The sequence below is a fragment of the Coregonus lavaretus genome (genome assembly GCF_964263955.1).
Source record: "Coregonus lavaretus genome assembly, chromosome: 10".
NCBI classification, from domain to species: domain Eukaryota; kingdom Metazoa; phylum Chordata; class Actinopteri; order Salmoniformes; family Salmonidae; genus Coregonus; species Coregonus lavaretus.
Window position 1 is genome coordinate 47,758,572 of NC_139997.1, and position 72,089 is coordinate 47,830,660.

Here is a 72,089-nt window from a genome sequence, read left to right on the forward strand (position 1 = left end):
GCTTATAGAGACATACCCCAATAGACTTGCAGCTGTAATTTCTGCAAAAGGTGGCTCTACAAAGTATTGACTTTGGGGGGGTGAATAGTTATGAATAGTTATGCTTCTGTTTTTTTGTCTTATGTCTTGTTTGTTTGACAAAAAAAAATATTTTGTATCTTCAAAGTGGTAGGCATGTTGTGTAAATCAAATGATACAAACCCCCCAAAAATCCATTTTAATTCCAGGTTGTAAGGCAACAAAATAGGAAAAATGCCAAGGGGGGTGAAGACTTTCGCAAGCCACTGTATATAGCCTATCCATTGTTTAGCAGGAATGGAATGTTCATATCCTGTATATCTGACTGTGATATGTAGTTGTCACTCTGGATAAGAGCATCTCCTAAATGACTAAAATGTAAAATGTAAATGTTTACATACAGATCTCATATTACTGTATTTTCATTTTAGAATCACATTGATGTCACAAATGTATCATTTGTACATTTCTTTATTAAAATTGTAGTTATTTGTTACATTTGGCTGTGTAAAACCTAGCAGTACTACTTATTTCTCTGAGAGTGAGGCAGATATACAGCATTTTGCAAAAATAACATTATTATTTGTCTCTCTGAAATGAAACCATCAAGTGATAGATTTTAAACAAATACAGTGCATTCGGAAAGTATTCAGACTTTTTCCACATTTTGTTACGTTACAGCCTAATTCTAAAATTGATTAAATAAATAAAAATCCTCATCAATCTACACACATACAGTGGGGAAAAAAAGTATTTAGTCAGCCCCCAATTGTGCAAGTTCTCCCATTTTTTTCCCCAGAAAATCACATTGTAGGATTTTTAATGAATTTATTTGCAAATTATGGTGGAAAATAAGTATTTGGTCACCTACAAACAAGCAAGATTTCTGGCTCTCACAGACCTGTAACTTCTTCTTTAAGAGGCTCCTCTGTCCTCCACTCGTTACCTGTATTAATGGCACCTGTTTGAACTTGTTATCAGTATAAAAGACACCTGTCCACAACCTCAAACAGTCACACTCAAACTCCACTATGGCCAAGACCAAAGAGCTGTCAAAGGACACCAGAAACAAAATTGTAGACCTGCACCAGGCTGGGAAGACTGAATCTGCAATAGGTAAGTAGCTTGGTTTGAATAAATAAACTGTGAGAGCAATTATTAGGAAATGGAAGACATACAAGACCACTGATAATCTCCCTCGATCTGGGGCTCCACGCAAGATCTCACCCCGTGGGGTCAAAATGATCACAAGAACGGTGAGCAAAAATCCCAGAACCACACGGGGGGACCTAGTGAATGACCTGCAGAGAGCTGGGACCAAAGTAACAAAGCCTACCATCAGTAACACACTACGCCGCCAGGGACTCAAATTCTGCAGTGCCAGACGTGTCCCCCTGCTTAAGCCAGTACATGTCCAGGCCCATCTGAAGTTTGCTAGAGTGCATTTGGATGATCCAGAAGAGGATTGGGAGAATGTCATATGGTCAGATGAAACCAAAATAGAACTTCTTGGTAAAAACTAAACTCGTCGTGTTTGGAGGACAAAGAATGCTGAGTTGCATCCAAAGAACACCATACCTACTGTGAAGCATGGGGGTGGAAACATCATGCTTTGGGGCTGTTTTTCTGCAAAGGGACCAGGACGACTGATCCGTGTAAAGGAAAGAATGAATGGGGCCATGTATCGTGAGATTTTGAGTGAAAACCTCCTTCCATCAGCAAGGGCATTGAAGATGAAACGTGGCTGGGTCTTTCAGCATGACAATGATCCCAAACACACCGCCCGGGCAATGAAGGAGTGGCTTCGTAAGAAGCATTTCAAGGTCCTGGAGTGGCCTAGCCAGTCTCCAGATCTCAACCCCATAGAAAATCTTTGGAGGGAGTTGAAAGTCTGTGTTGCCCAGCGACAGCCCCAAAACATCACTGCTCTAGAGGAGATCTGCATGGAGGAATGGGCCAAAATACCAGCAACAGTGTGTGAAAACCTTGTGAAGACTTACAGAAAACGTTTGACCTGTGTCATTGCCAACAAAGGGTATATAACAAAGTATTGAGAAACTTTTGTTATTGACCAAATACTTATTTTCCACCATAATTTGCAAATTAATTAATTAAAAATCCTACAATGTGATTTTCTGGATTTTTTTTCCTCATTTTGTCTGTCATAGTTGACGTGTACCTATGATGAAAATTACAGGCCTCTCTCATCTTTTTAAGTGGGAGAACTTGCACAATTGGTGGCTGACTAAATACTTTTTACCCCACTGTAACCCCATAATGACAAAGCAAGAATAGGTTTTTAGAAATACCTTATTTACATAAGTATTCAGACCCTTCGCTATGAGACTCGAAATGACCTCAGCTGCATCCTGTTTCCATTGATCATCCTTGAAATGTTTCTACAATTTAATTGGAGTCCACCTGGGGTAAATTCAATTGATTGGACATTTGGAAAGGAACACATCTGTCTATATAATGTCCCACAGTTGACAGTGCAAGTCAGAGCAAAAACCAAGCCATGAGGACAAAGAAATTGTCCGTAGAGCTCCGAGACAGGATTGTGTCAAGGCACAGATCTGGGGAAGGGTACCAAAAAATTTCTGCGTCATTGAAGGTCCCCAAGAACACAGTGGCCTCCATCATACTTAAATGGAAGAAGTTTGGAACCACCAAGACTCTTCCTAGAGCTGGCCGCCCAGCCAAACTGAGCAATCAGGGGAGAAGGGCCTTGGTCAGGGAGGTGACCAAGAACCTGATGGTCACTCTGACAGCTTCAGAGTTCCTCTGTGGAGGTGGGAGAACGGTCCAGAAGGACAACCATCTCTGCAGCACTCTAACAATCAGGCCTTTATGGTAGAGTGGCCATTCGGAAGCCACTTCTCAGTAAAATGCACATGATAGTCCGCTTGGAGTTTTCCAAAAGGCAGCTAAAGGACTCTCAGACCATAAGAAACAAGATTCTCTTGTCTGATGAAACCAAGATTGAACTCTTTGGCCTGAATGCCAAACGTCACGTCTGGAGGAAACCTGGCACCATCCCTACGGTGAAGCATGGTGGTGCCAGTATCATGCTGTGGGGATGTTTTTCAGCGGCAGGGACTGGGAGACTAGTCAGGTTTGAGGGAAAGATGAACGGAGCAAATTACAGAGAGATCCTTGATGAAAACCTGCTCCAGAGTGCTCAGGACCTCAGATTGGGGCGAAGGTTTACATTCTAACAGGACAACGGCCCTAAGCACACAGCCAAGACAACACAGGAGTGGCTTCGGGACAAGTCTCTGAATGTTCTTGAGTGGCGCAGCCAGAGCCCGGACTTGAAACCGATCGAACATCTCTGGAGAGACCTGACAATAGCTGTGCAGCGACGCTCCCCATCCAACCTGACAGAGCTTGCGAGGATCTGCAGAGAAGAAGTAAGTAAGCATTTCACTGTAATGTCTGCACCTGTTGTATTCGGCGCATGTGACCAATAAAATTTGATTTGATTTGAAGAATGGGAGAAACTCCTCAAATACAGGTGTGCCAAGCTTGTAGCGTCATACCCCAAAAGACCCGAGGCTGTAATCGCTGCCAAAGGTGCTTCAACAAAGTACTGAGTAAAGGGTCTGAATACTTATGTAAATGTGATATTTATGTTTCTTATTTTTAATACATTCTAAAAAATAAAATCTAAAAACCTGTTTTTGCTTTGTCATTCTGGGTTATTGTGTGTAGAAAAAAACGATTTAATTCATTTTAGAATAGGCTGTAACATAACAAAATGTGGAAAAAGTTAATGGGTCTGAATACTTTCTGAATGCACTGTACATGTCACACTGATCTCTATAAAAGCTAATTTACCAACATTTCAGAAAGTTAATATATAGCGTTTCGGAATTAAACTCTTCAATTTGAAGTGTAAAAGCGCAGGAAAAAACGTGCTGAATTCAGTATACCCCAAATGTTTTCCTAGTGGTTAAGTTGGTCTCTAGAAACAATAGGGAAATGTGCAACACAGTAAGGGGTTTTCCTTTCCTGTCAAGTTACAGGACACATTGGTCATATCACAAATGCAATGGAACCTTATCACTGTAATACTGAAACCTGTTGAAACAAGCACAAATGTTAAGTCATTCTTACAACATCCTGTAATGGGAAAGGGTTTGAACATTTCTACAAACTTTGTGATAAATGCAACTTTTTCAGATTTTCTATTTTTATATGTAAGCCATGGAGGATATTTCGATTGTGAAGAATTATTCAAACTCAAACTCTTGTTCAATGATAAGGTTAGTGTTGAGTAAGATGAGTACGATCTGGCTACATTTGAAACCAAAACAGTTCATTTGAGTAGACAGGAAGTGGTTTTTATAGGTTACTGGTTTGTTTTTCTCTTCATGGTTCTTGGTACAATAGCAGGAAGAATATCTTCTTGTTAAATGCACGCACGACTCAGGTTGTTTCACAACAGCAAAGAAAGCTGAACATTATTCCAATGTTCAAATGACCAGATCCGTACTCTATTAAAAAAGTGTTTGAAAGTAAAAAGATGATCTATTCTTCTGTCTGTGTAAATATACAGTGGGGCAAAAAAGTATTTAGTCAGCCAACAATTGTGCAAGTTCTCCCACTTAAAAAGATGAGAGAGGCCTGTAATTTTCATCATAGGTACACGTCAACTATGACAGACAAATTGAGGAAAAAAAATCCAGAAAATCACATTGTAGGATTTTTTTATGAATTTATTTGCAAATTATGGTGGAAAATAAGTATTTGGTCACCTACAAACAAGCAAGATTTCTGGCTCTCACAGACCTGTAACTTCTTCTTTAAGAGGCTCCCCTGTCCTCCACTCGTTACCTGTATTAATGGCACCTGTTTGAACTTGTTATCAGTATAAAAGACACCTGTCCACAACCTCAAACAGTCACACTCCAAACTCCACTATGGCCAAGACCAAAGAGCTGTCAAAGGAACCAGAAACAAAATTGTAGACCTGCACCAGGCTGGGAAGACTGAATCTGCAATAGGTAAGCAGCTTGGTTTGAAGAAATCAACTGTGGGAGCAATTATTATGAAATGGAAGACATACAAGACCACTGATAATCTCCCTCGATCTGGGGCTCCACGCAAGATCTCACCCTGTGGGGTCAAAATGATCACAAGAACGGTGACCAAAAATCCCAGAACCACACGGGGGGACCTAGTGAATGACCTGCAGAGAGCTAGGACCAAAGTAACAAAGCCTACCATCAGTAACACACTACGCCGCCAGGGACTCAAATCCTGCAGTGCCAGACATGTCCCCCTGCTTAAGCCAGTACATGTCCAGGCCCGTCTGAAGTTTGCTAGAGTGCATTTGGATGATCCAGAAGAGGATTGGGAGAATGTCATATGGTCAGATGACACCAAAATATAACTTTTTGGTAAAAACTCAACTTGTCGTGTTTGGAGGACAAAGAATGCTGAGTTGCATCCAAAGAACACCATACCTACTGTGAAGCATGGGGGTGGAAACATCATGCTTTGGGGCTGTTTTTCTGCAAAGGGACCAGGACGACTGATCCGTGTAAAGGAAAGAATGAATGGGGCCATGTATCGTGATATTTTGAGTGAAAACCTCCTTCCATCAGCAAGGGCATTGAAGATGAAACGTGGCTGGGTCTTTCAGCATGACAATGATCCCAAACACACCGCCAGGGCAACGAAGGAATGCTTCGTAAGAAGCATTTCAAGGTCCTGGAGTGGCCTAGCCAGTCTCCAGATCTCAACCCCATAGAAAATCTTTGGAGGGAGTTGAAAGTCTGTGTTGCCCAGCGACAGCCCCAAAACATCACTGCTCTAGAGGAGATCTGCATGGAGGAATGGGCCAAAATACCAGCAACAGTGTGTGAAAACCTTGTGAAGACTTACAGAAAACGTTTGACCTGTGTCATTGCCAACAAAGGGTATATAACAAAGTATTGAGAAACTTTTGTTATTGACCAAATACTTATTTTCCACCATAATTTGCAAATTAATTCATAAAAAATCCTACAATGTGATATTCTGGAGAAAAAAAATCTCATTTTGTCTGTCATAGTTGACGTGTACCTATGATGAAAATTACAGGCCTCTCTCATCTTTTTAAGTGGGAGAACTTGCACAATTGGTGGCTGACTAAATACTTTTTTCCCCACTGTACAAGATGTCCATAACAGCAAGCCTTGCTCATAGTGTAATGCTTGGAGCACTGCTTGAGCTGGCAACCCCCTGCTCCACATTCCCCTTTCCTTACAAAGTTCTCATACAAGCAATTCTCTGAAATTCTCTCATAAGAATGTGACCTGGAGCCACGCCACAAAACCAGATAAAACTTGAAAGGCTGAGCCCCGTTATATCCCTGAGAATAGTGTGCTCATAATATGATAATAATAATCTTCAAGTTAGGGCTAGAGTTATCCTGCCCATTGCTGAAACATTTACCCAACAATTGTTACAGAGGCACAAAGAGCATACCCCCAAGACATGCTATACCTCTCACCATTACCAATAACAATGGAAGTTAACATTCTTTGGGGGGTATGATATTTATGCCTCTGTAACTTTCTCACTCATTAATATTCATGAGTTATTCATGATTATCCATAATCATGGTAGCATCCATGATAGAAGTGTTCTAAAACATATTATATTCTTGGGCACAACATAATCTGAAACACAACCAAAACAAACTGCAAATGCATCCAACAAATTTGTAGATTCACAAGCTTGGTGTAGTCATTGTGTGCTATGAATATGGTACCAAATACTAAACATTTGACTACTTTAATACACATATAAGGGAATTTGTCCAAATACTTATGACTAGATACATAAAGTCCTTTCATTCCTGAACAGCTTTTCATTTCTAAACAGCTTTGGTTGTAGCTAATGGGGATCCTAATAAAATACTAACACCATTATATGTGGAAAAAACCCTCAAATAAAAGGTGATATTTTGTACTGTCGCCTCAAAACCTCAGTCAATGTCACTCAGAGTAAGAATGCAATAAGCAGCTATAATCTTGAATAGATCATTCCATTTATCTCTCTCTTTCTCGCTGTCTCTCTTCCTCCCTCTCTCTCTTTTCTGCTCTCCTCTGTGATATTTATACTGACAGTTAAGTGAGACAGCTAAGACAACACTTTGAGTTCCTTGTGCATGCGTGCCCCAGAGTCTCACCGCTGTATCTGGGGCCACTACCTCTTACGTTAGTGTGACTGCTTCGTGAGAAATGGCATACAGCCTATGGATTGCCTTACTCATGTTCCCGGTTCTGGTGCACTGTCAAAGTGGAGGAGAATTGGTTGACAATGGTGAGCTGCCATTCCTCTTTAAGAGTTATATTTAAATGATTTACATTCATTGATTTAATAGGAGATTTAATCCTGAAGACTCAGTGCAACACTTGTGTCCAACACAGTGATGGTGCAACATTAACTGTTCATTCTCATTCTGTACGAAAATGTATTTGACAAAAGATTTGCTGCTCTTGACCCCATCCAAACCGCTGAATTTGTTTTGTTTTGTTTCCTTTCCAGAACCCAGAATACTCTGCACCTCTCATCTCAGTGTCTTGGCAGGAAACAGCCTAACCTGCCACCTTGATGATGATGCCGATGATGATGATGAAATCGAGGACATAAAAGCCATGGGTCTTTGGTAATAAACCTCCTTGAAGACCACTGAACATCAGATGTATTAGTTAGGAGCTTATACAACACAAATGACAAATATCATGGGTAGAAGAACTCCACCCTTACTGCATATTCAGATATCCAGATGTGTAAAATCCTCAGATGGATTAGGAAATTATTTATTGATAATGTGATTTTATGAACATTATGTTTACAGCTACACAGACGACAAAAAGCAACGCTGTTTGACAAAGAAGGGTAATAATGTCACATTTACGGACCTGGACACTCTGCAATCGTATAATCTCACCGTTCAATTCAAACGAGGCGGCACATTTTGGAAAAGAATGAGTTTGAGAGAAATAAGTAAGTTATCATAATTTCATACCTTCTCACCTTATGGTTTGAATGAAAGTAACATGAGGCATTTTTACATGACACCTTCTATCAATTGATAGCCCTTAGTTGGCACTTGCATCAATTGCCCTGAACACATATCCTCTGTTTCTTGTTCTTCTTTATGTTTCAGTTAAACCCAGGAGTCCTTGGGTGGTGAATGCCACATTTCTGAGGACCTCCAACCGGGCTCTTATTTACATTGGGAATCCATACCTGAACGATTACCTGAAACACAACAATCAACTGTTCCAACTACGCATCTGGAGTGTCAAAAATACTCTGGTGCAGTTGCCAAAAGCCTATTTTTCTTGGATTTGTGGATGCAAAAGCTTAATTATATTATCATAATTTCCATATCATTGAATCAGAATAAGCAGAATCTACCGCACACTCAAAACTGATTAGTGAAGGTGCATGAGGAAAAATGCAAAACTGGAGAAACAGGAAAAACTCTCCGCACACTTCCATTCAGATTTATTTTAATAGAGACTAAGCTTTCGGTCAGTCGACCTTCATCAGAGAATATCATTCAATTAGGCTGTTCTGAGGGCAAAAAGGTCTGCAACTAAATATTAGGAAGGTGTTCCTAATGTTTTGTACACTCAGTGTATCTGGAAACATTAACTTATTGTCTTGTTCTTCTTTTATGGTGTACCCTGTTCAAAGGTTAAAAACATGACCTATCAGCCTCTGATCATTGAGGGGGACGAGTACCTCCATAAGAACACAGAGTATCATGTCAAGGTTCGAGCCAAGCCAAACGGGGGGTACTTTGATGGCAGCTGGAGTGAGTGGAGCGCCTCTCTCAGTTTCAGCACCAACGCAGGTAAAAAAAGACTTGTGTCTGAAAAGCTTAGCATGATATCTGGACTGTGCAGTTAGGTGGAAGTGACAGAGCAAGGTACAGGAAATGTGAGTCACATGCATCATCTCTCTCCTACTTCCCTACAGAGACAGACGTGCAGTTGCTTTCCTATTCTTTCATCGTGCCCATTGCTGCCCTGCTGCTGGTCACTTTGGCAGTTGGTCTTTTCTGGAGAAAACAGTGAGTATCAAATTGATCTCCTTTTGCTCTGCACATCAACTTGTGTGTGTGTGTGTGTGTGTGTGTGTGTATGTGTGCATGTCCTCCATGTCATCCTCTTGATGTCTCTCTGTCCTCACAGAATACATTCCTTCATATGGCCAAGCATTCCACATCCCAAACACACACTTCTCCAGATTGCCCAGACCTACGAGCCAATGAAGGTAAGTCCTCTGATATGCACTAGACAGTGAACGATAATGGCCATAATGAGTTATGAGGATATTGGTTTATCCCATCTCTTTCCTTTAACCCAGCAGGGCCCACCTGTGAGCTTTGACCCTGAGGTGTTCAGTGACCTCAACATCCAGCAGGTGGAGCCGGACAAGGAGCAGGACCTTACCGCCCAACCCCCTGACTCTGACTCCCATCGACTCGCTGAGGTAAAAGATCAATGCCTCATTCAAGAGTGTAATAGGGATACGACGTCCTGCCATACAACCAGTAGTGGATGGTCAGAGGCCATACTGCTGAGGTGTGAGTCCCCAGGAGAGCACCTCGACGCTGGGGCGGGGAGCAGTGGGAACAGTGGCTCCACCGTGGGGATCCTGGATCTGAGGAGTGACATTGAGAGCATGGAGACAGACGACAGTGATGGTAACATTGGTCCTGAGGGGCTAGGTGCTACTCAGCAAGGAGGCAAGGATGAGGCTTATGTCACCATGTCTAGTTTCTATCAGATCCAGTGAGAGAGAGAGAGAGAGAGAGAGAGAGAGAGAGAGAGAGAGAGAGAGAGAGAGAGAGAGAGAGAGAGAGAGAGAGAGAGAGAGAGACACAGACAGACAGACAGAGTCAGTCAGTCAGTCGGAATGATCTAGTCAAGATTAATTATAGCTGCTTATTATACTCTTACTCCGAGTGACTTTGGCTGCTTTTATTTGAAGTCTATTTATTTCACCGTGACTCATCCACTGACTTCCAGTATCACAGGAGACTAGCAGAACTCAATGCACATGTTATTTACAAATGATAGGAGACAGAACAGGAATAATCCTCATTGTGTTTATTTGGTTTTGTGTTATTAATATGTTGCTAGTTGCTAAGAAACAAGACAAGGGAGGACTTAACTAACTTGAAATACAATGCTGCCTTATTATCCTTTCTGTGTTTGCACTTCCCATACTATACTAACCCCCTGTCGGTATGCTGATGAGCCACCGTGACACCTTGGCTTAATCCATACTGCTGCTTCATATCACAGAGATACTCTTTACCATGACAACAGCTGCTAAATAAACCTAAGGCTCTATTTGATCCGTATTGCAGAAGTTCAGCGTTACAGCATGAATGAAATGTAAAGGCAATGTTCCCGCGTTAGTGGAGACTGCATTCATGGTAAACGTTGCATATGTTGACTCATTCGGAAATTATCCTTCAATTTCTATTGCGGAATATGTAATGCTTCAGTGATATGGATTGAATATAGCCCCTACAATGTCAATTCTTCAGGGTTTAAACCCTTCTACACATCAATTAATCACATCTTATGTGTTTAATGTTTGTCATTATGTTTTTAGTTTTTTTTTGCACATACAGTGGGGAGAACAAGTATTTGATACACTGCCGATTTTGCAGGTTTTCCTACTTACAAAGCATGTAGAGGTCTGTAATTTCTATCATAGGTACACTTCAACTGTGAGAGATGGAATCTAAAACAAAAATCCAGAAAATCACATTGTATGATTTTTAAGTAATTAATTTGCATTTTATTGCATGACATAAGTATTTGATACATCAGAAAAGCAGAATTTAATATTTGGTACAGAAACCTTTGTTTGCAATTACAGAGATCATACGTTTCCTGTAGGTCTTGACCAGATTTGCACACACTGCAGCAGGGATTTTGGCCCACTCCTCCATACAGACCTTCTCCAGATTCTTCAGGTTTCGGGGATGTCGCTGGGCAATACGGACTTTCAGCTCCCTCCAAAGATTTTCTATTGGGTTCAGGTCTGGAGACTGGCTAGGCCACTCCAGGACCTTGAGATGCTTCTTACGGAGCCACTCCTTAGTTGCCCTGGCTGTGTGTTTCGGGTCGTTGTCATGCTGGAAGACCCAGCTACGACCCATCTTCAATGCTCTTACTGAGGGAAGGAGGTTGTTGGCCAAGATCTCGTGATACATGGCCCCATCCATCCTCCCCTCAATACGGTGCAGTCGTCCTGTCCCCTTTGCAGAAAAGCATCCCCAAAGAAAGATGTTTTCACCTCCATGCTTCACGGTTGGGATGGTGTTCTTGGGGTTGTACTCATCCTTCTTCTTCCTCCAAACACGGTGAGTGGAGTTTAGACCAAAAAGCTATATTTTTGTCTCATCAGACCACATGACCTTCTCCCATTCCTCCTCTGGATCATCCAGATGGTCATTGGCAAACTTCAGACGGGCCTGGACATGCGCTGGCTTGAGCAGGGGGACCTTGCGTGCGCTGCAGGATTTTTATCCATGACTGCGTAGTGTGTTACTAATGGTTTTCTTTGAGACTGTGGTCCCAGCTCTCTTCAGGTCATTGACCAGGTCCTGCCGTGTAATTCTGGGCTGATCCCTCACCTTCCTCATGATCATTGATGCCCCACGAGGTGAGATCTTGCATGGAGCCCCAGACCGAGGGTGATTGACCGTCATCTTGAACTTCTTCCATTTTATAATAATTGCGCCAACAGTTGTTGCCTTCTCACCAAGCTGCTTGCCTATTGTCCTGTAGCCCATCCCAGCCTTGTGCAGGTCTACAATTTTATCCCTGATGTCCTTACACAGCTCTCTGGTCTTGGCCATTGCGGAGAGGTTGGAGTCTGTTTGATTGAGTGTGTGGACAGGTGTCTTTTATACAGGTAACGAGTTCAAACAGGTGCAGTTAATACAGGTAATGAGTGGAGAACATGAGGGCTTCTTAAATAAAAACTAACAGGTCTGTGAGAGCCGGAATTCTTACTGGTTGGTAGGTGATCAAATACTTGTCATGCAATAAAATGCAAATTAATTACTTAAAAATCATACAATGTGATTTTCTGGATTTTTGTTTTAGATTCCGTCTCTCACATTTGAAGTGTACCTATGATAAAAATTACAGACCTCTACATGCTTTGTAAGTAGGAAAACCTGCAAAATCGGCAGTGTATCAAATACTTGTTCTCCCCACTGTAAGTGATTGTATTTCCTGCACAGTTACCGGTATGTAGTTTTTTTTTTTTACACTGACTTGGATGTATTATAATATTATACTATGTACTCTCATACATTATAGTTTTCAATGCAGAACGCTTTATCCTTTTCTTGAACACTTTATGGGAGACTTTAGCGGAGCATTAAACATAAAGTCATCATCTGCAAATTATTGCTTTGTTTTTACTGTACAAAATCTGTAGTCATCCGGTATTTGTATATTTTAATCTGACAAATGTGACAGCATTGTCGGTGTAGAAATTACCATATTGTAAAATTTTGTGAACATTTTTATTAAACAGATCACATTTTTATGCATAATTCCACAAGAAAATGCAGAGTTGTATCATTTCCTCTGCTTTCCTCATCTCCTGAAATGACCGTACTTTGATTTATCAGTCTTTATGATTTCCCTGTATCTTTATACATTTGTATCTAACATTGGAACTGTGGACCATAGATGTACAGAGACATCAAATTTCAATTTCTACAATACATAATATTGGTCGTTTCTGGAGAGAGTGACTATATAATTAAAATACGAGTCATTCATAATCATTTGCATATCATTGGGACATTATTAATATTAGTTTGTCAACATGATTTCCATAATATAATATTTGTTTAAGAAGGCACCTTGAAAAACTGTCCATTAAAAATTATTATCATGAAGTTATCAACTTAAAACTCATAATTTCCATGCATTTTTCATCATGAGAATGAAATAGACGTCACTATCGATGGAGGCGCTGACTCCGCAGTAGTAGTTGAGAAACTCCTCCGTTGTGACCTGCAGAAGGGAAGGAGGTGTCAGCCATACAGAGCTTACTGAACCAGCCCACACCGTCAGTGTCAGATAGAGACAGAAACTCCACACGACCTTGATAAGGCTGAAAACTAAAAACCAAAGAAGTGAATGGGGACAGACAATGTTGTGGGAGAGTTGAATGTGTCACAACCTTTTGTTTCCCCCATCAATACTTGTTCCTCAATGCAGATTCAGACATTTTCAGCTAACATCCAAATGCTTAGTTAATCTGGCCACTAAAGTGCAATATCTAACTAGAGACAAAACAAAACCTTGACATCTGCTGGCTGAGTGAGAAACACAGCTCCACCAACTACCAATTCTATTAGAATTGTACTACTATGTAACATACATGTTTCCCTGTAACAGTTTGACAGCTTTGAGAAATAGGCCTAAAGCCACAGAATGGCAAAGAGCAGTGTAAATACCTTGAGGATAGAAAGTAGAGTATTACACCCCACTAAACTACTGCACCTAGAAAGAGAAGTGAAAAGAGACAACATGCCATCTCCCGTGGTAACACTTCATTTGGATAGTCCCAAGTAGATGGTTTGTAGATGTTCAGTAGAATTGTCACAATTCAACTAACTATCCACTAACCCTTACCCTTATCCTAACCCTAAACTTAACCTAACCCTAACCTTAACCTTAGCAAGCAGTTTATCAACATATAGGTTGTTGATTGTATCACCATCGGTAGATCATGACTATCCGAATAAAGTGTGACCTCTGCCGTCCATATCCCAGGGTTAAGTGCTCTTTAGTCTTTACCCTAAACATTGACTCAAGAAGACGTTAGTTAATACGTTTCCAGGCACTTTTCATCATGATAATGAAGTAGATATCCGTATCAGTGGAGGAGCTCACGCCTGCATAGTAATTCATAAACTCTTCTTGTGTGACCAAATATGTTCCAGAAATAAGACATGATGATTAACAAGAACAAGGCAGTAGGCAGCTTATATGATATGACACAGTTTAAGATGGCTCCACAGATAAGCAGTACTGCAAATGTCAGGAGCCTAAGAAATGTCTCATGCGTCCAGATAATCAAATGTATATCTGACTGAATAATGTACAGGCTGTTAGTTTAGCAGTATAGGTGTACACTACAGTAGTGGTGGACGATAGTAAGACCCAGGGGAGGCTGGTGGGAGGAGCTATAGGAGGACGGGTTCATTGTAATGGCTGGAATGGAATAAATGGAACATTATCAAACAAATCAAACATATGAAAACCACATTTGACTTTGTTCCATTAATTCCATTCCAGCCGTTACAATGAGCCCGTCCTCCTATAGCTCCTCCCACCAGCCTCCTCTGGTAAGACCACTATAACCTCGATCCAACATTTTCATATTTTACAACCCCGAGGCCTGAAAGTGACCAGGTCAGTATGGTGTGATGTTATCAGTATTACCTTTCCGTCCTTGTCGTAAGGAGAGTCGAAGCTGTCCAGGAATTTGCAGAATACTTGCTCCTCTGTCCACTCCCCGTTTTGATATTTGGGGTGGTACTTGGCATTGTAAACCCCCCTCAGATCTTCAATAGTGATCACACCGTCACCAGTCTTATCCAGCTTCCTAAAGGCCTGCATGATCACCTCCTTCCTGGCATTGGACATCGGGGGCTGTGATCATAACCAGCACAACCAGAAATAAAGCACAAAGTTCCCAGATTAAATGTAGAGCATGTAATTCAGAGGTTTACCCCTACCACTCATATTTACCCTGAGAGTGAGGAGAAATTCATCAAAGTCAATGAGTCCACTGTTATCCCGGTCAAAACGTTGAAACATTGCCAGGGCCTCATCTTTCTCGATGAGGACACCGTAGTCATTAAGGCCCTTCATGAACTCCTTCACATCCAATGTACGGTTGTTGTCATCATCCATTATCCTGAATGTTCTGACAAATAAACCATTGAAGAAAAAAAGATAAATATGTGGCAGTTGAAGCAAATAAGAAAGTATTTCTTGGAGTTTACATTGTTAAAACAATCCTTGCATCTTAGAAGCCAATCTAGAGCTTTCTTCTTGACACAGGACAGTAGCCTAATTCAGACTACTTGACAGGATTGCCTATAGTAAAGTGTTTGATCAATCACTACTGCTACTATATCAAACATTTGATTTTGATGACCTGGGCAACACATCACTTGATGCAGAACCAATACCTCTGCCCTTCACATAAGATGCAGAACCAATACCTCTGCCCTTCACATAAGATGCAGAACCAATACCTCTGCCCTTCACATAAGATGCAGAACCAATACCTCTGCCCTTCACATAAGATGCAGAACCAATACCTCTGCCCTTCACATAAGATGCAGAACCAATACCTCTGCCCTTCACATAAGATGCAGAACCAATACCTCTGCCCTTCACATAAGAGTATACTGGTTTTTTTCTCTCACCTGCCCAGACCCTTGATGCCAGAAGAGCCACGTGCGAGACACTGCATCCTCAGCCGATCCACAGGGTCTGTGCATACAGACAACTGTTTTTTGGCATTCACCGCCATCTCCCGATCATGTCGTGACGTTCCTGCCATGATACTTGTAGTCTGCAGGAAGGTAATCAATTTGCGTCGCTGATTTGCATGCATACAATGCGATTTGATGCCAAAAACATTGACACATTTCAGTGATGTCTAGTACAGCTTTTGAGTGACGTTGTAGACAAAGATAAATTAAACATAATGCTAGAGCTATGCATAGCTACCGGTATGTGTGACAAAGCAGGGCCGGCTCTAGCCTTTTAGGGGCCCTCAGCAAGATTTGGTTGTGGGCCCCCCCACCTTGCTGCAAAACATTTTAGTGGCCCCCCTCTTGACAGCAGAGAGAAACAAGTTTTAAAGTTAGAGAACATGTTGCAATTTTTCTGCAATTCTAAACATTTTGCCATTGGGCGGAGACAAAATGTAGCCATTTTTAAAAAATTGTCATGCAATTCTACTCATTTTCCCATGGGGCAGAGAGAAAGAAAGTGCAGTTTCACAGCTAATTTCTTGCAATTCTATCCATTTTACCAATGGGGTGGAGAATTTATTTTGCAGTTTTAAAGCTAATTTCCTGCAATTCTACACATTTTGCCATGACTTATGACATGTTAATATGATATCTGAGTAAGAATGACTAACAAAATCAATGGGGGCTCCCTGGAGGTAAGGGCCCTGGGCACGTGCCCGGTCAGTATTCGGCTATGATTACTACAAGTTTAGATAGCTGGCTAGACTAACTACCGATCTAAAACTTGTTAGCTGACATGGCTAATTGAGTGATTGTCAGTGACTGACATACAGTGGGGGAAAAAAGTATTTAGTCAGCCACCAATTGTGCAAGTTCTCCCACTTAAAAAGATGAGAGAGGCCTATAATTTTCATCATAGATACATGTCAACTATGACAGACAAAATGAGAAAAAAAAATCCTGAAAATCACATTGTAGGATTTTTAATGAATTTATTTGCAAATTATGGTGGAAAATAAGTATTTGGTCAATAACAAAAGTCAAACGTTTTTTGGCAATGACACAGGTCAAACGTTTTCTGTAAGTCTTCACAAGGTTTTCACACACTGTTGCTGGTATTTTGGCCCATTCCTCCATGCAGATCTCCTCTAGAGCAGTGATGTTTTGGGGCTGTCGCTGGGCAACACGGACTTTCAACTCCCTCCAAAGATGTTCTATGGGGTTGAGATCTGGAGACTGGCTAGGCCACTCCAGGACCTTCGTTGCCCGGGCGGTGTGTTTGGGATCATTGTCATGCTGAAAGACCCAGCCACGTTTCATCTTCAATGCCCTTGCTGATGGAAGGAGGTTTTCACTCAAAATCTCACGATACATGGTCCCATTCATTCTTTCCTTTACACGGATCAGTCGTCCTGGTCCCTTTGCAGAAAAACAGCCCCAAAGCATGATGTTTCCACCCCCATGCGTCACAGTAAGTATGGTGTTCTTTGGATGCAACTCAGCATTCTTTGTCCTCCAAACACGACAAGTTGAGTTTTTACCAAAAAGTTCTATTTTGGTTTCATCTGACCATATGACATTCTCCCAATCCTCTTCTGGATCATCCAAATGCACTCTAGCAAACTTCAGATGGGCCTGGACATGTACTGTCTTAAGCAGGGGGACACGTCTGGCACTGCAGGATTTGAGTCCCTGGCGGCGTAGTGTGTTACTGATGGTAGGCTTTGTTACTTTGGTCCCAGCTCTCTGCAGGTCATTCACTAGGTCCCCCCGTGTGGTTCTGGGATTTTTGCTCACCGTTCTTGTGATCATTTTGACCCCACGGGGTGAGATCTTGCGTGGAGCCCCAGATCGAGGGAGATTATCAGTGGTCTTGTATGTCTTCCATTTCCTAATAATTGCTCCCACAGTTGATTTCTTCAAACCAAGCTGCTTACCTATTGCAGATTCAGTCTTCCCAGCCTGGTGCAGGTCTACAATTTTGTTTCTGGTTCCTTTGACAGCTCTTTGGTCTTGGCCATAGTGGAGTTTGGAGTGTGACTGTTTGAGGTTGTGGACAGGTGTCTTTTATACTGATAACAAGTTCAAACAGGTGCCATTAATACAGGTAACGAGTGGAGGACAGAGGAGCCTCTTAAAGAAGAAGTTACAGGTCTGTGAGAGCCAGAAATCTTGCTTCTTTGTAGGTGACCAAATACGTATTTTCCACCATAATTTGCAAATAAATTCATTAAAAATCCTACAATGTAATTTTCTGGATTTTTTTCCCTCAATTTGTCTGTCATAGTTGACGTGTACCTATGATGAAAATTACAGGCCTCTCTCATATTTTTAAGTGGGAGAACTTGCACAATTGGTGGCTGACTAAATACTTTTTTCCCCCACTGTAACAAGAGAAAAACTGCTGAATGATGCACAACCAAAATTCTAAATTGCACCTGGTGCATTCTACTATTCTTACTCGCAATAGTAAGTTGAGACCCTGACTGAGTTCCTAAAATAAAAATGTAAACATTTTTGTGGCCCCCTACCGGCCGGGAGCCCTACACAACCGTTTATGTCCCTTAAGCCTGGAACCGGCTCTGTGACAAAGCGTGTCAAACTCATTCTACAGAGGGCTGAGTGTATGCAGGTTTTCGATCCTCCCTTGTACTTGATTGGTATTTTAATAGGATCCCCATTAGCTGTTGCGAAAGCCACAGCTACTCTTCCTGGGGTCCACACAGAACATTAAACATGACATAATATAGAACATTAATAGACAAGAACAGCTCAAGGACAGAACTACATACATTTAAAAACGGCACACATAGCTTATATATCAATACATACACACAACATATCTAGGTCAATTGATTAATTAAAGTCACTAATTAGTAAAGGACTCCACTCACCTGGTTGTCTAGGACTTAATTTAAAGGAAAAAACTAAAACCTGCAGACACTTGGCCCTCCATGGAATGAGTTTGGCACCCCTGCTTTAGGGGGTGCCAAACTCGTGTTTGTTCTACATATGTATATATGAACGTTCCAAAACGTTACGTCCTGCTGAACGCGCCCCTAGCGCTTGCTCGCTGAACGGTCAAACTAGCCTAGCAAGTAACGTTAGCTTATGACCATACTTACAATAAAGTCTGACTGTTTACATTTAGATAATTAGATTCCTAAATACCAAACAAGTTATTTCGAGTTTGTTTGCTACTTTATCTGTAGATGCGATAAACTTACCTTACAAATTTGTATTGCAACCTGTAGCTAACTGTCAAACAACAAACACAACCAAACTTCAGCAGCCGCCCCTCTCCGCACCAGCGTTACCGTTTCCATAGAAATGTGGGCTTGCCTTCACCGGGTGGCCGTTGTTCCAGGTCGCCTACTGTAGATTGTAGGCAGAGGGCTTGTTCGACATTGCAGGCGACTGCCGACTGACTGACCTGCATCATAAACACCTGCTTATTATTTGTAGATCAATCGGTCAGTCACATTTTACCCATGATACATTACGGTTTTGATCTTCTCGAACACAGTCAGAGTTTTTAAACAAACATACTAAATAATCATTGTTCTAGGCGCTGCAGTCATACCGAGGTCTGGGCAAGCCAGCCAACAAAGATATAAATAACCTTTTTCTTATTGTAACGAAAGGTGACAAGTGCAACATAAGTGACCCTGATCCTGGCTGTTCATTGCCACTCTTCTCCACAAAATATGATGAGCTGAATGCATAATTTAAAGATGCTTTAGTTTATTTAGTTGCACAACACTGGTATACTATGTTCTTTTAGTCTAAATACTACATAAAAGCGGACCAACGCCAGGGTTGAATAAATGATCACATTCCAGCATCAGAGTACAGTGTAGAGAAAATGAAATATACCTGTACATATATCTCAAGATACAAAGAAAAACCAAACATCTTCACCAAAATAAGTGTGAGGTTACCTAGCAACACTATACAGACAAAAGTATGTGGACACACCTTCAAAATTAGTGGATTCTGCTATTTCAGCCACACCAGTTGCTGACAGGTGTATAAAATCTCAGTGACTTTCAACATGGCACTGTCACAGGATGCCACCTTTCCAACAAGTCAGTTCGTCAAATTTCTGCCCTGGTCAACTGTAAGTGCTGTTATTGTGAAGTGGAAACGTCTAGGAGCAACAACGGTTCAGCCGCGAAGTGGTTGGCCACACAAGCTCACAGAACGGGACCGCCGAGTGCTGAAGCGCGTAAACATGGTGTCCTCTGTTGCAACACTCACTAAGATCACCATGCGCAATGCTAAGCGTTGGCTGGAGGGGTGTAAAGCTCGCCACCATTGGACTCTGGAGCAGTGGAAACGCGTTCTCTGGAGTGATGAATCATGCTTCACCATCTGGCAGTCTGACAGACGAATCTGGGTTTGGCAGATGCCAGGAGAACGCTACCTGCCCCAATGCATAGTGCCAACTGTAAAGTTTGGTGGAGGAGGAATAATGGTCTGGGGCTGTTTTTCATGGTTTGGGCTAAGCCCCTTAGTTCCAGTGAAGGGAAATCTTAACGCTACAACATACAATGACATTCTAGACGATTCTGTGCTTCCAACTTTGAAAGCACAGAAAGGTTTTGTCAAGATCAGTGTGGAAGAACTTGACTGGCCTGCAGAGCCCTGACCTCAACCCCATTTAACACCTTTGGGATGAATTGGAACGCCGACTACGAGCCAGGCCTAATCACCCAACATCAGTGCCCGACCTCACTAATGCTCGTCGCTGAATGGCAGCAATGTTCCAACATCTAGTGGAAATCAGTGAGGGACATCTAGGCTATTATACAGTGAGGGAAAAAAGTATTTGATCTCCTGCTGATTTTGTACGTTTGCCCACTGACAAAGACATGATCAGTCTATCATTTTAATGGTAGGTTTATTTGAACAGTGAGAGACAGAATAACAACAAAAAAATACAGAAAAACGCATGTCAAAAATGTTATAAATTGATTTGCATTTTAATGAGGGAAATAAGTATTTGACCCCTCTGCAAAACATGACTTAGTACTTGGTGGCAAAACCCTTGTTGGCAATCACAGAGTTCAGACGTTTCTTGTAGTTGGCCACCAGGTTTGCACACATCTCAGGAGGGATTTTGTCCCACTCCTCTTTGCAGATCTTCTCCAAGTCATTAAGGTTGAGGCTGACGTTTGGCAACTCGAACCTTCAGCTCCCTCCACAGATTTTCTACGGGATTAAGGTCTGGAGACTGGCTAGGCCACTCCAGGACCTTAATGTGCTTCTTCTTGAGCCACTCCTTTGTTGCCTTGGCCGTGTTTTGGGTCATTGTCATGCTGGAATACCCATCCACGACCCATTTTCAATGCCCTGGCTGAGGGAAGGAGGTTCTCACCCAAGATTTGACGGTACATGGCACCGTCCATCGTCCCTTTGATGCGGTGAAGTAGTCCTGTCCCCTTAGCAGAAAAACACCCCCAAAGCATAATGTTTCCACCTCCATGTTTGACGGTGGGGATGGTGTTCTTGGGGTCATAGGCAGCATTCCTCCTCCTCCAAACACGGCGAGTTGAGTTGATGCCAAAGAGCTCGATTTTGGTCTCATCTGACCACAACACTTTCACCCAGTTCTCCTCTGAATCATTCAGATGTTCAATGGCAAACTTCAGACGGGCCTGTATATGTGCTTTCTTGAGCAGGGGGACCTTGTGGGCGCTGCAGGATTTCAGTCCTTCACAGCGTAGTGTGTTACCAATTGTTTTCTTGGTGACTATGGTCCCAGCTGCCTTGAGATCATTGACAAGATCCTCCCGTGTAGTTCTGGGCTGATTCCTCACCGTTCTCATGATCATTGCAACTCCACGAGGTGAGATCTTGCATGGAGCCCCAGGCTGAGGGAGATTGACAGTTATTTTGTGTTTCTTCCATTTGCGAATAATCGCACCAACTGTTGTCACCTTCTCACCAAGCTGCTTGGCAATGGTCTTGTAGCCCATTCCAGCCTTGTGTAGGTCTACAATATTGTCCCTGACATCCTTGGAGAGCTCTTTGGTCTTGGCCATGGTGGAGAGTTTGGAATCTGATTGATTGATTGCTTCTGTGGACAGGTGTCTTTTATACAGGTAACAAACTGAGATTAGGAGCACTCCCTTTAAGAGTGTGCTCCTAATCTCAGCTCGTTACCTGTATTAAAGACACCTGGGAGCCAGAAATCTTTTTGCTTGAGAGGGGGTCAAATACTTATTTCCCTCATTAAAATGCAAATCAATTTATAACATTTTTGACATGCGTTTTCTGGATTTGTTGTTGTTATTCTGTCTCTCACTGTTTAAATAAACCTACCATTAAAATTATAGACTGATCATTTCTTTGTCAGTGGGTAAACGTACAAAATCAGCAGGGGATCAAATACTTTTTTCCCTCACTGTAGCAGTAAGGGGGGGACCAACTCCATATTAATGCCCATGATTTTGAAATTAGATGTTCGACAAACAGGTGTCCACATACTTTTGGTCATGTAGTGTATCTCACTAACACTACACTCTTCTATATAATTCATTAGGAACTTTACTTTAAAGATGCAGTTCAGGATCTTAAGCACAACAAATTCGTAACATATTGTACGAATTGGATTCGTAACATATCATAGGAATTGCATAAAATAATAAATCAGAATGTAACATAATATACAAAATGGATGACATAGTACAAAATTGGTTGACGTAGTACACAAAAAACTGGGACCCGTTTTGGCTCGTGAGAACCACTTTCAAAACTAGTGGTTGAAATTATACAAACGTTTGGGAGCATCACTTTAATTCATTTCTTACTTTTTACAAAAAGAGATTGTAAGGAGATAAAGGGGAATCTAACCTGACAAGACCATTTTTTACCCATGGTTACCAGTGACCTTTGTTAACATTGTTAACCGATGACGTTAAATTAATTTACAATAAATAGCATGTTGTACATGTGTTGACCTTTGTCTACTATATTAATAGAACCATATAATAAAAATAAAACAAAATATACAAGAGGGCATCATTAACAAAGACATTGAGAGACGGGGGACTAGTTAAATCTATAATATTTACAGCAGATTACAAAACAATTAAACACGATTTTAGAATAATTGTCCAACTCCTTCAAAGGTGAATACCATGCATTTGACCTGCATGCTACTGACTGTGTGTGTGTCTTAACCGAATTCCTCATCCAACCAAGCTCATACAGTTATAGTAGTTGTTTCAAGTTGACACAACATGAAGACATACTTCTAGGTCAACTGCTGTGAAAGGTGTTTGAGACTGTATTTCAGTGACATAATGACCTGTTGCCTCACAGTACCTTCCAGCAAGACCTCTTGAACAATGTAAGAATAAATATTTAAATGCAATACATTTAAAGGTCACTTTTCTTTTTCGACTTGAGCCAAGTAATTAAACCAAAAACAATGAAATCATAACTGGACAAAAAATTAAATTAGCCATTTTTGTACTGCAGTCGAATAAACAACTAAAATAAAACAATATGGCACAATGATATCCCAAAAAGACTTCAGTAGATAATTTTTAACACCTACAATTCAAATGGTTTGACAATAAATAAGGCGTTACTAATATCAAGCAGTCAATGGCTAATGACACAATATTGAAAATTATTTTTAAACATGCCTTTCAACAGAATTCCAAAAAAACTATTTTTAAACATAAGTTTAAAGGTCATTTTGACACTCGGAATAGAACATAGAGAATACATCACAATTAAGAGCAATGGTAAATATATTTTTTGTATCAGTTGACCTCCATCAATTGCATCGCTAGCATTATGGGCCGAATTCCAACTTGAGATCCGATTTTCACAGATCTCACATCAATTCACGTGCACGATAAGAACACATACTGCATCTCAAGTTAGGATTTAGCTCTATGGGCAGTACAAACACTATGTGTTAATTCAGTTAACTCAGTGTGGGCTGGATCACATAGATTGCACATTAAATCGAGGACTATAGGTCTATACACTGTACACTCAGTTTCTATGGTAGCAGCTTCAGAAACAGACCGAAGGAACTGTCCTTCCATCCATATACCAGAATAATATAAGACTGGCAACAAAATACTAATTCATTGAAACATTGATCATTTGTTCCACTATTTCACTATTTCTTCTTTCCAGGGGTTAAATACAACTTCATAATGTATAAATATGTCTTCCTCCAAAAAGATACTTAATTAGTAGTAATTACTTATCTTCTCATCAAAATGATTAACAATGTACTCAGCCCATCAACCATATTTTTGAGGGAAGACACACTTTATACATACATTGTAAAGATCACAGGGGGTACCACGCGAAGAGGACCTTGAACGGAAATTCATGCATAAGTAATAACAGAAATGATGACGTGGTTTAACGGATGAGAAACAGTGATGAACCCAAATGGGGTACGGATTTGCATTCATGACATGCTGCACACTGGCTGGCACAGGGGAGGACCTCTATCTGCCTGATGGGGAAGTGTATATCAACAGCCACTGGAGTGTTCTGACAGGCGACAAGCTATTGGAGATGAGGGGCAGCAGATACATCATGCCAATAGTGTAGAGGAAGATAGAGGTCATGTGCTACATTCACAGAGGTTGAGAGAGCGTCTCTCCTTCGTATTGTCTTCCCTGCAAGGTGGATGAGTGGAGGATGAAAATGTATGTGCAATATTTAGCTTTCCTGTTCCTTCGACTCTCCCTCGCTACTCCTCTCAAACATCATCAAAGATTCTGCTCCTTGACGAGGACATGGACAGGTACCTGCCTGGTACATGCCTGCAAAATGTAGAGGCACAGTGAGCATATGTTTAACAACACACACTTTGTGTTATTTGCTTACAGGTATCGTCCACAGCAGAGCAGAATGTGAAACTAACACACTTATTTAGATAGAGTGGGGACTGGAGGACCTCTTACCTGGTGGAGTCTGCTTCAAGAGGGTCGTCTGAAACTGTCTCTGCATTGAAGTCCAAAGGCTCCGCGTCCTCGAGAAGTTCTATAGAGTCTCTCTCTGTTCCTCTGCCAGTCCGAGAGTACTTCGCCTCTGTTGATGAAAAAATAATGATCAATACCATATCACTGCCTTCCGCAGTTAAATTTAGATACATTCAATAAGGGACTTAGAACATTTTTTATGAAGTTGTGGTGTCGATATCCTTCGTGTCATCAAGATAAGCCATGACACTACAAGAGCAAACAAAACATTGATTCATTGTTTAACAAAGCAATGAGTAAAATCTAGCCAAACTGTAGAAAACAAGCATAATGTAATTTAAGTAGGCTTTGCGACCATTCACTTACGTCTGTTAGGGTTAGTGTTAGGGATAGGGACAGTATCAGAGTAGTTAGTCTCCGTCATTTCTGCTGCTTCATTTCTACTCCTGTTCCTGGCGGTGTCCTCCCGCGTGTTACCATAGCGCTCCTTCCACTCCTAGAACACAGGCACAAGCCTGACGTTAACACCTTGATCCGTTTCTCTGCAAAAATAGCAACCAACACACATACTAAAAGGGGCATGGGAAATTTAAGCTAGGGACTCACCCTTCGTCGGTTCTCTCCATCCTCTGTCCTTTGGCGCTTTCTTTTCTCTGTCAGAAACACAGAGAAATCACTAAGTACCGATGTTTGAGTAAACAACACGTACACAGAAAACCAAAGCTTTTTCCACTGTCAAATGGTTTTAATTCAGATCAAGTGGGGCCAAACCTCGTCGAATGAGCTCCTTGCCCTCATCAATCAAGTCAGAGGTCATTTCATTGTCTCCCACAAACTGCTGAAAGCCCAGGAGGTTCAGACAGCGGGTACCCAGGCTAAAGGGTTCATACAGAAACAGTGTTGATCTGTCATTAATCAATACTTATTCTTGCACAGTATGTATGTGTGCTGATAGTCCTTTTGGGTCATTGGTGGAGTACTCATTGTAGAATAGAAAGTTGATATAATTCCGTATCGTAGTATTATTGATGTGTTTGTCTACACCACAAATGTATTGTAATTTCATAATCTAAACAGCAGGCTGGACTCACCTGAAGTAGGTAGCGATACATAGCAGCAATATAAGCATGGGGTAGTAGATATAGAAACCATTAGCGATGAACGATAAGACCCTCATAGAACCCATGATCTGCAGAGAAGTGACGTATCATCAATATGAGGAAAATAACACATCAACGAATACGTTCTATCAGTGTCAGAAGAATGTGTTGTGTTTTACAGAGGTGTAGGCCGTCTGCTCCTTCAGTTGGTGGGAGATGGCAGAGTCCATGTGGATCAGACCCAGGAAGTTCAGACACAGAGGAGGGGTCAGACGGCAGAACAGCCTAAAGAGCAACAAGACTACATTAGACATTTAACATTATATCATGTTACACAAACATATACAGTTGAAGTCGGAAGTTTACATATATCTTAGCCAAATACATTTAAACTCAGTTTTTCACAATTCCTGACATTTAATCCTAGTAAAAATGCCCTGTCTTAGGTCAGTTAGGATCACCACTTTATTTTAAGAATGTGAAATGTCAGAATAATAGTAGAGAGAACAATTTATTTCAGCTTTTATTTATTTCATCACATTCCCAGTGGGTCAGAAGTTTACATACACACAATTAGTATTTGGTAGCATTGCCTTTAAATTGTTTAACTTGGGTCAAACGTTTTGGGTAGCCTTCCACAAGCTTCACACAATAAGTTGAGTGAATTTTGGCCCATTCCTCCTGACAGAGCTGGTGTAACTGAGTCAGGTTTGTAGGCCTCCTTGCTCGCACACGCCTTTTCAGTTCTGCCCACAAATATTCTATAGGATTGAGGTCAGGGCTTTGTGATGGTGACTCCAATACCTTGACTTTGTTGTCCTTAAGCCATTTTGCCACAACTTTGGAAGTATGCTTGGAGTCATTGTCCTTTTGGAAGAACCATTTGCGATCAAGCTTTAACTTCCTGAATGATGTCTTGAGATGTTGCTTCAATATATCCACATAATTTTCCTTCCTCATGATGCCATCTATTTTGTGAAGTGCACAAGTCCCTCCTGCAGCAAAGCACCCACACAGCATGATGCTGCCACCCCCGTGCTTCACGGTTGGGATGGTGTTCTTCGGCTTGCAAGCGTCCCCCTTTTTCCTCCAAACATAACGATGGTCATTATGGCCAAACAGTTCTATTTTTGTTCCATCAGACCAGAGGACATTTCTCCAAAAAGTACGATCTTTCTCCCCATGTGCAGTTGCAAACCATAGTCTGGATTTTTTATGGCGGTTTTGGAGCAGTGGCTTCTTCCTTGCTGAGCGGCCTTTCAGGTTATGTCGATATAGGACTTCTTTTACTGTGGGTATAGATACTTTTGTACCTGTTTCCTCCAGCATCTTCACAAGGTCCTTTGCTGTTGTTCTGGGATTGATTTGCACTTTTCACACCAATGTATGTTCATCTCTAGGAGACAGAACGCGTCTCCTTCCTGAGCGGTACGACGGCTGCGTGATCCCATGGTGCTTATACTTGCGTACTATTGTTCGTACAGATGAACGTGGTACCTTCAGGCATTTGGAAATTGCTCCCAAGGATGAACCAGACTTGTGGAGGTCTACAAGTTTTTTTTCGGAGGTCTTGGCTGATTTCTTTTGATTTTCCCATGATGTCAAGCAAAGAGGCACTGAGTTTGAAGGTAGGCCTTGAAATACATCCACAGGTACACCTCCAATTGACTCAAATGATGTCAATTAGCCTATCAGAAGCTTCTAAAGCCATGACATCATTTTCTGGAATTTTCCAAGCTGTTTAAAGGCACAGTCAACTTATTGTATGTAAACTTCTGACCCACTGGAATTGTGATACAGTAAATTATAAGTGAAATAATCTGTCTGTAAACAATTGTTGGAAAAATTACTTGTGTCATGCACAAAGTAGATGTCCTAACCGACTTGCCAAATCTATAGTTTGTTAACAAGGAATTTGTGGAGTGGTTGAAAAATGAGTTTTAATGACTACAACCTAAGTGTATGTAAACTTCCGACTTCAACTGTACCTGGGGCAAAGTAAGGGATGGTATGGACATTGTACAGTATAGTTCTGTCCATAAATACAGTATAGTTCTGTCCACAAATACAGCAAAACCAAAAACACATACCACTTTTTGAATGTCAATTTCCTAAATTCTTACCATATACATGATTTATACAGACGTTTTGTCTCTTTGATACTTAGCTAATCTTGGCTAACCCAGAACTAAAGTCTCACTTAATTGGTCAGCTGCTCAATTAAGTTCTGGGTCCATACGTGTTAAGAGAATAGATGAAGATATGCTAGAACAAGGAGTGGAACGCGGAGCTCCACCGTCTCTCTTTGCAAGTTACGGGCCAAATGTCCCCCCCCCAGCAACAGGACTGCTACCTCCGCCTTTGTGCAAGGAGGAGCAGGAGGAGCACTGCCAGAGCCCTGCAAAATGACCTCCAGCAGTGAGGGTGGTATGAGGGCCCGACGTCCACTGGTGGGGGTTGTGCTTACAGCCCAACACCGTGCAGGACGTTTGGCATTTGCCAGAGAACACCAAGATTGGCAAATTCGCCACTGGCGCCCTGTGCTCTTCACAGATGAAAGCAGGTTCACACTGAGCACGTGACAGACGTGACAGAGTCTGGAGACACCGTGGAGAACGTTCTGCTGCCTGCAACATCCTCCAGCATGACCGGTTTGGCGGTGGGTCAGTCATGGTGTGGGGTGGCATTTCTTTGGGGGGCCGCACAGCACTCCATGTGCTCGCCAGAGGTAGCCTGACTGCCATTAGGTACCGAGATGAGATCCTCAGACCCCTTGTGAGACCATATGCTGGTGCGGTTGGCCCTGGGTTCCTCCTAATGCAAGACAATGCTAGACCTCATGTGGCTGGAGTGTGTCAGCAGTTCCTGCAAGAGGAAGGCATTGATGCTATGGACCGCCCGTTCCCCAGACCTGAATCCAATTGAGCACATCTGGGACATCATGTCTCGCTCCATCCATCCACCAATGCCACGTTGCACCACAGACTGTCCAGGAGTTGGCGGATGCTTTAGTCCAGGTCTGGGAGGAGATCCCTCAGGAGACCATCCGCCACCTCATCAGGAGCATGCCCAGGCGTTGTAGGGAGGTCATACAGGCACGTGGAGGCCACACACACTACTGAGCCTCATTTTGACTTGTTTTAAGGACATTACATCAAAGTTGGATCAGCCTGTAGTGTGGTTTTCCACTTTAATTTTGAGGGTGACTCCAAATCCAGACCTCCATGGGTTGATAAATTTGATTTCCATTGATAATTTTTGTGTGATTTTGTTGTCAGCACATTCAACTATGTAAAGAAAAAAGTATTTAATAAGATTATTTCATTCATTCAGATCTAGGATGTGTTATTTTAGTGTTCCCTTAATTTTTTTGAGCAGTGTATATTTGAGATTGTTCAAATAGCCACCCTTTGCCTTGATGACAACTTTGCACACTCTTGGCATTCTCTCAACCAGCTTCATGAGGTAGTCACCTCGAATGCATTTCATTTAACAGGTGTGCCTTCTTAAAAGTTAATTTGTGGAATTTCTTTACTTAATGCGTTTGAGCCATTTAGTTGTGTTGTGACAAGGTAGGGGGGTATACAGAAGATAGCCCTATTTGGTTAAATACCAAGTCCATATTATGGCAAGAACAGCTCAAATAAGCAAAGAGAAACGACAGTCCATTACTTTAAGACATGAAGGTCAGTCAATACGGAAAATTTTAAGAACTTTGAACGTTTCTTCAAGTGCAGTTGCAAAAACCATCAAGCGCTATGATGAAACGGGCTCTCATGAGGACCGCCACAGGAATGGAAGACCCAGATTTACCTCTGCTGCAGAAGTTAAGTTCATTAGCGTTACCAGCCTCAGAAATTGCAGCCCAAATAAATGCTTCACAGAGTTCAAGTCACAGACACAGCTCAACATCAACTGTTCAGAGGGGACTGTGTGAATCAGGCTTCCTGGTCGAATTACTGCAAATAAAAAACTACTAAAGGACACCAATAAGAAGAAGAGACCTGCTTGGGCCAAGAAACACGAGCAATGGACATTAGACTGGTGGAAATGTGTCCTTTGGTCTGGAGTCCAAATTTGAGATTTTTGGTTCCAACCGCTATGTCTATGTAAGACGCGGTGTGGGTGAATGCTGTGGTGTGGGGGTGCTTTGCTGGTGACACTGTCTGTGATTTATTTAGAATTCAAGGCACACTTAACCGGCATGGCTACCACAGCATTCTGCAGCGATACGCCATCCCATCTGGTTTGGGCTTAGTGGGACTATCATTTGTTTTTCAACAGAACAATGACCCAACACACCTCCAGGCTGTGTAAGGGCTATTTTACCAAGGAGAGTGATGGAGTGCTGCATCAGATGACCTGGCCTCCACAATCCCCCAACCTCAACCCAATCGAGATGGTTTGGGATGAGTCGGACGGCAGAGTGAAGGAAAAGTAGCCAACAAGTTCTCAGCATATGTGTCAACTCCTTCAAGACTGTTGGAAAACCATTCCAGGTGAAGCTGGTTGAGAGAATGCCATAAGTGTGCAAAGCTGTCATCAAGGCAAAGGGTGGCTATTTGAACAATCTCAAATATATTTGTATTTGTTTAACACTTTTATGGTTACTACATGATTCCATATATGTTATTTCTTAGTTTTGATGTCTTCACTATTATTCTACAATGTAGAAAATAGTAAAAATATAGAAAAATCGAATGAGTAGGTGTGTCCAAACTTCTGACTGGTACTGTAGAAATGTTTACAAGAGATTAATACTTAGCTAATGCTGTCCAATCAGACCCACATTCCTCCCCTCACTTCGCTCTACCACCCAGTCACTTACATGCCACTGAACTGCAGGCTGTAGGCGTCAGTCTGGTGGTGTGAGGCCAGGTAGTAGTAGTTGAACACTCGGATCCGGAACACAGTGGAGTAAACGCAGGTACACAGGAAGAAGATGGTGATGAAGCACGCCATCTAGTGGACAAAACAATAACCTTCACGTGAGAGACCTGACAACCTGCAATTTAATTATACATACACAACAGGAACCCACTGGATGTTGATATGATCAGATAAGATAACGTTGTTGGGAGCATGTATAGAGTGTGCAACTTTCTTTCTATAAAGATATTACCAGATACACCAATTAGTACAGTAGTACACTGGTAATTGCTTTCCATTGGCGTCTCACCTCGATGTACAAATAGTTGTAGTCTCTCTCAGCGAGCTGGATGAAGACAGCGAAGAGTGAGAGGACCGGGTGGATGCTGAAGAAGGTGCACTCAGACCACACCACACCCACAGAGAACAGAGACAGTACCACAGCCAGCAGCCGGTAGAACCACTGTCTCAGCAGGCACTCCCAGTACCACTCTGGAGAAGAACAACATATTAAACACATAAGCTCTCCAAGGATCTTAGAAATGGAGTAAAATCCCAAGTGAGGAGAGGAATGGAAGACACACAGTAGGGGTGTGACAATACCAGTATCGCAATATTTTTGTCCATGGTAAAAATGAAAACACAAAGCTAACCAAACACTTTGGTCCTTTAAATAACCTATTGAATGTAAAATATTGTGTGCTATAGCTTGGAAAATAAATAAATATGATTCTTGATGTCAACATAATGATGTTTGTTTCCAACATTAGGGCTGTTTTCCAAAGAAGTTAAATCTGCTTCGTGTTTTGTTTGTAGGTGTGAGTGAACCATCAGTTGTAGAGTTGACCCAGAAGGTGTGAACTGTGAGGAGCTGTGTGACCCACCTACAGTAGGAGTGTATAAGTATGGGCTGAGCCAGCTAGTTGGTTCTGTGGAGGGGAAGCTGTGGACAAACTGGTGGGCTGAGCTGGTCTCATTCTTGGCCACGTCCTCCAGGTGCATAGCCTGCTGCAGGAGGATCTGCCACTGGACATGGGTCCTGTTGTGCCTCTGCACTGCGTAGATCACCTGACCATTCACAAAGAACCACATCCTCAAATTAGGGTTTAGAGTAAATCCATTTGAATTCATTCACTTTTTGACAGCATCCCTTTTGATTTAAATAAAACTTTCCAAGTGGTCAGAAAGTGACTTTTTAGACCTAAATGCCAAAACAGAGGTGCTCAAAGTTGACCCATTTTGCATACCCAACCATACCATGAGACATCCATGACTTCATCACTGGAAAAGATAAACAGTTGAGTTTGATATAATTTAAAAGCTTACAAAACAGGGTTGTCAAACTATTTTTTTTATTTTTTATGTAATACAAATTATGACATTTAACCTTTAACGTAAATGATCTAAAAACGTGTAATCTCCGATGGAATAAAGGATGAGTGTCATTTCAATCATATAAATAAAAATCATAGAATGGACCTATCCCTTTAGACCACTGCAGTGTTGCTGGTACACCATTGAAATTGAAATTGTAACTTCTAATTCCTACCACAAAGATGGCCGCCAGTCCACCCACAGTCTCAACTTAAATGGTCATGTCTATTCTATTATCTATATTTATATAATTTCTATATTTTTCCTATGGATATTCCCATTCAAGTCAACATTCTCTGATGTGTGGACCTCCAACCATCTTTGAGGTACAATTTGAAAGTTGAAATGTAAATGTTATTCCTACACTACATAATAATAATAATAATAATAATAATAATAATAATAATAATAATATGCCATTTAGCAGACGCTTTTATCCAAAGCGACTTACAGTCATGCGTGCATAAATTTTTTGTGTATGGGTGGTCCCGGGGATCGAACCCACTACCTTGGCGTTACAAGCGCCGTGCTCTACCAGCTGAGCTACAGAGGATACACTATATGAACAAAAGTATGTGGATACCTGCTCGTCGAACATCTCATTCCAAAATCACGGTCATTAATATGGAGTTGGTCCCCCCTTTGTTGCTATAACAGCCTCCACTCTTCTGGGTAAGCTTTCCACTAGATGTTGGAACATTGCTGGGTGGACTAACTCATCCCAAAGGTGTTCGATGGGGTTGAGGTCAGGGCTCTGAGCAGGCCAGTCAAGTTCTTCCACACCGATCGACAAACCATTTCTGTATGGACCTCGCTTTGTGCACGAGGGCATTGTCATGCTGAAACAGGAAAGGGCCTTCACCAAACTTTTGCCACAAAGTTGGAAGCACAGAATCGTCTAGAACGTCATTGTATGCTGTAGCGTTAAGATTTCCCATCACTGGAACTAAGGGGCCTAGCCCAAACCATGAAAAACAGCCCCAGACCATTATTCTTCCTCCACCAAACTTTACAGTTGCCACTATGCATTCGGGCAGGTAGCGTTCGTTCTCCTGGCAGATGGTGCAAGATGGTGAAGCATGATTCATCACTCCAGAGAACGCGTTTCCACTGCTCCAGAGTCCAATGGCGGCGAGCTTTACACCACTCCAGCTGACGCTTGGTATTGCGCATGGTGATCTTAGGCTTGTGTGCGGCTGCTCGGCCATGGAAACCCATTTCATGAAGCTCCTGACAAACAGTTATTGTGCAGACGTTGCTTGCAGAGGCAGTTTGGAACTTGGTAGTGAGTGTTGCAACCGAGAGCAGACGATTTTTACGCTCTATGCGCTTCAGCACTCGGCGGTCCCGTTCTGTGAGCTTGTGTGACCTACCACTTCGCGGCTGAGCCGTTGTTGCTCCTAGACGTTTCCACTTCACAATAACAGCACATACAGTTGACTGGGGCAGCTCTAGCAGGGCAGAAATTTAACTAACTGACTTGTTGGAAAGGTGGCTCTTCAGTAAGGCCATTCTACTGCCAATGATTGTCTGTGAAGATTGCATGGCTGTGTGCTCGATTTTATACACCTGTCAGCAACGGATGTGGCTGAAATAGCAGAATGCACACATTTTAAGTGGTGTCCACATACTTTTGTATATATAGTGTATGTATGGAAGGTTTCGTTCAAATCAAAAGGGGTGCTGTCAAAAAGTGATTGAATTCAAATGGATGCACCCTATACAGAAGTCTGGATATAGTCAGCAAAATGACAAAGAAAACAATAAAATGTCTGCAAAATAAAACTGTCGACTAGCTAATACTGTGTACATTTCTTAATTTTACCTGTTTGTGAAGCTTCACCAGGTTCTTCTCACTAGGATAGGTGTTCTGTTTGTCATCAAAGTCCTCATAGTCATCCATGTTTCTGCCCATCTTCTCCTGGTACTCCACAGGGCACTAAGAGAGAAAACTCTGTTATGATCATAGTGATAGATAGAGGACTCTAGACCCCCATAATGGGACCTCTAGCTAAGTTTATGGTTAGGATCAACAAAGGCACTGGACTTTCTCATGCCACTCCACATTCCTCACTTGTTTAATCTTCCCTTTAAGCACATGGAGTGGAGAGAGTGCACACATCTCACTCAATAACATTGTGGGGTTGGGCTCCACATTCTTCACTAAGAATATGTCATTGTTTCTTTGTTTGTGAAGCTTTGTCCTTCTTTAATCTTACCTTTCTAAGAATAGTATCGATGTACTTCCTCAGTGGGTGGTTATACTTGATTGATTCTTGGACTTTTCTCACTTCCTAAAACAGATCCACAGCAAATAGAGAAGGACATCAATTAAAGTTTCTAAGAAACAGACCGCTATAATGTCTACATTTTGTAGTCAGAGCAGAAACCATTCCCTACCTCCATGACATCCTCTAGGTTCTCCTCTGCATCAGCCTTCTCTGTCATCAGCTTGGCTGCCTTGAAGTAGGTCTTGATGAGCAGGTGTCCCCGCCGCGAGGCGTTCCAATAGGAACGCGGAATCTCCACCAGGCCATAACCCAGCAACAGCACCAGCAGGAACAGGCCCCAGGTGTTGGCTGCAGTGATACCTATTGTCTGCAGCTCATACCTGGAGAGAGACAGGGGGACAGACCAAACCAAATTTAAGTGAGACGTACATGGTTCCTTCTAATTACCTTTCTATGTTAGTACTGTGTTGTGTAGAATACAATGTGTTGAAATGCTGAATGTTTTTTTTTTGTAGTCAACAGCCCACTTTCCAAACCTCAAGTCTAATTTGTCCATGTTGCTGTGCACTCACCAGGAGAGGTGCCACTGAGGGTGTACGGCCACATAGATAAGCAACGATCCAAAGATGAGCAGGTATGTCCCGTAATAAATGGCGTTCTCTATCAGTGCAGTCTTTATTTTCCCAGTGATGGAGAAGCCCCCCGAGCGTGCATACGATTGCATGAAGGGCAGAAGCAGCCTGCAAAGCCAACAAGATCTGGAGTAAGGCAGGTGTAGAGTGTGCTTTTTTGGTGTGTTTTAAGATAACATTTTTATTAGGGACAGAGGCAGATAGTTGACTTAGTAAGGAAGGTCGGTCTGTCTGTCTCTTAGTAAATCAGTCAAAATGAACAAACTTCGAGACCATTTCTGATCAGTAGTGTTTCCAGTACAATTAAATACAAGGCCAAACAGTGTCAAGCACTCACCAGGTGAGACACTGAGATGTCCAGTAAACAACCCTCCAGAACACAGGCATGATTCCATCCGGAATATAGCTCCATGGCTTGTAACACACCTTTGGAACACTGTCATGGAAAACATACAAACAGTGTTGATATGCAGTTAGCAAGGTCTGGGAACATTGAAGAAATCAACATCTGGAGGGGAATGAAATGACAAAAGCTGATGCTATTACCTACTGCTATACTGATGGTGACCTATTTAGGAGGAATCAAAAACATTGATACTGGAGCAAAGCACAAACGTTGATCTTCTTATTAAAACCCCAATGTTTGCCTTGTATAGACTATTAGGGTAATATGTCAGACTGTCAGGGAGAAAACACTGTACATAACTACAGTCAAGCAAAACTACACTGAAAAAAATAAAATATAAACGGAACATGTAAAGTGTTGGTCCCATGTTTCATGAGCTGAAATAAAAGATCCCAGAAATTTTCCAGATGCAAAAAAAGCTTATTTTGCTCAAATTTTGTGCACACATTTGTTTACATCCCTGTTAGTGAGCATTTCTCCTTTGCCAAGATAATCCATCCACCTGACAGGTGTGGCATATCAAGAAGCTGATTAAAGAACATGATCATTACACAGGTGCACCTTGTGCTGGGGACAATAAAAGGCCACACTAAAATGAGCAGTTTTGTCACACAACACAATGCCACAGATGTCTTGAGGGGTTGAGGGAGCGTGCAATTGACATGCTGACTGCAGGAATGTCCACCAGAGCTGTTGCCAGATAATTTAATGTTCATTTCTCTACCATAAGCCGCCTCCAACATCGTTTTAGAGAATTTAGCAGTACGTCCAACCGGCCTCAACTGCAGACCATGTGGATGCCGTTGTGGAGGCGAGCAGTTTGCTGATGTCAATGTTGTCAACAGAGTGCACCATGGTGGCGGTGGAGTTATGGTATGGGCAGGGATAAGCTACGGACAACGAACACAATTGCATTTTATCAATGGCAATTTGAATGCTCAAAAATACAGTGACGAGATCCTGATGCCCATTGTGTGACCAACAGATGCATATCTGTATTCCCAGTCATGTGAAATCCATAGATTAGGGTCTATTGAATTTATTTCAATTGACCTATTTTCTCATATGAACTGTAACTCCGTAAAATCAATGAAAATGTTGCATGTTGCGTTTCTATTTTTGTTCAGTATAAAAATGACCCGACGTACTTGACATTTCATGATGGGAAGAGAGTGGACTTTTAGCTGTTGCAAATGAATGTGTGACAGAAGATAAACAAAATCTGCCTGGTAATCTTATTTAGATCAGCTTCTGCAAAACCGGTTTGAGAAGACGGCTAAAACACGGTCTCATGTTTTGAATTACAGCAGTGGTTCCTGCCTTCTGCTTTCTGTCTAGGACCCTCTTCCCTGGTCGTTGGTAACTACTGCACATGCTAGTGTTTTGTTCAACCAAATCCTGACCTGTCATGTCATTCCCCTGAGTGCTGAACCTAATCCTATGACACGTGAACATATGATGACTTAGGCACTAACCTTTTAGTGGGTGTGGCCGTAGTTGCGTTTCCTGCAGTTTGATTGGAGAGCAGTGGGGTCACCGGGGATACGGAGGCATGTTCTTCATGATCAATCTTACATTGCTTGTAGATTGTCTGAAAGGTCCAAACAAACACACAGACAAAGGAAGATAAGTCCCTGAAAATTGTCAAAGACTCCAGCCACCGAAGTCATAGACTGTTCTCTCTGCTACCGCACGGCAAGTGGTATCGATGCACCAAGTCTGGAACCAACAGGACCCTGAACAGCTTCTACCCCCAATCCATAAGACTGTTAAATAGTTTAGTTAAATAGTTTAGTTAAATACCTACCAGGACTATCTGCATTTACCCTTTAGGTGCCTTTTGGCAAACACCAAGCGGGCTGTCATGTGCCTTTTACTGAGGAGTGGCTTCCGTCTGACCACTCTACCATAAAGGCCTGATTGGTGGAGTGCTGCAGAGATGGTTGTCCTTCTGGAAGGTTCTCCCATCTCCACAGAGGAACTCTAGAGCTCTGTCAGAGTGACCATTGGGTTCTTAGTCACCTCCTTGACCAAGGCCCTTCTCCCCCGATTGCTCCGTTTGGCCGGGTGGCCAGCTCTAGGAAGGGTCTTGGTGGTTCCAAACTTCTTCCATTTAAGTATGATGGAGGGCACTGTGTTCTTGGGGCCCTTCAATGCTGCAGAAATGTTTTGGTACTCTTCCCCAGATCTGTGCCTCGACCCAATCCTGTCTCTGAGCTCTACGGACAATTCCTTCGACCTCATGGCTTGGTTTTTGCTGTGATATGCACTGTCAACTTTGGGACTTTTTATATACAGTTGTGTGCCTTTCCAAATCATGTCCAATCAATTGAATTTACCACAGGTAGAATAAGGTATTTCTGTTTTTTATTTGTAGTAAATTTGCTAGAATTTCTAAAAAGCTGTTTTCGCTTTGTCATTATGGGGTATTGTGTGTAGATTGCTGAGGATTTATATTTATTTAATCCATTTTAGAATAAGGCTATAACGTAACAAAATGTGGAAGAAGTCAAGGGGTCTGAATACTTTCTGAAGGCACTTAAGTGGGGAAAAAAGTATTTAGTCAGCCACCAATTGTGCAAGTTCTCCCACTTAAAAATATGAGAGAGGCCTGTAATTTTCATCATAGGTACACGTCAACTATGACAGACAAATTGAGGAAAAAATATCCAGAAAATCACATTGTAGGATTTTTAATGAATTTATTTGCAAATTATGGTGGAAAATAAGTATTTGGTCACTTACAAACAAGCAAGATTTCTGGCTCTCACAGACCTGTAACAACTTCTTTAAGAGGCTCCTCTGTCCTCCACTCGTTACCTGTATTAAATGGCACCTGTTTGAACTTGTTATCAGTATAAAAGACACCTGTCCACAACCTCAAACAGTCACACTCCAAACTCCACTATGGCAAAGACCAAAGAGCTGTCAAAGGACACCAGAAACAAAATTGTAGACCTGCACCAGGCTGGGAAGACTGAATCTGCAATAGGTAAGCAGCTTGGTTTGAAGAAATCAACTGTGGGAGCAATTATTAGGAAATTGAAGACATACAAGACCACTGATAATCTCCCTCGATCTGGGGCTCCACGCAAGATCTCACCCCGTGGGGTCAAAATGATCAAAAGAACGGTGAGCAAAAATCCCAGAACCACACGGGGGGACCTAGTGAATGACCTGCAGAGAGCTGGGACCAAAGTAACAAAGCCTACCATCAGTAACACACTACGCCGCCAGGGACTCATATCCTGCAGTGCTAGACGTGTCCCCCTGCTTAAGCCAGTACATGTCCAGGCCCGTCTGAAGTTTGCTAGAGTGCATTTGGATGATCCAGAAGAGGATTGGGAGAATGTCATATGGTCAGATGAAACCAAAATAGAACTTTTTGGTAAAAACTCAACTCGTCGTGTTTGGAGGACAAAGAATGCTGAGTTGCATCCAAAGAACACATTTACATTTTAGTCATTTAGCAGACGCTCTTATCCAGAGCGACTTACAGTTAGTGCATACATTATTTTTTATTTTTTCATACCCCCTGTGGGAATCGAACCCACAACCCTGGCGTTGCAAACGCCATGCTCTACCAACTGAGCTACATCCCTGACGGCCATTCCCTCCCCTACCCTGGACGACGCTGGGCCAAATGCGCGCCGCCCCAACACCATACCTACTGTGAAGCATGGGGGTGGAAACATCATGCTTTGGGGCTGTTTTTCTGCAAAGGGACCAGGACGACTGATCCGTGTAAAGGAAAGAATGAATGGGGCCATGTATCATGAGATTTTGAGTGAAAACCTCCTTCCATCAGCAAGGGCATTGAAGATGAAACGTGGCTGGGTCTTTCAGCATGACAATGATCCCAAACACACCGCCCGGGCAACGAAGGAGTGGCTTCGTAAGAAGCATTTCAAGGTCCTGGAGTGGCCTAGCCAGTCTCCAGATCTCAACCCCATAGAAAATCTTTGGAGGGAGTTGAAAGTCCGTGTTGCCCAGCGACAGCCCCAAAACATCACTGCTCTAGAGGAGATCTGCATGGAGGAATGGGCCAAAATACCAGCAACAGTGTGTGAAAACCTTGTGAAGACTTACAGAAAACGTTTGACCTGTGTCATTGCCAACAAAGGGTATATAACAAAGTATTGAGAAACTTTTGTTATTGACCAAATACTTATTTTCCACCATAATTTGCAAATAAATTCATTAAAAATCCTACAATGTGATTTTCTGGATTTTTTTTCTCATTTTGTCTGTCATAGTTTACGTGTACCTATGATGAAAATTACAGGCCTCTCTCATCTTTTTAAGTGGGAGAACTTGCACAATTGGTGGCTGACTAAATACTTTTTTCCCCCACTGTATCTACCTCAATGACTGGAACGAATTGCAAAAATCTCTGAAGCTGGAGACTCTTATCTCCCTCACTAACTTTAAGCATCAGTTGTCAGAGCACCTTACCGATCACTGCACCTGTACACAGCCCATCTGAAATTAGCCTACCCAAGTACCTCATCCCTATGTTGTTATTTATTTTGCTCTTTTGCACCCCAGTATCTCTATTTGCACATCATCTCTTGCACATCTAGCATTCCAGTGTTAATACTAATTGTAATTATTTTTGCACTATAGCCTATTTATTGCCTTACCTCCATAACTTGCTACATTTACACACACTGTATATATATATATATGTTTTTTTTTTACCCCATATGTAACTCTGTGTTGTTGTTTTTATCGCACTACTTTGCTTTATCTTGGCCAGGTCGCAGTTGTAAATGAGAACTTGTTCTCAACTGGCTTACCTGGTTAAATAAAGGTGAAATGTTTTTTATCGTTACTCATTGTGTATCTATTATTACTTTTATTATTATGTGTTTTACTTTTCTATTATTTCTCTATTTTCTTTCTCTCTGCATTGTTGGAAAGGGCCCGTAAGTAAGCATTTCACTGTTAATGCACACCTGTTGTTTTATGAAGCATGTGACGAATAACATTTGATTTGATATCAGAAAGGTCTGCAAACACACAGACACACCAAGTTACGGGTCACCATTTTCATCCAAGTTAGGAGTTTCTTGAAAAAGGGAATGGATAAGATGGAGCTTTGGTGGTGAATGAGGGCAATAGTACTAACCGTACTGATGTCCAGAGGAAGAATGAAGACGATGAGGAAACACAGGTACCAGGCCAGCAAGGTGCCAAACAGCACCATCCTCTGCTGCTTACGGAAGTCTGCATAGCGATGCAGCAGGAACAGAGCCAGGAAGAACACCACCACTATCTCAATGCCCAGCGCAGCTCCACTCATCCTGACTGCCTCTCTTATCGCTCTCACACCAGGAAGACTGTCACTGAAAAGAGAGAAATCCTTCAAATAAATCCCAAGACTATTCTATAGATGGGTGTAAAAGAGAAATTCACATCAAAGTAATATTGCATGGTATACACAAATATGTTTATGTACTCCTAAGAGAGACATCAACCAATATCTCTTATTTTGAGCGGTTTCAGGCAGAGCATAATTCTCACTGAGTGACACACACTCCCCTCCCCTTCACTCAATTCCTTGAGATAATAATGAGCCCATTTTCATTGGCTTTCAAAGACATGAGTATGCTCCTACAAAAGACCTGCTGGTCTGTCCGAGCCTGAAAGGGTCTTTGTTTTCTTCCTTTAGAGCATGATTAAATGAGAATGGGAACGTTCTGCTCTACATAAAACAAAAGTTTACAAAAACAAAGAATGGCATGAATGAATATATGATTGTGGTAAAACAATGTCATAATATAAGCCATTGTAGGACTAGCTAATTGGCAATGGGGGTATGTGTGTGAGTGAGAGAGAGAGAGAGAGAGAGAGAGAGAGACAGAGAGACAGACAGAGACAGAGAGACAGTTGGGTCATTACAGTAAGTAAAACATGTTTAAGCCCATGTAAGAATTCACTCAAGTTAATTGAGCAAAGACAGCGCCACCTTGCCTGCTACGGTAACCCCCACAACGTATTTAGCTGGTTTGGTAGTTTAATCAATAACAAACGAGCAAAGACGCTTTCACACTTGTTAAACAAAAAAATGAATCTAATTTCACAGGCTAATGCTTCATTTGCCTTGGATGTTTTTACCGCGTTTTGGGCCCCGTCGAAATAATACTTAATAGCAACAAACGACCTATCAGAAATGCTAGCAAGCTAACATAAGCGAACCATACTCGCGCACAAACTGTGTTGCTAGTACGCTTAATTATCTCACCACTCGACCGTTAGGATTCCAGCAAAAATCACAGTACTACAGTTATGATATTGTAAAATACAGCTACTGTGTACCATGGAAGAATTAGCGTCACGTTCTTCCTGGTCTGCGTAATGGCAGCTGGGGATGATGGGTAGTGTATGCGTTTCTAAAAGATTAGCGCTATCCGGGATCCTTGAGACTTGCCTTGCCTGGCTCCCTTGGCCTTTTATCAATTAGATGGGCTCACCTCCTCCGTCCTCTCTCGCCTCCTTTTGATTATGGTCAAAATTAATCGAGGAGAGTCGTCGAAGAGAGTGAACGTGGATGAAAATGCGCTTGCTTGAAATGATATGGTCCTTCTCTACTCGTAAATCATTAGGCAGATTGTGTTTACAGGGGTGGATCCCAAAATAAATGTGTAAAGTGATCAAAACTAATTAAGTTAGTTGTGCAAGACATTTTATAGATAAAACAATAAGTAGCATTATTTTTGAACGTGTGCGTGTTTTTCTCCTCTGACAAAGCAAAAGCTGATTCAACGGGGGTGTAGGATACACATGAGTATCTGAGTATCCTCGATGAAATGTGGCTATGGTATCAAGGAGGGGAGGACACTCCCGTTAGCCTACTGACGAATTGACACACTCCTCGACCACACGACCTTATCAGCTTCCAAGTTATGGAGGAGAAAGGATGGTCTTTTTGTCAAATGAGAAAACCCCCTTGCTCTAACCAAACGCCACGCCCACAGACATTTTTTCTCTGCAATGAGTCTGGATCTGAGTATCTCCCTGACCCTTCACCGAACGCCAACACATTCGAGGCCGTCTGATTGGTCAGAAATCGATGAGTCGGGCCAGGGCCTGAACACACATGGGTAAAGCAGTGGTTTGAAAATGTGTCATTGTCTTTGATACTCTGATTGGTTATGACTTTGTTTTGTACAACGCCCCTCGTCAACACAAACGACATCAACGATGGCAGTCTCAGACTAAAGTATACTGAACAAAAATATAAACGCAACATGCAACAATTTCAAAGATTTTGCTGAGTTACAGTTCATATAAGGAAATCAGTCAATTGAAATGAATTCATTAGGCCCTAACCTATGGATTTCACATGACTGGACAGGGGCGCAGCCATAGATGGGCCTGGGAGGGCATAGGTCCACCCACTTGGGAGCCAGGCCCAGCCAATCAGAATGAGTTTTCCCCACAAAAGGGCTTTACTACAGACAGAAATACTCCTCCGCACCCCCCACCCCCCTCTGACGATCCCGCAGGTGAAGAAGCCGGATGTGGAGGTCCTGGGCTGGCGTGGTTACACGTGGTCTGCGGTTGTGAAGCCGGTTGGACATACTGCCAAATTCTCTAAAACAACGTTGGAGGTGGCTAATGGTAGAGAAATTAACATTCAATTCTCTGGCAACAGCTCTGTTGAACATTCCTGTAGTCAGCATGCCAATTGCACGCTCCCTCAAAACTTGCGACATCTGTGGCATTGTGTTGTGTGACATTTTAGAGTGGCCTTTTATTGTCCCCAGCACAAGGTGCACCTGTGTAATGATCATGCTGTTTAATCAGCTTCTTGATATGCCACAGCTGTAAGGTGGATGGATTATCTTGACAAAGGATAAAATACTCACTAACAGGGATGTAAGAAACTCCTAACTTGGATATTTTAAATAAATAATATTTTTGTGCGTATGGAAAGTTTCTGGGATCTTTTATTTCAACTCATAAAACATGGGTCCAACACTTTACATGTGTTTATATTTTTGTTCAGTGTATGTAGCGAACAACAGAGCAGCGGAAGGACAACCCGTGAACTGGGGGATTTTACGTGTTGTCTTTCCCAGCCTCCCTTGCAGGTTCACTGCGTGCAGATCTGTAGTTAGGGGACGGTCATGAGTCACAAGATGGCGGGTAGGCCTGAATGGATGTCAGACTAATAGATGGAGTCAGGGGAACCCATTGAGGTTGGTAAGATGGCGAGCAGGGGAAAAAAATGAATAAAGTGGAACATATTAAGAGTAAATATGGAGTGCTGCAGAAGGAAATTGAACATGACGAGAGTGAGGATGAACTAACTGCGGTTGCAGATGCGGTGAAGACCGCCAAGTTTGAGCCTCGTCCCGATGGTGATAAAGATGTTTTTTTGCCCAGTGGGAGTGAGATGTTTGGAGAGAATGGATCCTTGCCTTCTGGCTGTTCCATATGTGGTGTCAGGTTGGGTGGAGAAGAGGTTGGGAAATGTTGGGTCGGTGATTCAAAGTGGAATCGTGTTGATTTTCTGCGTTTCTGCCGTCCAGAGGGAGCATGCGCTCCGCACCATGCGACTGGGGACAAGAACTGTGACTCTCCGGAGCAGGGCGCCATTGAAAGGAGTTTCAAGCAGACCACCATAGTCCCCGTGCCCAAGGACACCAAGATAACCTGCCTAAATGACTACCGACCCGTAGCACTGACATCTGTAGCCATGAAGTGCTTTGAAAGGCTGGTCATGGCTCACATCAACACCATTATCCCAGAAACCCTAGACCCACTCCAATTTGCATACCGCCCCAACAGATCCACAGATGATGCAATCTCTATTGCACTCCACACTGCCCTTTCCCACCTGGACAAGAGGAACACCTACGTGAGAATGCTATTCATTGACTACAGCTCAGCATTCAACACCATAGTGCCCTCAAAGCTCATCACTAAGCTAAGGACCCTGGGACTAAACACCTCCCTCTGCAACTGGATCCTGGACTTCCTGACGGGCCGCCCCCAGGTAGTAAGGGTAGGTAACAACACATCTGCCACAATGATCCTCAACACGGGGGCCCCTCAGGGGTGCATGCTCAGTCCCCTCCTGTACTCCCTGTTCACCCATGACTGCATGGCCAGGCACGACTCCAACACCATCATTAAGTTTGCAGACGACACAACAGTGGTAGGCCTGATCACCGACAACGATGAGACAGCCTATAGGGAGGAGGTTAGAGACCTGGCCGTGTGGTGCCAGGATAACAACCTATCCCTCAACATGACCAAGACAAAGGAGATGATTGTGGACTACAGGAAAAAAAAGAGGACTGAGCACGCCCCCATTCTCATCGACAGGGCTGTAGTGGAACAGGTTGAGAGCTTCAAGTTCCTTGGTGTCCACATCACCAACGAACTATCATGGTCCAAACACACCAAGACAGTCGTGAAGAGGGCATGAAAAAGCCTATTCCCCCTCAAGAGACTGAAAAGATTTGGCATGGGTCCTCAGATCCTCAAAAAATTCTACAGCTGCACCATCGAGAGCATCCTGACTGGTTGCATCACCGCCTGGTATGGCAACTGCTTGACCTCTGACCGCAAGGCACTACAGAGGGTAGTGCGTACGGCCCAGTACATCACTGGGGCCAAGCTTCCTGCCATCCAGGACCTCTATACCAGGCGGTGTCAGAGGAAGGCCCTCAAAATTGTCAAAGACTCCAGCCACCCTAGTCATAGACTGTTCTCTCTGCTACCGCACGGCAAGCGGTACCGGAGTGCCAAGTCTAGGTCCAAAATACTTCTCAACAGCTTCTACCCCCAAGCCATAAGACTCCTGAACAGCTAATCATGGCTACCCGGACTATTTGCACTGCCCCCCCACCCCATCTTTTTACGCTGCTGCTACTCTGTTAATTATTTATGCATAGTCACTTTAACTCTACCCACATGTACATATTACTTCAACTACCTCAACTAGCCGGTGCCCCCGCACATTGACTCTGCACCGGTACCCCCCTGTATTATAGCCTCCCTACTGTTATTTAATTTTACTTCTGCTCTTTTTTTCTCAACACTTTTTTGTTGTTGTTTTATTTACTTTTTTATAAAAAATGAATGCACTGTTGGTTAAGGGCTGTAAGTAAGCATTTCACTGTAATGTCTGCACCTGTTGTATTCGGCGCATGTGGCCAATAAAATTTGATTTGATTTGATAACTGGAGTGGTGTTAAGTGTTGAGGAGGGCCAACTAAAGTTGAAGATTCCCGGTATCTGTGACGCCAGCCGTTTGGTGCGATGTAGACCCGGGAGAGAGTGTGGTGAAACAGAGAAGACACTGTCTGTACTATTGAGTTCCGATGCAGAGTTTATACCAGATAAAGTCAAGTTAGGATGTGTCCGTTTTTGTCCCAAATCCATTACAGTGTTTTAGGTGTCAAGCTTATGGTCATGTGGCAGCAGTGTGTAGGAGGGAGATTCCTAGATGTGAGAAATGTGCAGGAGGACATGAGACAAAGGAATGTGTAGTTTCGGTGGAAAAAGTTGTGTGTGGAAACTGTAGGGTACCCATGGTGCTGGAGATCAGAGGTGTCCGGTGAGAGAAAGGCAGGTTGAAGTTGCCATGATCAGAGTAGTGCAGAAGGTGTCGTATGCTGAGGGAGTGAAGAGAGTAGTAGAGGAAGATGGGTCCAGGGTAAGGGATCCTAAGAGGATCCCTGTGAGTAGGCCGAGGTCAATAGAGAGCGATAGGAATAACATGACCTTCACTAAGGTTGTTTTTTTGGCGTTCATGGCCATGGATGTCAACTGTACTGCAGGAAGGGATAGATGTTGTGGTGGCAGCTGCAGAGAAGGACTTATTGTACGAGATTTTACTGCAGAAGAGTTACAAGGTGTTTTAAACAATAGTGTCCCGTCCTCTCAGGCTGCTGGCCTGGTGTAGGATCAGATAGGGCCAAAGTAGTGGAATAGTGATGAGGTTTTAATGGGTGTAGGGTTAGTTGGTAGGGCAATTTTTTCACAAAGTGTAATGAATTCATACTACAGAATAGTAGGCTGATACACAGCCAATACAGTAGGTGGCGGCATGCACCTATACATTTTTTAAAATGAAAGAATACCAAAGGATAAGAAGAAGAGCAGCGGAATTAGGCATCAGGCTAGGAAGTCCTCATCCTAAACCTTACCCTAACCTTAACCATAACCATTACCTAACCTTAAGCATTTTAAATGTTAACTTCAATCCCAAGGATTTGTAATAGCAAGGACCATTTCCAAATTGTTTTGTAGCAAACAATGGGTGTGTTCGAGCAGTAAACCTAAAAGCGTCCGCATACATAGGTTCGGTTTGCTCCTAGCCAAACTCGGCTTGGCGAAGCGTCCGTCTGTGCTGTCATACTCCCTAAAGACCTTCGCTTGAAAAACAAGAAAAAAGTGGCAAGATTACCGTTGTTTGTCCCTCGTCTTGAGCCGCTGTAGCAACAACATAACCAGAAACACTTCCAAAATAATCCGAATTAATATAAGATAAATCAAGAAATCTGTCATTAATTTTGACGTTTTTGCCGAGGAGGTCTTAGTCGAGCAATTTTACATCTAGCTAAGATGTTTGGGGCAGTATTTCTCAGGTGAATTTTTCAAAACATAAAAACAAGTAATCTCGTTGCATGACAACAAACTAGGAGTAGTACCCTTGACCAATCACTGACGAAGGAGCGCAGACTTCGGCGTCCAAACTTTGACTTGCCTCATGTAGCCTAGCGGTTAAGAGCATTGGGCCAGTAACCGAAAGGTCACTGATTCGAATCCCTGAGCAGACTAGGTGAAAACCCTGTCGATGTGCCCTCTTAAGGCTCTTAACCCTAATTGCTCCTGTAAGTCGCTCTGGATAAGAGCGTCTGCTAAATGACTAAAATGAAGAAAAAAACAGGTGCATCCTGTTTCCATTGATCATCCTTTTCAGCGGCAGCGACTGGGAAACTAGTCAGGATTGAGAGCCCAGCCAGAGCCCGGACTTGAACCCGATCGAACATCTCTGGAGAGACCGGGAAAATCAAATCAAATCAAATTTTATTGGTCACATGCGCCGAATACAACAGGTGCAGACATTGCAGTGAAATGCTTACTTACAGCCCTTAACCAACAGTGCATTTATTTTAAACAAAAGTAAGAATAAAACAACAACAACAAAAAAGTGTTGAGAAAAAAAGAGCAGAAGTAAAATAAAGTGACAGTAAGGAGGCTATATATACAGTAAAATAAAGTGACAGTAGGGAGGCTATATATACAGGGGGGTACCGTTGCAGAGTCAATGTGCGGGGGCACCGGCTAGTTGAGGTAGTTGAGGTAATATGTACATGTGGGTAGAGTTAAAGTGACTATGCATAAATACTTAGAGTAGCAGCAGCGTAAAAAGGATGGGGTGGGGGGGCAGTGCAAATAGTCCGGGTAGCCATGATTAGCTGTTCAGGAGTCTTATGGCTTGGGGGTAGAAGCTGTTGAGAAGTCTTTTGGACCTAGACTTGGCACTCCGGTACCGCTTGCCGTGCGGTAGCAGAGAGAACAGTCTATGACTAGGGTGGCTGGAGTCTTTGACAATTTTGAGGGCCTTCCTCTGACACCGCCTGGTATAGAGGTCCTGGATGGCAGGGAGCTTTGCCCCAGTGATGTACTGGGCCGTACGCACTACCCTCTGTAGTGCCTTGCGGTCAGAGGCCAAGCAGTTGCCATACCAGGTGGTGATGCAACCAGTCAGGATGCTCTCGATGGTGCAGCTGTAGAATTTTTTGAGGATCTGAGGACGCATGCCAAATCTTTTTAGTCTCCTGAGGGGGAATAGGCTTTGTCGTGCCCTCTTCACGACTGTCTTGGTGTGTTTGGACCATGATAGTTCGTTGGTGATGTGGACACCAAGGAACTTGAAGCTCTCAACCTGTTCCACTACAGCCCCATCGATGAGAATGGGGGCGTGCTCAGTCCTCTTTTTTTTCCTGTAGTCCACAATCATCTCCTTTGTCTTGGTCACGTTGAGGGAGAGGTTGTTGTCCTGGCACCACACGGCCAGATCTCTGACCTCCTCCCTATAGGCTGTCTCATCGTTGTCGGTGATCAGGCCTACCACTGTTGTGTCGTCGGCAAACTTAATGATGGTGTTGGAGTCGTGCCTGGCCATGCAGTCATGGGTGAACAGAGAGTACAGGAGGGGACTGAGCACGCACCCCTGAGGGGCCCCCGTGTTGAGGATCAGTGTGGCAGATGTGTTGTTACCTACCCTTACAAAAATAGCTGTGCAGCGACGCTCCGCATCCAACCTGACAGAGCTTGAGAGGATCTGCAGAGAAGAATGGGAGAAACTCCCCAAATACAAGTGTGCCAAGCCTGTAGCGTCATACCCAAGAAGACTCCAGGCTGTAATCGCTGCCAAAGGTGCTTCAACAAAGTACTGAGTAAAGGGTCTGAATACTTATGTAAATGTGATATTTCAGTTGTTGTTTTTTCATAAATGTGCAAACATTTCTAAAAACCTGTTTTTGCTTTGTCATTATGGGGTATTGTGTGTAGATTGATGAGGGGAAAAAAAAACAATTTTATCAAATTTAGAATAAGGCTGTAACTTCAAATGTGGGAAAAAGTGAAAGGGTCTGAATACTTTCCGAATACACATCTACATCTGTGATTAAATGGTCGCAAACACAGATTATCCATTATATTGACCAGACACTCTAGTTGCCGCTTTAACAACGAAAATAAATGTATTCTAAAATGGAAGGCAGTCGGGAGAAGGCAAGATCAGGTGGGACCATTCTAGCTAATGAGAGGGCAGATACGCGTGTGAACAACAGGCACAAAGGTTTCCACTAGTTACCACAGCCACAAAAAAAAGAAATTACATAACATGAAATACAAATGTGCGTTTTGGTTTTATTTCAAGGTTAGGTTAAAAATCACATTTTAAGCAATTGTAGAAATGGGCGGGGTTCACTTCCTTGACAGCTTCCTTCACAACAGCTCTGCTCAGCGAAGGGCAAGACGTATAAATGCCCTGACTTCTGCAGAGGCTGTATCACTGCAGAGGACATATTGACCATGCAGAGCCTATTATGGTATAATGGAGGCCCTCAAACAAACGTTAGAGGTGCATGCCGCCACCTACTGGTCAATCACAGTTTACAGACTTTAGAAAAAAATAATATAATAATCCTACCTAATCCTGTACTACTAAGAAAATAAAAAAGAGCCCTACTAACTTCTAACAACCCTCCCCCATCCCCAAAATCCCCAAACGTTGTAAAGAAGGAAAATAAACAGAGATGATTCTGAAATTAAAATCACACAACATGTGTGAAATCAGCCACTATGATTATCATTTCAGGTCAGGAGCTAATAGGCCTATCCATAGTGGTGGGAAGTACGGGTGCTGAGGGTGCTGCAGCATCCCCTGAAAAATCAGGATTACAACAACAACAACAAAATCACGAAAGTAGTGCACTGGGCCTTTACTAGTCCTGTATTAGCCGACCAGTATAGCAGTCTGTAGCGCTAACCAAAAAATGTGTTCCCACAGTCCTAGAAAAAAATCACAGCACCCCCCAAACTACTTCTGGCAGCTATGGGCCTATCCTAGCCTAACAATTGTAGGTAATATATTTCAGTGACTCCTTTCCATAGACAAAGTTAATCCTGTCATGACAATACACTTTGTCCACACTGGGTCACCATTGTACAGTGAATGACAGTGAGAACAGTAACAAGGTGCATGACTAGGTATCCCCCTTTCCCTTTCCAATACTTTTTTGAATATATATATTCAATCCATTGTCTACCTAAAACTAGTGTTTTATCACTACACCCCTTCCCATGTATCCCTGTCATTTGTTTTCATCAAGGCCACCAAGGCCCATGCAGGTTATTGCTACAGAGGGGCTATTTTAGGCTCACAGTCTGACAAGTTCAAAGTCTACCTCTGCAGACCACCAGTGCAGATGTTTGGCTTATCACAAACCTTGCCCTCTCCTTCGTCAACTTCACCAGGCTGGTAGTGGTCTTGGTCGATGCGGAAAAAGCTTTTGACCGTGTCGACTGGGAGTGACTACCTAACAGCTGCCCTTCATAGATTTGGCTTTATTCCCAAATTCATTGCATGGATCCTCAGGGCGGGCTTAGAGCAGAAAGTCTCACTATATGCGGACAACCTCCTTTTGTTTATTTCCAACCCTGATAATTCATTACTAGTCTGGTTGACACGACTCACGTGACTCCCAGCGCAGGGAGAACTGTGACCACACGGGTCTGGAAAGGAGGACGTTTGTTAATGCAATATTCGCTCAGAAATTGTGAGACAAGTTTAATTGGTTCTCGCCTGTTTTTTATTTTTATTTTTTCAAATGAGAGCCAACAAGTAAAAGCACAGCCCGTTTAAATTTTCAACGCATTGTGCCGACAACATCAAAGAGCCAAGCGTGAGCTTTTTCCTGTATATCAGGCTGCTTTAAGGTGCTCTTTTACAAACTTTCAGTTTAGGGTTGTCCGGGACCAATTCACCTACTTGAGAGTTGAAGTGACAAGGAAATATTCCAATCTGTTTAAGGCAAACATAGTTGCTCTAGCAGATAGTTTGAAACAGTCTTTTCCTTTTTGGAAGTACAGCATCTACCGCTTTCGCTCATTGGAAGGGTTAATGTCATTAAAATGAATGTGTTGCCCAAATGTTTATATTTATTTCAATGTTGACCTATTTTTATTCCAAAATCATTTTTCAATTCGCTTCATCAAACTTTCCTGTCTTTTATTTGGGATGGCACGGGACCACGAATTGGTAGAAAACATTTACAGAAGCCTAAGGCACTGGGTGGTTTAGCTCTACCAAATTTTCAGACATACTGTTAGGCTGCAAACGTCAGAGCCCTTCTGTACTGGCTACAGACTGACCCTACTATCGCAAGTCCACTCTGGGTCCAGATGGAGTCTGAATCATGTAAACCAGCTGCACTTTCCTCTGTGTTGTGCTCCTCTCTCCCAGTGTCCCTAGGCAAAAAGTGTGTTAATCCAATTGTAAAACAGTCTCTCAAAATGTGGAATCAGTTCCCTTTGGCCTTAGAGGCTTTATCTGTCAGGCCCAATCAACCACAACATTTTATTATACTACTTTTGGCATCTGGCACTCACTAGGCCTCTCCTCACTATCCCAATTATTCATTGATAATATGTTTGCCTCTTTTGTTCAGCTACAGGAAAACTTCAACCTCCCCCAATCCAACTTCTTCCACTGTCTCCAGACTAGGAACTTTGTTAGAGCTAACGCATCTGAATTTCCCAATAGGCCTGCAAGTACAGCTATGGGGAGTATTTTTGAAATAAACAAGCTTCCTACGGGTGCAATTTCAGATATACAGTACATTTGGAAAGTATTGTTTTTTTTCCCTCATCAATCTACACACAATACCCCATAATGACAAAGCAAAAACAGTTATTTTTACATTTTTGCTAATTTAATAAAAATAAAACACGTAAATATTACATTTACATAAGTATTCAGACCCTTTACTCAGTACTTTGTTGAAGCACCTTTGGTAGCGATTACAGCCTCGAGTCTTCTTGGGTATGACGCTACAAGCTTGGCACACCTGTATTTGGGGATTTTCTCCCATTCTTCTCTGCAGATCCTCTCAAGCTCTGTCAGGTTGGATGGGGAGCCTCGCTACATAGCTATTTTCAGGTCTCTCCAGAGATGTTCGATCGGGTTCAAGTCCGGGCTCTAGCTGGGCCACTCAAGGACATTCAGAGACTTGTCCCGAAGCTACCCCTGCATTGTCTTGGCTGTGTGCTTAGGGTCGTTGTCCTGTTGGAAGGTGAACCTTCGCCCCAGTCTGAGGTCCTGAGTGCTCTAGAGGAGGTTTTCATCAAGGATCTCTCTGTACTTTGCTCCGTTCTTCTTTCCCTCGATCCTGACTAGTCTCCCAGTCCTTGCCGCTGAAAAACATCCCCACAGCATGATGCTGCCATCAACATGCTTCACCATAGGGATGGTGCCAGGTTTCCTCCAGATGTGACGCTTGGCATTCAGGCGAAAGAGCTCAATCTTGGTTTCATTAAACCAGAGAATCTTGTTTCTCATGGTCTGAGAGTCATTTAGGTGCCCTTTAGCAAACTCCAAGCGGGCTGTCGTGCCTTTTACTGAGCAATGGCTTCCGTCTGGCCACTCTACCATAAATGCCGGATTGGTGGAGTGCTGCAGAGATGGTTGTCCTTCAGGAAGGTTCTCCCATCTCCACAGAGGAACTCTGGAGCTCTGACAGAGTGACCATTGGGTTCTTGGTCACCTCCCTGACCAAGGCCCTTCTCCCTCGATTGCTCAGTTTGGCCGGGTGGCCAGCTCTAGGAAGAGTCTTGGTGGTTCCAAACTTCTTCCATTTAAGAATGATGGAGGCCACTGTGTTCTTGGGGATCTTCAATGCTGCAGACATTTTTTGGTATCCTTCCCCAGATCTGTGCCTCGACACAATCCTGTCTCGGAGCTCTATGGACAGTTCCTTCGACCTCATGACTTGGTTTTTGCTCTGATATGCACTGTCAACTGTGGGACCTTATATAGACAGGTGTGTGCGCCTTTCCAAATCATGTCCAATCAATTTAATATTTTTATTTTTATTTCACCTTTATTTAACCAGGTAAGCCAGTTGAGAACAAGTTCTCATTTACAACTGCGACCTGGCCAAGATAAAGCAAAGCAGTGCGATAAAAACAACACAGAGTTACATATGGGGTAAAAAACATAAAGTCAAAAATACAACAGAAAATATATATACAGTGTGTGCAAATGTAGCAAGTTATGGAGGTAAGGCAATAAATAGGCTATAGTGCAAAATAATTACAATAATATTAACACTGGAATGCTAGATGTGCAAGAGATTATGTGCAAATAGAGATACTGGGGTGCAAAAGAGCAAAATAAATAACAATATAGGGATGAGGTAGTTGGGTGGGCTAATTTCAGATGGGCTGTGTACAGGTGCAGTGATCGGTAAGGTGCTCTGACAACTGATGCTTAAAGTTAGTGAGGGAGATAAGAGTCTCCAGCTTCAGAGATTTTTGCAATTCGTTCCAGTCATTGGCAGCAGAGAACTGGAAGGAATGGCGGCCAAAGGAGGTGTTGGCTTTGGGAATGACCAGTGAGATATACCTGCTGGAGCGCAGACTACGGGTGGGTGCTGCTATGGTGACCAATGAGCTAAGATAAGGCGGGGATTTGCCTAGCAGTGATTTATAGATGGCCTGGAGCCAGTGGGTTTGACGACGAACATGTAGTGAGGACCAGCCAACAAGAGCGTACAGGTCACAGTGGTGGGTAGCGTATGGGGCTTTGGAGACAAAACGGATGGCACTGTGATAGACTACATCCAATTTGCTGAGTAGAGTGTTGGAGGCTATTTTGTAAATGACATCGCCGAAGTCAAGGATCGGTAGGATAGTCAGTTTTACGAGGGCATGTTTGGCAGCATGAGTGAAGGAGGCTTTGTTGCGAAATAGGAAGCCGATTCTAGATTTAACTTTGGATTGGAGATTCTTTATGTGAGTCTGGAAGGAGAGTTTACAGTCTAACCAGACAGCTAGGTATTTATAGTTGTCCACATACTCTAGGTCAGACCCGTCAAGAGTGGTGATTCTAGTCGGGTGGGCGGGTGCCAGCAGCGTTCGATTGAAAAGCATGCATTTAGTTTTACTAGTGTTTAAGAGCAGTTGGAGGCTACTGAAGGAGTGTTGTATGGCATTGAAGCTCGTTTGGAGGTTTGTTAACACAGTGTCCAATGAAGGGCCAGATGTATACAAAATGGTGTCGTCTGCGTAGAGGTGGATCTGAGAGTCACCAGCAGCAAGAGCGACATCATTGATATACACAGAGAAAAGTGTCGGCCCAAGAATTGAACCCTGTGGCACCCCCATAGAGACTGCCATAGGTCCAGACAACAGGCCCTCCGATTTGACACACTGAACTCTATCTGAGAAGTAGTTGGTGAACCAGGCGAGGAAGTCATTTGAGAAACCAAGGCTATTTAGTCTGCCAATAAGAATGCGGTGGTTGACAGAGTCGAAAGCCTTGGCCAGGTCGATGAAGACGGCTGCACAGTACTGTCTATTATCAATCGCGGTTATAATATCGTTTAGGACCTTGAGCGTGGCTGAAGTGCACCCATGACCAGCTCGGAAACCGGATTGCATAGCGGAGAAGGTACGGTGGTATTCGAAATGGTCGGTGATCTGTTTGTTAACTTGGCTTTCAAATACTTTCGAAAGGCAGGGCAGGATGGATATAGGTCTGTAGCAGTTTGGATCTAGAGTGTCACCCCCTTTGTAGAGGGGGATGACCGCGGCAGCTTTCCAATCTCTGGGGATCTCAGACGTTATGAAAGAGAGGTTGAACAGACTAGTAATAGGGGTTGCGACAATTTCGGCGGCTAGTTTTAGAAAGAAAGGGTCCAGATTGTCTAGCCCAGCTGATCTGTAGGGGTCCAGATTTTGCAGCTCTTTCAAAACGTCAGCTGTCTGAATTTGTGTGAAGGAGAAGCGGGGGGGGCATGGGCAAGTTTCAGCGGAGGGTGCAGAGTTGGTGGCCGGGGTAGTGGTAGCCAGATGGAAAGCATGGCCAGCTGTAGCAAAATGCTTGTTGAAATTCTCGATTATTGTAGATTTATCGGTGGTGATAGTGTTTCCTAGCCTCAGTGCAGTGGGCAACTGGGAGGAAGTGCTCTTATTCTCCATGGACTTTACAGTGTCCCAAAACTTTTTATACCACAGGTGGACCCCAATCAAGTTGTAGAAACATCTCAAGGATGATCAATGGAAACCGGATGCACCTGAGCTAAATAGCAAAGGGTCTGAATACTTACTGTATGTAAATAGGTATTTTCGCTTTGTCATTATGGGGTATTATCTGTAGATTGATGAGGATTTTATTTATTTAATCAATTTTAGAATAAGGCTGTAACATAACAAAATGTGGAAAGAGTCAAGGGGTCTGAATACTTTCCCGAAGGCACTGTACACTCCCCTAAGTATTTATTTGGACAGTGAAGCTAAAACGTTTAATTTTGGATTTAAGATCACATTTTATATGAAGCGACAGTACAGAATGTCATCTTTTATTTGAGGGTATTTTCATACATATCCATTTTACTGTTTAAAAATGAAAGCACTTTATGTATCTAGTCCCCCCATTTGAAGGTGTCATAAGTATTTGGACAAATTCACTTATAGTGTATTTCAAAAGTTTAGTATTTGGTCCCATATTCCTAGCATGCAATGACTACATCAAGCTTGTTGTGACTCTACAAACTTGTTGGATGCATTTGCAGTTTGTTTTGTTTTATTTACCATTCATTTCTATTGGGCACAACATAATCCGAAACACAACCAAAACAAACTGCAAATGCATCCAACAAGTGTGTACAGTCACAAGCTTGATGTAGTCATTGTGTGCTTGGAATATGGGACCAAATACTACACGTTGACAAAATGTAATACAATATAAGTGAATTTGTCCAAATACTTATGACACCTACAAACTTGTTGGATGCATTTGCAGTTTGTTTTGTTTTATTTACCATTCATTTCTATTGGGCACAACATAATCCGAAACACAACCAAAACAAACTGCAAATGCATCCAACAAGTGTGTACAGTCACAAGCTTGATGTAGTCATTGTGTGCTTGGAATATGGGACCAAATACTACACGTTGACAAAATGTAATACAATATAGGTGAATTTGTCCAAATACTTATGACACCTTCAAATAGGTGCACTATATACATAAAGTGCCTTAATTTCTAAACGGTAAAACAGATATGTATGAATATACTCTCAAATAAAAGGTGACATTCTGTACTGTCGCTTCATGAAACATTTGTCCATCAATAAGGGATCATAGTTTTCCCCTGGATTCACCTGGTCGGTCTATGTCACGGAAAGAGCAGGTGTTCCTAACACTCAGTGTATATTAGACCGTCAGAATTGCAAATAGATTCATCAAATGAACACGGTTGACTGCCAAAAGATTAATACAACCATACTTATCTCTTGAGTCCAGTTAGTTTGTCTTTTAAAAATCCCAGTAGATCAACACATTTTCCTTTACAGTCACTAAATCATGATGGTCAAAATTGGAAGTACAATTATGACCAATTACTCTCCTTTTATGCATATTTCACCTAACAATTTCATACACATCAAATCAAATATTATTCCTAATAGAAAATTCAATAAAAAAATAAGCACATTATTTGCAGGATTCATTCATCAGTATCATCACAATCCAATTCCATGTATTTAATACAAAGGCTGGTTTGCTCATTGTTTTGTATACTTTTCATTGGTGTACAGAAACACTATCCACAATATAAATAAGGAAAGGTGAATACAATGGAGGAATACAGCTGTATCTATAGGCCTCAATCCACACTAAAGCAAAGCTCTATAATGGAAGGTCACAATTACAAAGATGATCTTAGGAGTAACTTCTAAGTAACCCAAAGTTACTTAGAAGTAATCCAACTTCATTCTCTGCATCTCTGCAATATTGTAAGAAATCATAACAATTAGACAGTCCCCATTTCCTAGATCTTTCCATATATTGTACATGGTATGACACTGGTGGGGTGATATAGAATTTTATGCAGTAGTATTTACTGATTGCTGGAAACAGTGAACACAATTGCACACATTTCTCTTTTGATGAAAACCATGTGTTATATTCTGTGAACTTAACTGTTAATTTCTATTCACTGATGGCATTTATATTTAAAGTTTTGCAAAAGGTGGACTAAGATATGCAAGTCAGGTACTAAGGCAAGAAAATGATCAGAAGTTCTGTAAATGTAATTAAGCATTTGATCATTGCTGTTCTGCTATAGATACATTTCAACACAGATCCAAAATTTGCTTGTAGGGGAGAGCGGGGTAAGTGGATCAATTTTATTACATTTAGCATCACTACGTCAAGGGAAATATTGTATTCTTTCTAACAAAGATATCTACTTACATTTCAGGATGTTGTGTATCACTGGAAATAATCATAATTCATGTAAACATAACAGTTTTCAAAACATAGCTTGTCCAAAAAAAGTGGTCTGTTGGCACAACTTACCCCGGGTATGGGATAAATTGAGCATAAGGACAGGGTAAGTTGAGCCGCCTTGGGGTAAGTGGGTGCTGGTGTCCTGTGACCATGGGTGATGGTGCTAGTAGGTCAAAGTATATTTCATGGATTGGGGTGTGGTATATTGTATATCTTAAATGTATTCGTACATTCAGATATAATAGATCTCTATTCAACATCACGTACCCTTCAATTGTTTGACCAACTGTCTGGGACAGGGATGTTGTTTCGATGTGCCAATTTGTAGGCAAGTTATCTGCATTTGAGGCTGCTAAGCCCATGAAACTGGTCTGCGAGATTATTGATATGTTTAGCAAGCACACATTTCTCTTCTGATGAAAACAATGTGTCATATTACTGTGAACGGAATTTCTTAACAGTGAATTTTGTATTCACCTGATAACATCTGTATTTAAAGTTTAGCAAAAGGTGGTCTAAGATATGCAAGTAAATGTATTTAAGCATTTGATCGTTGCTGTTCTGCTATAGATACGTTTCAACACAAATATTGTGTTATCTAATTGTGTGTGAATTGTTTGTAAAACGGAATAAACAGAGCAAAAAACATAACTTCACCAGCCTGCTGATAAATTACAGGCTCATCGAATAGTGCCAGCTAAAAACCTACCTGACTGGACCAGTGTAAGGTAAGGACGGAGGTGGCATGTTTAGGGGACAAAGAGCTGCATATATTTAAGAATAGAGACACTTTTCACTTTCATACATTATGGGTCTGAATTACACAACTATTGAACTATTGAGGCCAGAGTCCTAATGGAAAACCACCAGCTATGTCTGAAATTGGCACTGAAAATACTAAATTAAAAAGGTAGTTATTTCATTTTGAAAGACATTAATTGAATGACTGACAAGGTTCTTCAGATTACAGCTGACCGCAGTAAAAGTCTATGGTTATATTCCCATGTGCAGCCCACACGACATGAACCCAGAGAACCATTACCTACATATGATGAGGCCATACTGACCTCCTATTGGTCAATAAGTACATTCTATGTCACCATGCAGAACAGAACACATATAAGTTGTCCCCATCCAACTCACTGATCAGACCACCCTCTCTAAAAATGGCATGGCAAGTACATGGCTATCATGTGTGTCCAGTTACCTTACAGTTCACATTTGACGTAAACATGTGTGGAAAATAGAGCAAGTTTTAAGGTCGGATGTCAGGTCTATTTTTAGAGGCTGAAGGTTAAACAAGGTGATTTGAGGATAACAATTTTTTCTTTCTTCCATTTAACAAACAGTTATCCTTATCTTATTGGGACTGGTGAAATCATTATGGGTTCATCATCACTTATGAGTGATAGATCTGTAGAACAAAAAAAGGAGTGAAAAAGGAATCTCTGCATCTCACAGGTTAGCAGTCACTTAAGTGTTGTTTCAGTGCTCCAAACACACTGTGTTCCCTTGCTCAGACGGGTCATTGCGCAGTCGCAGTTGTCCTTCCCTCCCATGCCTGCCTCACCCACTGAGCTATAAAAAAACTGGATACAGCATCCAAGATGGCTGACCGTTGCGTTCAACATAATCTACTTATGGTTGCAAACTCCGATTCATGGTTGCTGCCATCTTGCTAGTTCCGGTTTTACTGGACTACTCCGCCTGCGCACTAGCACTCGGAGCAGCGCGAGAATAAGCCCGAGCAGCAATGACATCATCACGACATCCAAAAACATGGCAGACATTGGCTGAATCTAAATTGTTAATATCTGTGAGTGTTGAAAAAAAACAAATCGGCCACAGCAACAATTATGTGAATAATTCAATGGATGTTTTAGGCATAAAGGGGATGACCAAAGTGTCTTATTAGGAGTTTTCAAATCTGACTTCTTTATGTGGCCGTCTATGGGAAGAATCTTTCTAGGCCCTACATCAGTTAAACTGCAGTACCGAAGCAAGACTAAGTGCAGTCGAAAGCATGCTTCCAGACCCGAAGCCTTGCCCCTTGCCCTCACCTGGGACAACTTCTTTTTCTTTGAGCTTTATTGGCAGGCTACATAAAAAAAAAAGTGTATTGCCGCCACCTACTGTGTGGGATGAAAACAAAAAGATACCAATAACGGGGACATTTTGAGGGGGACAAATGTGTATAAAGACTACCAAAAACAAAACAAAAACTCAAATTTCTTCTGTAAAAAAAACAACCCAAATCCTATCCCTACTCCGATGCCAGTACCCCTTGTAGGTATTTCGCTGTGAACTCTTGCAAGCCCAGAAACCTTTGTGCCGCAGCCACAATTATGTCCAGTTTCTTTCATTTCTTTGTCACTTGTGCCGTACAGTTTATAACTGTGGCAATAAACGCCACAAAATCCACCTTTTTAAGACACATCAGATCTGGTTCTCTTGACTGGCAACACACATTCTCAATGGGCTGTGGCGCTTCCACTACCATATCTTCTACTACAGCGTCACTTGTTCTCGCAATTATTTGAATCGCCTCAGCATAGGACAGGGATGGGCAACTCCAGTCCTCTGGGGCCTGAGTGGTGTCACACTTTCCCGCCCATCCCTAGCAAACACAGCTGAAAAAATAACTAATTGCATTCTAAACTGAAGATCATGATTAGTTGATTATTGAGGCAAAATAATCAACCAATCAGGCCCTCGAGGACTTGAGCTGCCAATCCCTGGCATAGGAGATCCGATGTACCGCCCTGACTTTTGCCACCTCCATCTCCTTCACCATTAAGGATACTCCAGGAATTCAGGTTCATGATCCCCACCAGTTGCAACACCAACCTTCTATACGCCTATCTTCAATGTACCTATCTTCAAACATTTGCAACATGGGCAAAACCTTTCTGCATTGTAGTGGTTTGGGGACAAATGCTTGTACTGCATATGTAACACATGGGGGATGTGTGAAACTTAAACCTGAGCCTGAAGTGTCCCCACTTTCTTACTGTAACCAGTGCCTGTAATCTGGTTCAGGTTATTAATCAACCTACCAGGGTGTTTACAAACACTACAGGAACAAGATCATCCACATGTATTGATCACATTTTTACTAATACTGTAGAACTTTGTTCTAAAGCTGTATCCGTACCCACTGGATGCAGTGATCACAATATAGTGGCTATATCCAGGAAAGCCAAAGTTCCAACAGCTGGGCCTAAAATAGTGTATAAGAGATCATACAAAAGATGTGGATGATGTCAAAAATATTTGTTGGTCTCATGTGATTAATAAGGAGCATCCAGACGCTGCACTTGATGAATTTATGAAATGGCTTCTTCCAATTATTGATAAACATGCACCTGTTAGGAACCTGGCTGTTAGAACTGTTAAGGCTCCATGGATTGATGAGGAATTGAAAAACTGTATGGTTGAAAGAGATTGGGCAAAAGGAGTGGCTGCACATCTGACTGGTTGACTTACTGTAAATTGAGAAATTATGTGACTAAACTCAACAAAAAGAATAAGAAACTGTATTATGAAGCCAAGATCAATGATATAAAGAATGATGGAAAAAAACTTTGGAGTACTTTAAATGAAATTCAACTCCATCTTTCATCGAATCAGATGGCTTATTCATCACAAAACCATTTGATGTTGCCAATTATTTTAATGATTACTTCATTGACAAAGTGGGCAAACTTAGGCAGGAAATGCCAACAATGAACAGTGTGCCATCGTATTCATACATAAAAAAACAAATAATGAAAGAAAAGCATTGCAAGTTTGAATTTTGTAAAGTTGGTGATCCCAATAAATACCTAAATACTTGCGCCACCAAATAGCCAGCTTTTCGCATGGTGCCGACTGGTAAATAACCAACTCATCATCACCCTTTGATCATTTGAATCAGCTGTGTAGTGCTAGGGCAAAAACCAAAACGTTTACCCCCCAGGACCGAGTTTGGGAAACCCTGCCTTACATAAATCAAATCAAATAAATGTGTATTTGTCACATGCGCCGAATACAACAGGTGTAGACCTTACCGTGAAATGCTTACTTACAAGCCCTTAACAAACAATGCAGTTTTAAGAAAAATAAGAGTTAAGAAAAATATTTACTAAATAAACTAAAGTAAAAAATTAAAGAGCAACAATAAAATAACAATAACGAGGCTATATATAGGGGGTACCGGTACCGAGTAAATGTTCGGGGGTACAGGTTAGTTGAGGTAATTGAGGTAATATATACATGTAAGTAGGGGTAAAGTGACTATGCATGTATAATAGATAATAAACAGCGAGTAGCAGCAGCGTAAAAATGCAAATAGTCCGGGTAGCCATTTGATCAGCTGTTATGCAGTCTTATGGCTTGGGGGTAGAAGCTGTTAACAAGCCTATTGGACCTAGACTTGGCGCTCTGGTACCACTTGCCGTGAAGTAGCAGAGAGAACAGTCTATGACTAGGGAGTCTTTGGCAATTTTTAGGGCCTTTCTCTGACACCGCCTAGTATAGAGGTCCTGGATGGCAGGAAGCTTGGCCCCAGTGATGTACTGGGCCATACGCACTACCCTCTGTAGCGCCTTGTGGTCGGAGGCCGAGCAGTTGCCATACCAGGCAGTGATGCAACCAGTCAGGATGCTCTCAATGGTGCAGCTGTATAACTTTTTGAGGATCTGAGGACCCATGCCAAATATTTGCAGTCTCCTGAGGGGGAATAGGCGTTGTGTGCCCTCTTCACAACTGTCTTGGTGTGTTTGGACCATGATAGTTTGTTGGTGATGTGGACACCAAGGAACTTGAAGCTCTCAACCTGCTCCACTACAGCCCCGTCAATGAGAATGGGGGCGTGCTTGGCCCTCCTTTTCCTGCAGTCCACGATCATCTCCTTTGTCTTGATCACGTTGACGGAGAGGTTGTTGTCCTGGCACCACACTTCCAGGTCTCTGACCTCCTCCCTATAGGCTCTCATCGTTGTCGGGGATCAGGCCTACCACCGTTGTGTCGCCTGCAAACGTATTGATGGTGTTGGAGTCGTGCTTGGCCACACAGTCATAGGTGAACAGGGAGTACAGAAGGGGACTAAGCACACACCCCTGAGGGACCCCCGTGTTGAGGATCAGCGTGGCAGATGTGTTGTTGCCTATCCTTACCACCTGGGGGCGGCCCGTCAGGAATTCCAGGATCCAGTTGCAGAGGGAGGTGTTTAGTCCCAGGGTCCTTAGCTTAGTGATGAGCTTTGAGGGTACTATGGTGTTGAACGCTGAGCTGTAGTCAATGAACAGCATTCTCACGTAGCTGTTCCTTTTGTCCAGGTGGGAAAGGGCAGTGTTGAGTGCAATAGAGATTGCGTCATCTGTGGATCTGTTGGGGCGGTATGCGAATTGGAGTGGGTCTAGGGTTTCTGGGATGATGGTGTTGATGTGAGCCATGACCAGCCTTTCAAAGCACTTCATGGCTACAGATGTGAGTGCTACGGGTCGGTAGTCATTTAGGCAGGTTACCTTAGTGTTCTTGGGCACATGGACTATGGTGGTCTGCTTGAAACGTAAGTATTACAGACTCGGCCAGGGACAGGTTGAAAATGTCAGTGAAGACACTTGCCTGTTGGTCCGCGCATGCTCGGAGTACACGTCCTGGTAATCCGTCTGGCCCTGCAGCCTTGTGAATGTTGACCTGTTTAAAGGTCTTACTCACATCGGCTACGGCGAGCGTGATCACACAGTCGTCCTGAACAGCTGGTGCTCTCATGCATGCTTCAATGTTGCTTGCCTCGAAGCGAGCATAGAAGTCATTTAGCTAGTCTGGTTGGCTTGTGTCACTGGGCAGCTCGTGGCTGGGCTTCTCTTTGTCGTCCGTAATAGTTTGCAAGCCCTGCCACATCCGACGAGCGTCGAAGCCTGTGTAGTAGGATTCAATCTTAGTCCTGTATTTACGATTTGCCTGTTTGATGGTTCGTCTGAGGGCATAGCGGGATTTCTTTTAGACGTCCAGTTTAGAGTCCCGCTCCTTGAAAGCGGCAGCTCTACCCTTTAGCTTGTCCCTCTGTGGGGACAACGTCATCGATGCACTTATTGATGAAGCCGATGACTGATGTGGTATACTCCTCAATGCCATCGGATGAATCCCGGAATATATTCCAGTTTGTGCTAGCAAAACAGTCCTGTAGCTCAGCATCTGCGTCATCTGACCACTTCCGTATTGAGCGAGTCACTGTACTTCCTGCTTTAGTTTTTGCTTGTAAGCAGGAATCAGGAGGATATAATTATGGTCAGATTTGCCAAATGGAGGGCGAGGGAGAGCTTTGTACGCGTCTCTGTGTGTGGAGTAAAAGTAGTCTAGAGTTTTTTTCCCTCTTGTTGCACATGTAACATGCTGGTAGAAATTAGGTAAAACGGATTTAAGTTTCACTGCATTTAAGTCCCCAGCCGCCTCTGGATGAGCATTTTCTTGTTTGCTTATGGCTTTATACAGCTCGTTGAGTGTGGTCTTAGTGCCAGCATCGGTTTGTGGTGGTAAAAAGACAGCTACGAAAAATATAGATGAAAACTTTCTTGGTAAATAATGTGGTCTACAGTTTATCATGAGATACTCTACATCAGGCGAGCAAAACCTTGAGACTTCCTTAATATTTGATTTCGCGCACCAGCTGTTATTGACAAATAGACACAGACCGCCACCCCTTGTCTTACCGGAGCCAGCTTTTCTGTCTTGCCGATGCACGGAAAAACCAGCCAACTGTATATTATTCATGTCGTAGTTCAGCCACGATTCGGTGAAACATAAGATATTACAGTTTTTAATGTCCCGTTGGTAGGATTGTCTTGAACGGAGCTCATCCAGTTTATTCTCCAATGATTGCACGTTGGCCAATAGGACGGATGGTAGAGGCGGGTTACCCACTCGCCGACGAATTCTCACAAGGCACCCGGACCTGCGTCCCTGTATTGGCGTCATCTCTTCATGCGAATGACGGGGATTTGGGCCTGGTCAGGTATCTGGAGTAAATCCTTTGCATCTGACTCGTTAAAGACAAAATCTTAGTTCAGTTCGAGGTGAGTAATCGCTGTTCTGATATCCAGAAGCTCATTTCGGTCATAAAAGACGGTGGCAGAAACATTATGTACAAAATAAGTTACAAACAACGTGTAAAAACACACAAAATAGCACAATTGGTTAGGAGCCCGTAAAACGGCAGCCATCTCTTCCGGCGCCATTCTTCCCAGTAACCTAGCATCACATGTGTAAGGAAGTGCTCTTTATCAAAAAACAATAGAACCGATAGACTTTCTTCGTTTTCTCCATTCACCATGCGGGTCAGGCGACGGACACCAACCACACATTGGATTCTCTTCTTGAGGTATTCAACCTCTTCTTCCATAGACCCCAGAGATGATTCCTTTAACAGGCGCCCTACACCAAAGTTCAAAGCATGTTACTTCGGAATTCCCAATTCATGCATTTTCTTCTGTTCTTCAGAAACATAATTAATCAGAACAAGCACACTAGGTGAAAGTCAACGAGTGAAGGCGGGGGAGGTGCATCTGCGACAGCCGAAGTCAGACACTGCAGTGGTTTTCCAACAGCAAGGCTCAGATCAACATGGCAGTGTCAAATTAACTGCTATTGTTTATAAACATTTTTCTTTCTCAAAACTTTTCTCTACCCACATATCACACACTAACAAACTGAAACATAATGTGTACAATTAATTGGTTAGAGAGAGAGGTCTCAAATATCACTTTCATTTGTATACCCTGTAGCTTTAGAATCGTAGCAAAGTTGGTTCCTGTTTCAGTCACGTCTTTGGTCTCGTTCGCATGGGTCAACCAAAAACTCCCTAATAATTTGTTGACAAATAGTGCCTCCCACTACGCTATGAAAGTCCCTCCTACTTCCTGGAGCATATCCCATACTGTTTTTGAATGCGATTCAAGATTATATAATCAAATTCATGAAAACGTGGTCATTTAAGATATGTAAAATTGTATTTGCATTCGTGGATTAATTTACTTGTACCTGATGCCTTTCATGAACGTTTTCGATCGTGCTTTCTTTTTCGTAATCAAAAACCTTTATAAAAAGCATTGGGTGGAAGTAAATTAATCCACGAATACGAATATAATTTTACATATATCTTAAATAACCGCGTTTTAATTAATTTGATTATATAATCTTGAATCCCATTGAAAAACAGTATGGAACATGATCCAGGAAGTATGGAGGACTTTCATAGCATCTAGCCAGGTGATGGCTGCATGGTGCAGTTGATGAGAGGCAACTGCAAGAACTTGAAGGCCACTTCACCAAAAACTGCATGACCTATGACCACATGGTTTTTGTAAAGTTCATACAGTCGACATGTAGGGTCAAGTCTGAATTTTTTATCCTCATAATGCAACAAATTTGAAAGTAGTGATGGGAAGTTTGGCTCTTTTTACTGACTCAGGTCTTTTCGACTCGTTCTGTCAAAAGAACAAATCTTTCAACCTATTTTGTTCATTTGTGTCAGTAATGCCCAGAGCACGCAGGACCCCCCTATCGGCGAACGATGAACTGAAAACGATTAGTTACCGGAGTGTAACTCCAGTTCTATGAGTGGAGCGGAGCCCCATAGGGGAGCTCTGCTCCTATTGGTTTACCCACTGCCCTAAGGCAGCATCAGCCTGAGACAAAATTATGCACACACCTGCAGCCAATAGGAGTACAGGTGTCCCTATAAGAGGGGATGCCTCCCCTCAATCAGCCTCCTGAGATATTTATCTTCAGCGAGACTAGAGAGGGTCGGCAGGGCCTTAAGTCCTATGGGGCTCCGCTCCACTCATAGAACTGGAGTTACACTCCCGTAACTAATCGTTCTATATCGTGGAGCTCCGCCCCATAGGGGAGCTCTGCTCCTATTGGTTTAAGGCGGAGCGTAGCGCTCCAAAATGTACTCCCTGCCGAGCCCAACACTTCCCATCAAAATGAAAAGGTCAGGCCTAGCAATGGCTGCAACCAATTCCCGCAGTACTGTAACCACTGTACCCATACAGGCGTCACAATATACCACGTCATCGGTTAAAGACCCGCCCCACCTAGTCCAATGGGAACACCAATGACTAGTGGGCAGATCACCAGAATACAGGCCATACTAATCTGAACTAGCAGATAGATGGTACCTCAGTATCCTGTTACAATACTACCGACCACTAATGGAATGACACAAAGTATCACTCTACATTGTGTACACGGTAGGCCGCCTTACTCAATCAATGGACCCCAGAGATTAGTGGGCAGATCCCAGAACATGATTCATACTAATCTGAACAAGCAGATAGATGACATCACATTCCGTCCAATTGTCATGACCGGTCTAACAGTATCGTAACCCCGGTTACTACTATTATCCCTCATCATCCCGCCTCACTCCAGTGAAACACTGGTGGGCAGATCAATACATGACCTCTACTGTACTGAACCTGTCAGTCAGGAGTCATGCCAAAAATATGTCCTTCTATCGGAAGCGGACCTGATAGAGACCCTGTCTCCACAGTCCTGCATTCCTCTCCTCCTAGCTCAAAGTCTCCCTTCAGCCACGCTGAGTACAGACTGAGCCAAAGAGTTAGAAGACATATCCAAGAGATAGAAACTGATAAATGGAGACGGTGTTGACCATGACGCCACTCTACATATATCCTCTACCCCTGTTCCTCTGAAAAGGGCAGTAGAAGCTGCTACTCCACGAGTGGAGTGAGCTCTGACAGAGCCAATGAAACAGACGCTGTTTCGAAAGTGGTCTACCTAGTGCAGCCGCACCATGACACACAAACAGCTGTGGCGATGACCTAATCGCTGCTGTGCGCTCAACGTAACACGCCAAGGCGCGTACTGGGCACAGGCGATGGAGCCTTTCTTCACTCCTCTCTCTATGAGGAGGAGGAGAAAAAGCCCACAGCTCCACGGTCTGTGATCTATATGAACTCCTAATAACCTTCGGCACAAATGCCGGGTTAGGACGTAACACCGCTCTGCTCAGATCGCCATTAATGGCCAGGCAGTCGGGTCTCGTCGAAAGAGCACACAAATCACTAACACGCTTAGCCGTAGTCAAAGCGAGCAACAGCGCTGTCTTCAAAGACAGCATCTTGAGGGGTATTTGATTCAATGGCTCGAACGGCGACTTACATAGCGCTTCGAGTACCAAAGCCAAATCCCACTGAGGAAGCATGGCTCTAAGTGTTGGCCTAAGCCGCCGCGTTCCTAATAGGAAACGTTTCACTAGAGGGTGGCTAAAGACATTGTCTCTGCCAAACCCCTCATGACAAGCTGAAATCGCCGCTGCAAACACCTTAATGGTGGCGGGCGATCGCTGCTTGTCAAACATAAGCTGTAGGAAAGAGAGAATACTCTCAACCTGACAGCTCATGGGGTCTACACCTTGTGTGACACACCATTGTGAAAACACGTTCCATCTACTGGCGTACATCTTAGAAGTGGAACTGGCACGTGAACCCTGTATGGTCCTGATCACCGCATCAGATAACCCACGGCGCTCTAGCCTGTCCCTCTCAGCAGCCAGGCCTTCAGTGGTTGGCCGATTATGGGCAACCGCCCTATCGTGCCCCCCGCCTGAGACAACGCGTCCCGTCGATGTGGAATTGGCCAAGGTGGCGCAATCAACATCTGACTCATCTCCGCAAACCAAGGAGCCCCTGGGCGATTGGCGCTACCAGTATCACTGACAGCCCTCCTGATCTCACCCTGGCTAACAGTGGGAGAATGCAGGACAGCGGAGGGAATGCATACAGAAGAACTCTCGGCCACGGGTGATGCGCAAAGGCTTCTCTTCCTAGTGGCAGTTCTTCCTGTTCCCTTAGAGAGAACCATAGGGGACATTGCGCGTTCACACGTGACGCGAATAGATCCACCTCGGTTCTCCCGAACTGTTCCCAAATTTGGAGAACAATGTCCGGATGCAGACACCACTCGTCGTCTCGAGGACCCCCTCTTGACATGAGGTCTGCTCCTACGTTCAAGTAGCCCGGAATGTGTGCTGCTCTCAATGAGCGAAGGTGCTCGTGAGCCCACAGCCACAATTCCTCTGCCGCCCGATGGAGAGCATGAGACCTGACTCCTCCCTGGCGATTTATGTGGGCTACTGTGGTCCGGTTGTCTGACCAGACCAGCACATCGCGACCCCGAAGGGTAGACGCGAAGTGGGTCAAAACCAGTCGAACCGTTTCCAACTCCAAGAGGTTGATGTGGCGACTCGAAGGAGGCCACACACCTCCTATCGCTTGGGTCTGACATGTCCCTCCCCATCCCGTCAGAGACGCATCTGTGAACACTGGGATGTAAGAGGACACTTTGCCTATCGGGACTCCGTGCGTGAGAACGCGCGGGTTTCTCCAATAGTTCAGATCTGCACTGAGCGAGAGGGGAACCACCACCAACCGATGACGTTGACGCAACGGGTCTAGTCTCAGTTGGGCGAACCATCGCTGCATCCTGCGCATGTGCAGGAGTCCCAGTGGAACCACAGAGTGGGCTGACGACATGAGACCCAAGAGTGACATGATCGACAGCGCCGTCACCGTGTGATTCGGACGACACTTCCTCAGGGCTAGCAACAAGGCTACCCTTCGGGGGTCCGAAATTCGAGCCCTCATCATTACAGTGTCTAGCTGTATCCCCAGGTAGACAATCTGATGACTGGGCCAGGGCGTGCTCTTTTTCCAATTCACAGCGAACCCCAGACGTGTGAGATGAATCACTGTCTGTGTTGTGTGAGTGATCGCCAGCTCTGCTGACGGGGCGAGAACCAGTAGGTCGTCTAGGTAGGCTAGTAGCCGTATTCCCTGACGACGCAACGGTTCCAATGCCGCCTCCACACACTTGGAAAACGTGCGAGGTGCCAGGGCGTACCCGAATGGCATCCTCGTGTATTCGTACGCCACCCCTTGAAAGGCGAATCGCAGAAACTTCCTGTGACGCGGCTGTACCGGCACATGAAAGTACGTGTCCTTTAGGTCTATGCTCGTACAAAAGTCTCCTTTCTGGACACATTCCAGCAGACGTTTTGTCGTTAGCATTCGAAAGGGCCGTTTGGTTACGCTCTCGTTGAGAATGCGTAAATCCAATATTGGCCTCATTCCCCCCGTCTTTTTTGGCACTAGGAAGTAGGGCGAATATAGCCCCTTGTTCCTTTGCTCCTGGGGAACCACTGTGACCGCCTCCTTTGCCAAAAGTTCCGTAATCTCTGAAACCTTTTTCGGGCGTTTTCATCACCGTCTCCACCACTCCCCTGAATGGGGGGGGGGTCCGATGGAATTGGAGAGCATAACCCTTCTGCAACGTCTGTTGTAGCCAGCGTGAGAGGGTGCAGCTTCGCTGCCACTGCCAGCAATACAGAGAAAGCGGCCGAGCGCAAAGATGTGGTACATTCAGTAGGAAGGACCTGTATTCCTCTATGGCCCTTGCCGCCGCTGTTCCCCAACACTGAGGTGGTGGAACAGCCCAAGGCGGGCCTCCCAAGAAAGGGAGAGGAAACATTAGTGCGTTCTGAACCAAAAGGGGGGAAAGAAACGTCAGTTAAACCCGTAACCATCGTATTCCTGCCCTCCGTGAACGCAGCGCGGGTCTGAATTGCACTGACCGAGGCCACAGCCTGCGACAGGGCACCATCCCCAGCAAGCGATTGCGTCATCGTAGGTGACTGCAATCCGCTATTAGAGCCACTCACTACAATACTCCTCGAAGTCTGTAATATGAGGTCTCTATGAGGTAACACAAGGCGGCGCCTTGATACCGTCTTACCCTTCACCTTCTGTGTGTGTTCAACTCTGCACCTCTGGTGGGTTGAGTCACGCTCAGTGTGGTGAGTATTAGCGCGTTCAAAGGAAAGTGGGGGCGCCGATACACTGGGCACCTTCGTGACCGTGGTAATCGGGCCCTCCGTGAACGCAGCATGGGTCTGAATCGCACTAACCGAGACCTTAGTCTGCGATAGTGCACCATCCCCAAATAGCGGCTGCGTCATCATGTCTCCTGACTGAGACTGCAGCCTGCTATGAGAGGCACTCACTACAGTACTCCTTGGAGTCTGTAATGTGAGGTCTCTTTGAGATAAACCAAGATGGCGTCTAGGTATTTTTCCTCCTTTCACCTCCTGTGTGCGTTCAGCTCTGCACCTCTGGTGGGCTGAACTACACTCAGTGTGGTGAGCCTTGGCGCGTTCAGAAAAAAGTGGGGGCGCCGATACACTGGGCACCTTCGTGACCGTGGTAATCGGGCCCTCCTTGAACGCAGCATGGGTCTGAGTCGTACTAACAGAGACCTTAGTCTGTGATAGTGCGCCATCCCCAAATAGCGACTGCGTCATCATGTCAGAGTCTGACAGAGACTGCCGTCTGCTATGTGAAGCACTTCTTATACCTGAAGTGTTATGTGAACCTACTCTGAATGCCTGTTCAGCAACGCACCCTTGGTGGGCTGAACGGCGCTTAGAGTGGTAAGGGAGAGAGGGTGAGATTTGAACGCTCTCGGACGTATTATGGAAAAGGGGCTCTTTTTTGACAAAGTCAGGTGGAGCCAACTCTTTATTAAACACATCAACAAAAGCATTTACATCATCACCCATCCCTTCAACCGAAGGGTGGGGGGGAACAGTGGTCACGTTCAAGGATGGCGTGTCCTCCATTCGCTCCCCCGCATCCCTTCATGTGCGCCTCCTCTTGTGGCCTCCCTTAGGGGCCCAGGTCGGCGCTCTCACCACCTCCCTCGCCGGCTGCAATGGGGCCACCGTGGCTGCTGGGGGGGCTGGGCCCGCTCTCCTGCCTCCTGTGGCCGCCGACTGGCGCCGGATACGCCGCCTCGCTGTAGATCCTTGTCTACTCTGGGGGGCGGAAGTGGATGGTTTACCAGACGGTGCAGGGCCTAACCTCCCTGCCAGTGGCAGGTGTCTGGCCAGCTGCTTCTTTTCATCGTCCAGTTTGGAAAACCTCTCAGTCGCCTCTTTGACGGTGACTCCAAAGAGCCCGTCGTCAGAGAGGGGGGCGTTCAACAGGGACGTTCTGTCTGCTTCCTTCATGGTTGTCAGTGACAACCAGAGGTGTCACTCCGCGACCACCGAGGTGGCCATGGACCTCCCCGAGCAGACGGCCGATGCCTGTGTTAGGTGTAGGATGGCGCCAGAAATTCTAGACGCCTCCTCCACCTCCTCTGGCTCCAGCTCTGTCTTACCCGTGGTTAAACGGGACAGAGCGGCTGCCAAGAGGGCAATGTTGTTAGCTGCTGCTACAGCTTGGGCTCCCAAATTGAAGGACTTCTCTAACAGCTGTGCTGTAAGACGGTCCTTCTGAGATGGCAACGTGGCTTTCTTGGAAGAGGGCCAGGGACTCGAACCCGGTACGAGATACGCTGCCATGGCGCTCTCTAACCTGGGGATTCCCTTAGCTTGGCCCTGGAACCTTCCCTCCACTCTAGTGAATGGGAGGTACGTTTTAGCCGGCGAACGTGCCGCTAAAGGTGCCTCCCATGAGCCCTCGACGTATTTTGCCAATGAAGGCATGGCAGGAGCTAAAGGCTCTGCCGCTCTTCTTGGCCTGGAATAGGGGCCGCCCTCCATTAAGTCAACCTCCGGTGCGTAGGGAATAGGGGGCAGCGGTATTTCCAGCCGTCTAGCAGCTCTCTCAATGAGACCCGGAAAGTCCGTTCTCAGAGACGCTGTGGTGAAGGACAGGGCTTCTGACTTCTCAGAGCCTGTGTCGTCATCACCATAGGAACTACAAGCCCTCTCTCTAACCAAAGGAAAGGGGGGCTTGAATGTATGAGGGACGGGGTCTGACTGTTCCATTGGAATGTCAGCCTCCTCCTCATAGTCCCCATCATCCCCTGAGTCTGC

General features: G+C 43.5%; 3 protein-coding genes across 5 annotated transcripts; 1 reads left to right on the top strand and 2 right to left on the bottom strand.

The window, feature by feature from the left end:
* Window positions 1–7,179: 7,179 nt before the first annotated feature.
* LOC311136616 (interleukin-7 receptor subunit alpha-like) lies at window positions 7,180–12,935 on the top strand. The gene is made up of 8 exons (XM_084170806.1): window positions 7,180–7,335; window positions 7,561–7,681; window positions 7,874–8,022; window positions 8,186–8,337; window positions 8,722–8,881; window positions 9,007–9,100; window positions 9,222–9,303; window positions 9,397–12,935. Exons 1-8 carry the CDS (start codon window positions 7,254–7,256, stop codon window positions 9,826–9,828), a joined length of 1,272 nt encoding a protein of 423 aa, XP_084026932.1. The 5' UTR covers window positions 7,180–7,253; the 3' UTR covers window positions 9,829–12,935.
* A 51-nt stretch (window positions 12,936–12,986) lies between these two features.
* On the bottom strand, window positions 12,987–15,657 carry LOC311135544 (calcyphosin-like protein; the record flags this gene model as incomplete). The annotated part of the gene is made up of 4 exons (XM_084169554.1): window positions 12,987–13,088; window positions 14,526–14,735; window positions 14,835–15,012; window positions 15,521–15,657. 4 exons carry the CDS (start codon window positions 15,655–15,657, stop codon window positions 12,987–12,989), a joined length of 627 nt encoding a protein of 208 aa, XP_084025680.1.
* A 6,605-nt stretch (window positions 15,658–22,262) lies between these two features.
* On the bottom strand, window positions 22,263–50,264 carry LOC311135618 (G-protein coupled receptor-associated protein LMBRD2B-like). 3 transcript variants are annotated; one of them, XM_084169635.1, is made up of 18 exons: window positions 50,136–50,264; window positions 40,284–40,500; window positions 36,628–36,743; window positions 35,084–35,182; window positions 34,687–34,854; window positions 34,284–34,494; window positions 34,103–34,177; window positions 33,709–33,822; window positions 31,394–31,577; window positions 30,820–31,001; window positions 30,469–30,602; window positions 25,820–25,925; window positions 25,632–25,729; window positions 25,312–25,415; window positions 25,147–25,193; window positions 24,907–25,036; window positions 24,523–24,649; window positions 22,263–24,381 (listed from the first exon to the last, which is right to left on the bottom strand). In XM_084169635.1, exons 2-18 carry the CDS (start codon window positions 40,455–40,457, stop codon window positions 24,318–24,320), a joined length of 2,133 nt encoding a protein of 710 aa, XP_084025761.1. In that variant the 5' UTR covers window positions 40,458–40,500; window positions 50,136–50,264; the 3' UTR covers window positions 22,263–24,317. The 3 variants fall into 3 exon arrangements, with proteins under 3 accessions (XP_084025761.1, XP_084025760.1, XP_084025762.1); XM_084169634.1 differs by lacking the exon at window positions 50,136–50,264 and adding an exon at window positions 41,474–41,491; XM_084169636.1 differs by lacking the exon at window positions 50,136–50,264 and adding an exon at window positions 41,400–41,472 and having other exon boundaries at window positions 40,284–40,494.
* Between the last annotated feature and the right edge of the window lie 21,825 nt (window positions 50,265–72,089).

Coding starts and splice junctions, on each gene's coding strand:
- LOC311136616 (XM_084170806.1), top strand. CDS start 7,254: ATGGCATACAGCCTATGGATTGCCTTACTCATGTTCCCGGTTCTGGTG. Junction 8,882..9,006: donor CAGTTTCAGCACCAACGCAG/GTAAAAAAAGAC, acceptor ACTTCCCTACAG/AGACAGACGTGCAGTTGCTT. Junction 9,101..9,221: donor GGTCTTTTCTGGAGAAAACA/GTGAGTATCAAA, acceptor CTGTCCTCACAG/AATACATTCCTTCATATGGC.
- LOC311135618 (XM_084169635.1), bottom strand. CDS start 40,457: ATGAGTGGAGCTGCGCTGGGCATTGAGATAGTGGTGGTGTTCTTCCTG. Junction 31,578..33,708: donor TGGTGAAGCTTCACAAACAG/GTAAAATTAAGA, acceptor GTGAATGGTCAG/GTGATCTACGCAGTGCAGAG. Junction 25,926..30,468: donor AGCCTGCAGTTCAGTGGCAT/GTAAGTGACTGG, acceptor GTTGCTCTTTAG/GCTGTTCTGCCGTCTGACCC.